The sequence below is a fragment of the Phocoena phocoena genome, chromosome 16 (assembly GCF_963924675.1).
Source record: "Phocoena phocoena chromosome 16, mPhoPho1.1, whole genome shotgun sequence".
Classification (NCBI taxonomy): Eukaryota; Metazoa; Chordata; class Mammalia; order Artiodactyla; family Phocoenidae; genus Phocoena; species Phocoena phocoena.
This window is the reverse complement of record NC_089234.1, coordinates 83,278,182-83,349,613: the sequence shown is the minus strand read 5'-3', so window position 1 is coordinate 83,349,613 and position 71,432 is coordinate 83,278,182. Positions and strand designations below refer to the sequence as shown.

General features: G+C 50.0%; 1 protein-coding gene, 2 non-coding genes and 2 pseudogenes across 3 annotated transcripts; 1 reads left to right on the top strand and 4 right to left on the bottom strand.

The window, feature by feature from the left end:
* Positions 1–32,887: 32,887 nt before the first annotated feature.
* On the bottom strand, positions 32,888–33,023 carry LOC136136761 (5S ribosomal RNA; annotated as a pseudogene).
* Positions 33,024–35,157: 2,134 nt separating this feature from the next.
* Positions 35,158–61,798, top strand: LOC136136076 (collagen alpha-2(I) chain-like). Its single transcript, XM_065893941.1, has 6 exons — positions 35,158–35,569; positions 42,156–42,850; positions 43,426–44,022; positions 60,280–60,345; positions 60,539–61,156; positions 61,781–61,798. The coding sequence occupies exons 1-6, from the start codon at positions 35,158–35,160 to the stop codon at positions 61,796–61,798; spliced, it is 2,406 nt and encodes an 801-aa protein (XP_065750013.1).
* On the bottom strand, positions 41,947–42,065 carry LOC136136737 (5S ribosomal RNA). Its single transcript, XR_010656675.1, has one exon. It is a non-coding gene; the product is annotated as a 5S ribosomal RNA (ribosomal RNA).
* Positions 42,987–43,107, bottom strand: LOC136136749 (5S ribosomal RNA; annotated as a pseudogene).
* LOC136136720 (5S ribosomal RNA) lies at positions 60,095–60,214 on the bottom strand. Its single transcript, XR_010656662.1, has one exon. It is a non-coding gene; the product is annotated as a 5S ribosomal RNA (ribosomal RNA).
* Positions 61,799–71,432: the final 9,634 nt, after the last annotated feature.

The following is a 71,432-nucleotide window of genomic DNA, read 5'->3' as shown; positions in this document are numbered from 1 at the left end:
TGAGGTGAGGGAGATATAGTAGGTGAGGTGATGGAGGTGAGGTGAGGGAGGTTAGGGATGTGAGGTGAGGGACATTATGTGAGGGAGGTGAGTGAGGTGAGGTGAGGGAAGTGAGGGAGTTGCGGTGAGGGAGAAGTGGGAGGTGAGATGAGGGAGGTGAGGTCAGGCAATAGAGGTGAGGTGAGGGAAGTTAGGTGAAGGAGGTGATGTGAGAGAGGTGAGGGTTTTGAGGTGAGTGAGGTTAGGTGATATCAGCGAGGTGAGGTGAGGGACGTGACAGACATGTGGTGAGGGAGGAGAGGTGACCTGAGGGAGGTGAGGTGAGGGACGTGATGTGAGTGAGGTGGGGGAGGTGAAGTGAGGTATGTGAGATGAGGGAGGTGAGGTGACGTGAGCGAGGCAAGGTGAGGTTAGGGAGGTGAGGGAGGTGAGGGAGTTGATGTGAGGGAGTTGAGGGAAGTGAAGGGAAGAGGTGATGTGAGGGAGGTGAGGACAGGGAGGTGAGGTGAAGTACGTGAGGTGAGGTGAGGTACATGAGGTACATGAGGTGAGGGAGGTGAGTTGATATAGGTGAGGTGAGGGCAGTGAGGTGAGGGATGTGAGGGAGGTGATGTGTGGGATGTGAGGTGAGGTGAATGTGGTGAGGGAGGTGACATGAGGTAGATGAGGGAGATGAGGTGAGGGTAGTCAGGAAAGTGAGGTAGGTGCTGTGAGGGAGGTGAGGGAAGAGAGGTGAGTTGAGTGAGGTGATGTGAGAGAGGTGAGGTGAGGCAGCTGAGGTGAGGGAGGTGAGGTGATTGAGCTGATGTGAGTGAGGGAGGGAGGTGAGAGAAGGGAGCTGAGGTGATTGAGGTTAGGTGAGGGAAGTGAGGTGAGGTGAGGTGGGGGTGTGGAGGTGAGTTGAGATGAGGGAGGTGAGGTGGAGTGAGGGAAGTGAGGTGAGGTGGTGAGGGAAATGAGGTGTTTGAGGTGAGGGAGGTGAGGTTAGGTTAGGGATCTGAGGTGAGGGTGATGAGGGAAGTGAGGTGAGGTTTGTGAGGTGAGGGAAGTGAGGGAAGTGAGTTGAGGGAGGTGAGGTCAGGGAGGTGAGGTGAGGGAAGGAGGGGAGGTGACCTGAGGGAAGTGAGTTGAGAAAGGTGAGAGAGTTGAGTTGAGGGATGTGATGTGAGGAAGATGAGGGTAGTGAGGTGAGTGAGCTGAAGTTATTTGAGGGAGGTGCGTTGAGGAAGGTGAGAGAGGTGAGGTGAGAGAAGAGTGGGGAGATGAGTGAGGTGAGGTGAGGGAGGTGAGGTGATGGATGTGAGGGAGGTGAGGTGAGGGATGTGAGGTAAGGGAAGCGAGGTTACATGAGGGAGGTGAGGTGAGTTGACCGAGGTGGGGTGAGTGAAGTGAGGTGAGGGAGTTGAGGTGAGAAAGGTCAGGTGAGGCGAGGGAGGTGATGTGAGAGAGGTGAGGTGAGGCAGTTGAGTTGAGGGAGGTGATGTGAGGTGATGGAGCTGACGTGAGTGAGGGAGGGAGGTGAGAAAGGGAGCTGAGGTGATCGAGGTGAGGTGGGGGAAGTGAAGTGAGGTGAGGTGAGGTGAGGGTGATGAGGGAGGTGAGGTGAGAGTTTTGAGGTGAGGGAAGTGAGGGAGGTGAGTTGAGGGAGGAGAGGTGAGGGAGGTGAGTTATGGAGAGGGAGGAAAGGTGATGTGAGGGAGGTGAGGTGAGAAAGGTGAGGGAGTTCAGGTGAGGGAGGTGATATGTGGGAGGTGAGGATGGTGAGGTGAGTGAGGTGAGGTTATTTGAGGGAGGTGAATTGAGGGAGGTGGCAGAGGTGAGGTGAGGGAGGAAAGATGAGGGAGGTGAGTGAGGTGAGGCAGGTGAAATGAGGGAGGTGAGGGAGGTGTGGTGAGGGAGGTGAGTGTGGTGAGTTGAGGGAGGTGAGGTGAAGGAGGTGAGGGATGTAAGGTGAGGGAGGAGAGGGAGATGAGGTGTGGGAGGTAAGGAGAGGTGAGGGAGGAGAGGTGACTTGAGGGAGGTGAGGTGAGAGATATTATGAGGGAGGTGAGGGAAGTGAGGCGAGGTGGGTGAGGTGAGGTTAGAGAGTTGAGGTGAGTTAGGAGAGGTGAGGGAGGTGAGGGTCGGCAAGTTGCGGGAGGCTAGGTGAGGTTAGGTAGGTGAGGAGAGGAGTGGGAGTTGGGGGCGGTGAGATGAGGGAGGTGAGGTAAGGGAAGTGAGGTGAGGTGAGGGAGGAGACATGAAGTGAGGGAGGTTATGTGATGGAGGTGAGGAAAGTGAGGTGATGGAAGTGAGCTGACAGAGGTGAAGTGAGGGAGGTGGGCTGAGTGTATGGAGTTGATGAGAGGTGTGGGAGTAGATGGAGGTGAGGTAAGGGAGGTGAGGTGATGTGGGGGAGTTGAGGTGATGTGGGGGCTGTTAGGTGAAGTGAGGGAAATGAAGGAGCTAGGTGAGGGTGGTGAGGTGAGGGAATTGTGGGAGGTGCGGTAACGGAGGTGAGGTGAGGTGAGGGAGGTGAGGTGTGGGAAGTGAGATCTGGGATGTGAGGGAAGTGAGGTGATGGAGGTGATGAAGGTTGTGTGATGGAGATGGTGTGAGGGAGGTGAGGTAAGGGAGGTGAGGGAATAGAGTTGAGGGAAGAGAGGTGAGTTGAGGGAGATGATGTAAGGGAGGTGATGTGAGGCAGGTGAGGGGAGGAACATGAGGTACATGAGGTGAGGGACTGTGGTAAGGGAGTTGAGGGATGTGAGGTGAGGGACATGATGTGAGGGAGGTGAGGGAGGTGAGGTGAGGGAGGAGTGGGAGGTGAGGAGACGGTGTTGAGGTGAGGCAGTAGAGGTGTCGTGATGAAAGTTAGGTGAGGGAGGTGAGGGAGTTGAGGGGACGGTGGTGAGGTGAGGGAGGTGAGGTGAGGTGAAGGAGGAGAGGTGAGGTGAGGGAGGTGAGGGAGGTGAGGTGAGGCAGGTGAGGGCGCTGAGGTGACGGAGGTGAAGTGAAATGACGGAGGTGAGGTGAGGTGTGGGAAGTGAGATGAGTGATGTGAGGGAGGAGAGGAGAGGGAGGTGAGGGACATGACATGACGGAAGTGAGCTGAGGTGATGGAGGAGACGTGAGGTGAGGTGACGGCTGTGTGGGAAGTGAGGTGAGGTAGGGGAGGTGAGGTGAGGGAGGTGAGAGTGTGAGGAAGGTGAGGGAGGTGAGGTGAGGCAGTTGAGGTGAGGGAGGTGATGTGAGGTGATGGAGCTGACGTGAGTGAGGGAGGGAGGTGAGAAAGGGAGCTGAGGTGATTGAGGTGAGGTGGGGGAAGTGAAGTGAGGTGAGGTGGGGGAGGGGAGGGGAGGTGAGATCAGGGAGGTGAGGTGAAGTGAGGGAGGTGAGGTGAGGGTGATGAGGGAGGTGAGGTGGGAATTTTGAGGTGAGGTAATTGAGGGAGGTGAGTTGAGGGAGGTGATGTGAGGGAGGTGAGGTGAGAAAGGTGAGGGAGTTGAGGTGAGGGAGGCTAGGTGAGGTTAGGGAAGTGAGGAGAGGAGTGGGAGTTGGGGGTGGTGAGATGAGGGACGTGAGGTGAGGTGAGGGAGGTGTGGCAAGGGAAGTGAGGTGAGGTGAGGGAGGAGACCTGAGGTGAGTGAAGTGAGGTGATGGAGGTGAGGTGAGGGAGGTTGGCTGAGTGTATGGATATGAGGAGAGGTGTGGGAGTAGATGGAAGTGAGGTAAGGGAGGTGAGGTGATGTGGGGGAGTTGAGGTGATGTGAGGGTGGTTAGGTGAAGTGAGGGAAATGAAGGAGCTAGGTGAGGGTGGTGAGGTGAGGGAAGTGTGGGAGGTGCGGTAATGGAGGTGAGGTGAGGGAGGTGAGGTGTGGGAAGTGAGATCTGGGATGTGAGGGAGGTGAGGTAAGGGAGGTGAGGGAATAAAGTTGAGGGAAGAGAGGTGAGTTGAGGGAGGTGATGTGAGAGAGGTGATGTGAGGCATGTGAGGGGAGGGATGTGAGGGACGTGAGGTGAGGGAGGTGTGGAAAGGGAGTTGAGGGATGTGAGGTGAGGGACGTGATGTGAGGGAGGTGAGGGATGTGAGGTGAGGGAGGACTGGGAGGTGAGGTGATGGTGGTGAGGTGAGGCAGTAGAGGTGACGTGATTGAAATTAGGTGAGGGAGTTGAGGTGATGGAGGTGAGTTGAGGTGAGGGAGGAGAAGTGAGGTGAGGGAGGTGAGGTGATGCTGGTGAAGGATTTGAAGTGAGGGAGGTGAGGTGAGGGAGGTGAGGTGAGGGAGGTGAGGGAGCTGAGGTGTCGGAGGTGAAGTGAAGTGTGGGAGGTGAGGTGAGGTGTGGGAAGTGAGATGAGTGAAGTGAGGGAGGAGAAGAGAGGGAGGTGAGGGAGATGACATGAGGGAAGTGAGTTGAGGTGATGGAGGAGACGTGAGGTGAGGTGACGGTGGTGTGGGAAGTGAGGTGAGGGAGGTGAGGTGAGGTGAGGGAGGTCAGGTAAAATGAGGGAAGTTAGGTGATGTGTGTGTGGTGAAGGAGGTTAGGTGAGGGAGGTGAGGTGTGTTGGTGTGGGAAGTGAGGTGAGGGAGGTGAGGTGAGGTGAGGGAGTAGAGATGAGTTGAGGGAGGTTAGGTGAGGGAAGTGAAGGATGTGAAGTGAGGGAGGTGATGTGACAGAGATGAGGGAGGTGAGCTGAGGGAGGTGAGGGACATGAGGTGAGGGATGTGAGGTGAGGGATGTGAGTCAGGTGAGGTGAGGGATGTGCGGTGAGGAAGGTGAGCTGTGGTGATGGAGGCAAGGTGATGTGAAGGCATTGAGGTGAGTTGAGGGAGTTGAGGTGAGGTGAGGGAGGTGTGGGAGGTGTGGTGAGTGAGGTGAGGGAGGTGAGGTGAGAGAGAAGGAGGTGAGGTGAGAGAGGTGAGGTAAGGGATCTGTGGTGAGGTGAGGGAGGAGACGTGAGATGAGTGAGGTGTGGTGACGGGGGTGAGGGTGGTGAGGTGAGGGAGGTGGGACGTGGGTAGTGAGTTGAGTAGAGGTGTGGGAGTTGATGGAGGTGAGGTGAGGGAGGTGAGGTGAGGGAGATGAAGGAGGTGAGGTGAGGGAGGTGAGGTGAGGGAAATGAGGGCCATGGGGTGAGGTCGGTGATGTGAGGGAGATGGATGAGGTGAGGTGAAGAAGGTGAGTAGTAGTAGTACTAGCAGCAGCAATAGAAGTAGCAGCAGCAGCATTAGTAGTAGCAGCAGTAGTGGTAAAACTAGGAGTATTTGCCATGCACTGGGCTAGTAGTAGAAGTTATAGTAGTAGTGGTTGTAGTGGTAATAGAAGTGGCAGCAGCAGCAGTAGAAGCAGCAGCAGATTTGTCCTGCATTGGGCCAGTGGTAGTACTAGCAGCAGCAGCAGTAGTAGTATTAATAGTATTTGCCATACACTGGACTACTAGTAGTAACTGTAGTAGTAGAAGTAATAGCAGCAGAAGAAGCAGTAGTAGTACTAGTAGTATTTGCAATGCACTCGGCTAGCAGTAGTTGTATTAAAAGCAGCAGCAGTAGAAGTATCAGCAGCAGTAGTAGTAGTAGCAGCAGTTGTGGTAATAGTAGCAGTATTTGCCATGCACTAGGCTAGTAGTAGTAGTAGTAATTGCAGCAGCAATAGATGTAGCAGCAGCAGCAGTTGAATTAGCAGCAGTAGTGGTAATAGAAGTAGTATTTGCCATGCACTGGGCTAGTACTAATAGTAGTGGTAGTAACAGCAGTAGAAGTGGCCACAGCAGCAGTAGTAGAAGCACCAGATTTGTCCTGCAGTGGGGCAGTAGTAGTAATAGCAGTAGCAGCAATACAAGTATTAGTAGTAGGTTTGCCATGCACTGGACTTCTAGTAGTAGCAGTAGTAGTAGAGGTAGCACCAGCAATAGAAGTGGCATCATCAGCAGTAATAGTAGCAGCAGATTTGTCCTGCAGTGGGCCAGTAGTAGTAGTAGCAGTAGCAGCCATAGCAGTAGGAGTAGAAGATTTGCCATACACAGGGCGAATAATATTGATAGTAGTAGTAGCAGTGGTAGCAGCATCAGGAGTAGTAGTAGTATTAGTAGTATTTCCCATGCACTGGGCAAGCAATAGTAGTAGTGGTAGCAGCAGCAGTAAAAGTGGCAGAAGAAGCAGTAGTAGTAGCAGCAGATTTGCCCTGCAATGTGCGAGTAGTAGTAGTAGAAGTAGCAGCAATAACAGTACTAGTAGTAGATTTGCCATTCACAGGGCTATTAATATTGATGGTAGTAATAGTATCCATAGTAGTAGCAGCAGCAGCAGTAGTAGTAATATAGTAGCATTTGCCTTGGACTGGATTAGTGGTAGTAGCAGTAGTAGCAGCAGCAGCAATAGTAGTAATAGTTGTAGTATTTTCCATGCACTGTAGTACTAGTAGTTACAGTAGTAGCAGCAGCAGGAGCAGTAGTAGTAATTATAGTAGAATTCTCAATGCACTGGACCACTAGAAGTAGCAATAGTGGCAGCAGCAAAAGTAGTAATTATAGTAGTATTTGAAATGCACAGGACTACTAGTACTAGCAGTAGTAGTAGCACTAGTAGCAGCAGCAGTGGTAGTAAGAGTAGTAGTATTTACCATGCATTGGGCTAGTAGCAGTAGTTGAAGTAGCAGCAGCTGTAGAAGTAGAAGCAGCAGTAGTAGTGATACTAGTAGTATTTGATATACACTGGACTGCTAGTAGTAGCACTAGTAGTAGCAAGAGTAGCAGCCGAAGCTGTAGTAGTAATAGTAGTAGTATCAGCCATGCACTGGACTAGTAGTAGTAGTAGCAGCAGCAGTAGATTAGGAAGCAGCAGCAGTAGAGTCAGCAGCAACAGTACAAGTAGCAGTAGTAGCAGCAGCAGTAGTAGTAATAATATTTGCCATGCACTGCACTACATGTAGTAGCAGTACTAGTAGCAGAAGTAGCAGCAGAAGTGGCAGTAGTAATAGTAGTAGTATTTGTCATGTACTGGGCTAGTAGTAGAAGTTATAATAGTAGAGGTAGCAGCAGCAGTAGAAGTGGCAGCAGCAGCAGTATTAGTAGCAGATTTGCCCTGCATTGGGCCAGTAGTAGTAGTAGCAGTAGCAGCAATGGCAGTAATAGTAGTATATTTGACATGCACTGGGCTAGTAGTTTTGATAATAGAAGTAGCAACAGCAGCAGTAGTAGTATTAATAGTATTTGCGATGCACTGGATTATTATTAGTAGCAGTAGTAGTAGCAGTAATAGCAGCAGCAGCAGCAGTAGTAGTAATACTAGTACTATTTGCCATGGACTGGACTACAAGTAGTAGCAGTACTAGTAGAAGTAGTAGCAGCAGAAGCATTAGTAATTATAGTAGAATTATTTGCCGTGCCCTGGGTTACTAGTAGTAGTAGTAGTAGCAACAGCAGTAGAATTAGAGGCAGCAGCAGTAGTAGTAGCAGCAGTAGTAGTAGTAGCAGCAGTAGTGGTAATAGTAGTAGTATTTGGCATGGACTGGCCTAGTAGTATTACTAGTAGCAGCAGCAGTAGTAGTAGTAGCAGCAGTAGTGGTAATATTTGTAGCGTTTGAAATGCACTGGGGTAGTAGTTGTAGTAGTCATAGTATTGGGAGCAGCTGCAGTAGAATTGGCAGCAACATCAGTAGTAGTAGCACCAGATTTGCCCTGCAGTGTGCAAGTACTAGCATTAGCACTAATAGGCGTAGTATTAGTAGATTTGCCATGCACTGGTTTAGTACTATTGATATTAGTAGTAGCAATAGTAGCAGCAGCAGAAATATTATTAACCTTAGTAGTATTTGCCATGCACTTGCATACTATTAATAGCAGTAGTAGCAGCAACAGAAGCATTAGTGGTAATAGTAGTAATATCTGCCATGCGCTGGGTTAGTAGTAGCAGTAGCAGCAACAGCAATAGTAGTAGCAGATTTGACATGCACTGGGCTAGTAGTATTGATATTAGTAGTAGCAGTAGTAGCAGCATCAGCAGTAGTAGTAATAGCATTAACGTTTGCAATGCACAGGACTACTAGAAGTTGCAATAGTAGTAGCAAGAGTAGCAGCAACAGCAGCAGTACTACTAATAGTAGTAGTATTTTCCGTGCACTGAACTACTAGTAGTAGCAGTCCTAGTAGTGATAGCAACAGCAATAGAAGTGGCAGCAGCAACAGAAGTAGTGGCAGCAGCAACAGAAGTAGTAGCAGCAGATTTGCCCTGAAGTTGGCCAGTAGTAGTAGTAGCAGTAGCAGCAATAGAAGTAGTAGTAGTAGGTTTGCAATCCACTGGGCCAGTACTATAGATAGTAGTAGTAGCAGCATGAACTGTAGTAGTGATCATAGTAGTATTTGCAATGCAATGAACTACTAGTAGTAGCAATAGTAGTAGCAGTAGCAGCAACAGCAGCAGTAGTAGTAATAGGAGTAGTGTTTGCCATACACTGGACTACTAATAGTAGCAGCTGTAGTAGTGGTAGCAGCAGCAATAGAAGTGGCGGCAGCAGCAATAGTAGCAGCAGATTGGCCCAGCAGTGGGCCAGTAGTAGGAGGAGGAGGAGCATCCATAGTAATAGAAGTAGTAGATTTGCCATGCACTGGGCTAGTAGTATTGATAGTAGTAGTAGCAGCATCAGCAGTAGTAGTAGTAGTATTTGCAAAGCACTTGAGTACTAATAGTAGCAGTACTAGCATCATTAGTACAAGCAGCAGCAATAGTAGTAATAGTAGTAGTATTTGCCACGCACTGGGCTAGTAGTAGTAATAGTAGTAGTAGTAGTTGTAGTGGCAGCAGCAGTAGTAGTAGCAGCAGTAGTAGTAATAGTAGTAGTGTTTGCCATGCACATACTAGTAGTAGCAGTAGTAGTAGTGGTAGCAGCAGCAGTAGAAGCGGCAGCAGCAGCAGTAGTAGTAGCAGCGTGCCTCCAAGAGAAATTCGGCTTGCGTTCTTACTACAATTTAAGTCCTGTATTTCCTGTGGCACTGCAGGCTTTTGAATAGCCACAGGCCCAGAGGCATATGTATGGCGTTCCTTGGTTGAGGCAGTACCCTTGACGCAGAACACCCTACTTTGATAAGTTGATTCACGGAAGGAAACACTGGGTAACCTGTGTCTCTTTTGACTGCTTAGAAACCACAGAGATGTGTGTTGCGTGTGCCCATGGAAATGGTGGCCAGCTGGAACTAGCCTTGCTTCCAGTTTTGAAGGCTGCATTCATGCTGCCTTGAAGCTAACTGACATTCACTGCTGTTGACAGGCCTTTAGCTCCTGTAGGCATGATTCTGGGACAAAAATGAGTTCACTCTGGCTATACCAGGTGCTTGCATGGCCGCAGTGGGGCTCAGCCTGCCATGCTCTAGATCTAAAGGGAAACTCTACCTGAGAACTTGCCTCCAAGTTAGGCCCTGAATAGCCGTGCAGAAAGGGAGGCATGCAACTATTTCCATGTGGTCATAGTCACTGTTCTGCTTTATTTTGAAGGAAGTACCCTTTAGAGGACTCCTAGCTGTTCTGATGTGCATAATTTTCCCTCCAATGTCACTGAGTACCTCCAGACCACTGTGGGCCGGCTGAGCAACATTGAGGTCCATTGGTCAGTCCCTCGGTGGCCCTCTGTGTGTGCCAAGTGATGGGGTACACAATGCAGGTTCCTTAAGGAGAGCTACATTTCCAGAGCCCTAAAACAGCCTCAGAACCACATTTCTGGTGACTCCGAAGTGCCCTGGAAGTCTTTGTCATTGCCTTTGTGTGAGCTGCCATGAGAAAACTCTGTGCTTTGAATAATTCGAGGACCTCGTACCTGAAGTCACTCTGCTCGAGGAGAGTCAGCTTCCTACCATGCTGTGTCACTCATGGGACGCTCAGCATGAACACATGCCTGGAGGTATGGCCCTGAAATGCCGTGCAGAAGTGGAGGAGTGCAGCAGTTTCCATGGGGCCGTGACCTCTGCTCTGCATATCTTTAACAGCAGCACAGTTTTCTGGACACCTAGGAGGTTCACGTGGGCACTCTGTTTCTGGCAGGAACACTGCGTACCAACAGGACCCTCTGTGTCTGCTAAGCAACAACCAGGCCCATAGACCTTTGAAGCCACTCTGTGTATTCCAATTGTAGGGAAATGCACTGCACTCTCTTTTGGAGCAGCTTAATGTCTCCAGCACTCCCACACATTCACGAACACCGTTCTGGAACATCCCAAATGCCGTCGAAGTCTTACACATTGCCCTAGTCTGAGCTACGCTGAGAAATATTCAGCTTCGCATTCCAACTAGGACCTCCTGCTTGAAGTAACTGTGCCTCCAAGAGAAAGTTGACTTGTGTTCTTACTGCAATTTAGGCCCTGTTTTTCCTGTGGCACTGCAGGCTTTTGAATAGCCACAGGCCCAGAGGGGTAGCTGCTGCATTCCTAGGTTGAGGCAGTTCCCTTGATGCAGAACACCTTACTTCGAGAACTTGATTCAGGGAAGGAAACACAGGATAACCTGTGTCTCTTTTGACTTGTTAGAAACCACAGGGATGTATGCTGAGTGTGCCCATGGAAATGGGGGCCTGCTGGAACTAAACTTGCTTTCCCATTATGAAGGTTGCATTCATGATGCCTTGAAGCTACCTGACATTCCCTGCTCTTGACAGGCCTCTAAACCCTTTAAGAATGCTTCGGGGGAAATTATAAGTTTTCTCTGTCTAAACCAGTTGCTTCCATGGCCACGGTTGTGGTCAGCCTGACAAGCTCTAGAGCTAACGTGAGTCTCAACCTCAGAACTTGCCTCCAGGTTAGGCCCTGAGTAGCCGTGCAGAGAGGGAGGCATGCAGCTGTTTCCATGAGTTCTTAGTCGCTCTTCTGCTTTATTTTAAAGGAAGTACCCTTTTGAGGATTCCTAGGCCCCACGGGTATGCATCATTTTCCCTCCAAGTTCACTGACTACCTCCAGGCCCCTGTGGGCCAGCTGAGCAACATCAAGGCCCATTGGTCTGTCCGTCGGAGGCCGTCTCTGCATGCCAAATGATGGGCAACACACTGCACGTTCCTTGAGAAGAGCTACATTTCCAGAGTCCTTGAACAGCCTCAGTACAACATTTCTGGTGCGTCCGAAGTGCCCAGGAGGACTTTGTCATGGCCTTTGTGTGAGCTGCCATGAGAAAACACTCTGCTTTGAACACTTCGAGGACCTCGTACCTAAAGTCACTCTGCTTGAGAAGAAAGTCAGCATCTTACCATGCTGTTCTGCTAACTGGACACCCAGCATGAACACATGCCTGGAGGTAAGGCCCTGATTTGCCGTGCAGAAACGGAGGCATGCAGCAATTGTCATGAGGCCGTGACCTCTGCTCTGCATAAGTTTAATGGCAGCACAGTTTTCTGGACACCTAGGAGGCTCGCATGGGCACCCTGTTCCCGGCAGGAACATTGAATACCCCCAAGTCCACCTGGGTCTGCTAAGCAACATCCATGCCAGGAGCCCTTTGGAACCACTCTGTGGATGCCGAGTGTAAGGAAATGCACTGCACTCTCTCTTGGCGCAGCTTGATTTCCCCAGCACTCTCACACGTTCAGGAACTCCGTTCAAGCACATCCCACTTGGCGTGGAAGTCTTACTCACTGCCCTAGTCCAAGCTGCACTCAGAGAAACCCTCAGTTTCGCATTCCATCAAGGACCTCCTGCCTGAAGTCACCGTGCCTCCTAGAGAAAGTCAGCTTGCGTTCTTACTGCAATGTAAGTCCTGGTCTTCGTGTTGCATTGCAGGTTTTTGAATTGCCACAGGCCCAGAGGTGTAGCTACAGTGTTCCATGGTTGAGACAGTTTCCTTGATGCAGAACACCCTACTTCAAGAAGTTGATTCAGGGAAGGAAACACAGGATAACCTGTGTCTCTTTTGACTTATTAGAAACCACAGGGATGTATGCTGAGTGTGCCCATGGAAACGGGGGCCTGCTGGAACTAGCCTTGCTTTCCCATTTTGAAGCCTACAGTCATGCTGCCTTGAAGCTACTTGACATTCACAGCTGTTGACAGGCCTGTAGCCCATCTAGGCATGCTTCTGGGAAAAAATGAGCTTCCCTCTTTTAATCCAGGTGCTTCCATGGCCGTGATGGGGCTCAATTTGCCATGCTCTAGAGCTAAAAGAAACTCCTAATGCAGGCACTGACACTTTCCCTAACAAAGGACCTGATATTACTCCCATCTCAGGCACTCACACTCTGCCAATCTAAGGCCTTGACAATAGTCTTAACTGAGGCACAGACACTGTCCCTAACTAAGACTTTCACACAACTCTTAACTCAGGCCATAACACTACTCCTAAATAAGGAAAACGGTTTCTCCTTAACAAAGGTCCTGATACTACTCCTAACTCAGGCACTGACATTTTACCTAATCGAAGCCTTGACATACTCTTAACTGAGGCACTGGCACTCTCCCTGACTAAGGCCTTCATACTACTCCTAACTCAGGCCATAACACTGCTTCTAACTCAGGCACTGACACTGTCCCTCATAAGACCAGGACGCTAGTCCCAAGGCATGAACGGACACTGTACCTAACTAAAGCCATGACACTAATCCTAACTCATGCACTGACATTCTGCCTAACTAAGGCCCGGACACTATTCCTAACTCAGCACTGACATTCTGCCTAACTAAGGCCCGGACACTATTCCTAACTCAGCACTGAAAATGTCCCTAACTAAGTCCGTGATGCTACTACCAGCTCAGGCACTGACACCCTCCTTAACTAAATCCGTGACACTACTGTTAACTCAGGCATTGACACTCTCCATAACTTAGGGCCTAAAACAACTTGCAACTCAGGCACTGACAAACTCCTTAACTAAGGACCTGACATTACTCCCATTTCAGGCACTGACACTCTGCCAATCTAAGGCCTTGACAATAATCTTAACTGAGACACTGACACTGTCCCTAACTAAAGCCTTCACACTACTCCAAACTCAGGCCATAACACTACTGCTACTTCAGGAACTGACTTTCTCTCTAAAAAAATGACCTGATACTACTCTTAACTAAGGGACTGACACTCTACCTAATTGAGGCCTTGACTTACTCTTAATTGAGGCACTGACAATGTCCCTAAGGCCCTCACATTACTCTTAAGTCAGACCATAAAACTGCACCTATCTCAAGAACTGACATTTTCCCTAACTAAGGCCCTAATACTAACTAAGGCACAGACAGAGTCCCTAACTAAGACCATGACGCTACTCACAACTCGGGAACGGACACTGTCCCTAAGTAAAGCCGTGACACTAATTCTAACACAGGCACACACACTCTGCCTCACTAAGGCATTGACAATGCTCTTAACTGTGGCACTGACACTGACCCTAAATAAGGCCTCACACTACTCCTAACTCAGAACTGACTCTCCTTAAAAAGGCCCTGATACTACTCCTCACTCAGGCACTGACACAATGCCTAAGGCACTGATGCTACTACCAACTGAGGCACAGACACTGTCCCAAACAAATACCAGGACACTATTCACAACTCGGGAATGGACACTGTCCCTAAGTAAAGCCGTGACACTAATCACTAACTCAGGCACTCACACTCAGCGTCCCTAAGTCCTTGACAATACTCTTAACTGAGGTACTGACACTGCCCCTAACTAAGGCCTTCACACTACTCTTAACTCAGTCCATAAAACTACTCCTAACTCAGGAACTGACTTTCTCCCTAAAAAGGCCTTGATACTACTCCTAACTCAGACACAGACATTCTACCTAATTAAGGCTCTGACATACTCTTAACTGAGGCACTGACACTGTTCGTAAGGCACTAGAATTACTCCTAACTCAGGCCATAACACTACTACTAACTCAGGCACTGAAAATGTCCATAGCTAAGGCCCAAAAACTACTATTAACTAAGGCATACACACTGTCCCTAACTAAGACCAGGATGCTATTCACAACTTGGGAAGGAACATCGTCCCTAACGAAACCCGTGAAACTAATCCTAAATCAAGCACTCACACTCTGCATAACTAAGGTCTTGACAATACTCTTAATGGAGGCACTAACACTGTTCCTAACTAAGAACTTTACACTATTTCTAACTCAGACCATAACACTACTCTTAACTCAGGCACTGACACTGTCCATAACTAAGGCCTTCACACTACTCTTAACTCAGGCCATAACACTACTCCTAAATAAAGAACACACTTTCTCCCTAACAAAGGCCCTGATACTACTCCTAACTCAGGCACCGACACTCTACCTAATTGAGGCCTTGACATACTCTTAACAGTGGCACTGACACTCTCCCTAACTAAGGCCTTCACACTACTCCTAAATGAGGCCATAACACTACTCCTAACTCAGGCACTGACACTGTCCCTAACTAAGGCCCTGAGACTACTAAAAACTGAGGCACAGACACTGTCCATAACTAAGAGCAGGACACTACTCACAATTTGGGATGGACACTGTCCCTAACTAAACCCGTGACACAAATCCTAACTCAGGCAATCACATTCAGCCTCGTTAAGGCCTTGAAAATGCTCTTAACTGAGGCACTGACACTGTCCCTAATTTAGGCCTTCATACGACTCGTAACTCAGTCCATAACACTACTCCTAACTCAGGAACAGACTTTCTCCCTGAAAAGGCCCTGATACTACTCCTACTCAGGCACAGACACTCTACCTAATTAAGGCTCTGACATACTCTTAACTGAGGCACTGGCGCTGTTCCTAAGGCACTCACACTACTCCAAACTCAGGCCATAACACTACTACCAACTCAGGCACTGACACTGTCCCTAAGTAAGGCCCTGACACTACTATTACCTAAGGCACAGAGACGGTCCCTAACTAAAACAAGGACGCTATTCACAACTCGGTAAACAACACTGTCCCTAACGAACATGGTGAAACTAATCCTAACTCAGGCACTCACACTCTGCCTAACTAAGGCCTTGACAATACTCTTAACGGAGGAACTTACACTGTTCCTAACTAAGAACTTTACACTACTTCTAACTCAGGCCATAACACTACTCTTAACTCAGGCACTGACACTGTCCCTAACTAAGGCCACAGAATTACTCCTAACACAGGCACTGACACTATCCCTAAATATGGCCCTGATACTACTACTAACTCCGGTCGGGACACTACCCCAACTCAGGTCATAACACAATTCCTAACTCAGGTACTGACACTGTCCCTAACTCAGGCCATGACACTAATCCTAACTCACGCACTGACACTCTGCCTAAGGCCCGGACACTATTCCTAACTCAGCACTGAAACTGTCCCTAACTAAGTCCGTGATACTACTACCAACTCAGGCACTGACACTGTCCTTAACTAAAGCTGTGACACTACTGTTAACTCAGGCATTGACACTGTCTCTAACTTAGGGCCTGAAACTTCTTTCAACTCATGCACTGACACAGTCCTTAACTAAGGAGCTGACATTACTCCCAGCTCAGGCACTCACACTCTGCCAATCTAAGGCCTTGACAATACTCTTAACTGAGGCACTGACACTCTCCCCAGCTAAGGCCTTCACACTATTCCAAACTCAGGCCATAACACTACTCTTAAATAAGGAACTGACTTTCTCCCTAACAGACCCTGATACTACTCCTATATCAGGCCGTGACACTCTACCTAATTGAGGCCTTGACATACTCTTAACTGAGGCACTGACACTCCCTAACTAAGGCCCTCACACTACTCCTAACTAACGCCATAACACTACACCAAACTCAGGCACTGACACTGGCCCTAAGGCCGTGACACTACTACTATATAAGGCACATATACTGTCCCTAAGAAAGGCCCTCACACTACTCCTACCTCAGGTCTTAACACTACTCCTAACTCAGGCACTGACACTGTCCCTAACTAAGGCCATGGCACTACTCCTAACACAGGGACTGACACTATCTCTAAATAAGGCCCTGAGACTACTACTAATTCAGCCCATGACATTCCATGAACACAGGCCATAACACTATTCCTAACTCAGGTACTGATAGTGTCCCTAAATAAGGCCCTTACACTACTCCTAACTCAGGTCATGACACTACTCCTAACTCAGGCACTGACACTCTACTTAACTAAGGCCTTGATGTACTCTTAAGTAAGGCACTGACAATGTCCCTAAGTCCCTCACATTACTCTTTTTTTTTTTTTTTGCGGTGCATGGGCCTCTCACCCTTGTGGCCTCTCCCGTTGCGGAGCACAGGCTCCGGACGCACAGGCTCAGTGGTCACGGCTCACGGGCCCAGCCGCTCTGCGGCATGTGGGATCCTCCTGGACCGGGGCACAAACCCGCATCCCCTGCATCGGCAGGTGGACTCTCAACCACTGCGCCACCAGGGAAGCCCTCTCACATTACTCTTAACACAGGCCATAACACTACACCTATTGCAAGCACTGGCATTTTCCCTAACTAAGGTCCTGACAATACTCCTAACTCAGGCACAGAAAGTCTACCTAATTAAGTCCTGACATACATGTAACTGAGGCACTGACACTGTTCCTAAGGCATTCACACTACTCCTAACTCAGGCCGTACCACTACTACTAACTGAGGTACTGACACGGGCCCTAACTAGAACCAGGACGCTATCCACAACACGGGAATGGACACTGTCCCTAACTAAAGCCGTGACACAAATCCTAACTCAGGCACTCACATTCAGCCTCTCTAAGGCCTTGACAATATTCTTAACAGAGGCACTGACAGTGTCCCTAGGTAAGGCCTTCACACTACTCATAACTCAGTCCATAACACTATTCCTAACTCAGGAACAGACTTTCTACATAAAAAGTCCCTGATACTACTCCTAACTCAGGCACAGACACTCTACTTAATTAAGGCACTGACATACTCTTAATTGAGGCACTGACGCTGTTCCTAAGTAAGGCCCTGACACTACTATTACCTAAGGCACAGAGACTGTCCCTAACTAAAACAAAGATGCTATTCACAACTCGGTAACCAACATTGTCCCTAACAAACCCTGTGAAACTAATCCTAACTCAGGCACTCACACTCTGCCTAACTAAGGCCTTGACAATACTCTTAACAAAGACACTTACATTGTTCCTATCTAAGACCTTTACACTATTTCTAACTCAGGCCATAACACTACTCTTAACTCAGGCAGTGACACTGTCCCTAACTCAGGCCATGACACTACTCCTAACTCAGGCACTGACACTGTCCCTTATAAGACCAGGACGCTACTCCCAAGTCGTGAACGGACACGGTACCTAACTAAAGCACTGACACTAATCCTAACTCAGGCACTGACACTCTTCCTAACTAAGGACAGGACATTATTCCTAACTCAGCACCGAAACTGTCCCTAACTAAGTCCATGATACTACTACCAATTTAGGCACTGACACTCTCCTTAACTAAATCCGTGACACTACTGTTAACTCAGGAATTGACACTGTCCCTAACTTAGGGCCTGAAACTATTTGCAACTCAGGCACTGACACAGTTCTTAACTAAGGACCTGACATTACTCCCAGCTCAGGCACTCACACTCTGCCAATCTAAGGCCTTGACAATACTCTTAACTGAGGCACTGACACTCTCCCTAACTAAGGCCTTGACACTACTGCAAACTCTGGCCATAACAATACTGCTACCTCAGCAACTCACTTTCTCTCTAAAAAAGGCCCACTCCTAATTCAGGCACTGACCCTCTACCTAACTAAGGCCTTGACATACTCTTAACTGAGGGACTGACAATGTCCCTAAGGCCCTCACATTACTCTTAACTCAGGCCATAACACTACACCAATTGCAAGCACTGACATTGTTCTTAACTAAAGCCCTGACACTACTACTAACTAAGGCACAGAGAGAGTCCCTAAGACCACGGTGCTACTCACAACTCGGGAACAGAAACTATCCCTAAGTAAAGCCGTGACACTAATCCAGAATCAGGCACACACAGTCTGCCTCACTAAGGCCTTGACAATACTCTGAACTGTGGCACTGACACTGTCCCTAACTAAGGCCTTCACACTACTCCTAACCCAGGCCACAAAACTACTCCTAACTCAAAACTGACTTTCTCCCTAAAAAGGCCCTGATACTACTCCTCACTCAGGCACTGACACTGTCCCTAACTAAGGCCCTGAGACTACTAACTGAGGCATAGACACTGTCCTTAACTAAGATCAGGACGCTACTCACAACTCGGGCATGGACACTGTCCCTAACTAAAGCTGTGACACTAATCTTAACTCAGGCAGTCACACTCAGCTTCACTAAGGCCTTGACAGTACTCTTAAAGAGGCACTGACACTGTTCCTATCTAAGACCTTTACACTACTCCTAACTCAGGACATAACACTACTCCTAACCCAGGCATTGACACTGACCCTAACTAAGGCCCTGAGACTACTAACAACTGAGGCACAGACACTGTCCCTAACTAAGACCAGGACACTACTCACAATTCGGGAACGGACACTGATCCTAACTAAACCCATTACACTAATCCTAACGGAGGCACTCACACTCTGCCTCACTAAGGCCTTGAAAATACTCTTAACTAAGGCACTGACACTTTCCCTAACTAAGGCCTTCACACTACTCTTAGGACATAACACTACTCCTAAATAAGGAACACACTTTCTCCCTAACAAAGGCCCTGATACTACTCCTAATTCAGGCACTGACAGCCTAACTAATTGAGGACCTGACATACTCTTAACTAAGGCACGGAAACTTTCCCTAACTGAGGCCTTCACACTACTCCTAACTCAGGCCATAACACTATTCCTAACTCAGGCACTGACACTGACCCTAACAAAGTCCCTGACAGTACTACTAAATAAGGCACAGACACTGTCCTTAAGAAAAGCCCTCACAATATGTCTAAGTCAGGTCTTAACATTACTCCTAAATCAGGCACTGACACTGTCCCTAACTAAGGCCATGGCACTACTCTAACTCAGGCACTTAAACTGTCCCTCGTAAGACCGGGACGGTATTACAAACTTGTGAACGCACACTGTACCTAACTAAAGCCGTGACACTAATCCTAACTCATGCACTGACACTCTGCCTAACTAAGGCCAAGACACTATTCCGGACTCAGCACTGAAACTGTCCCTAACTAAGTCCGTGATACTACTACCAACTCAGGCACTGACACTCTCCTTAACTAAAGCCGTGACACTACTGTGAACACAGGCATTGTCACTGTCCCAAACTTAAGGCCTGAAACTTCTTGCAACTCAGGCACTGACACAGTCCTTAACTAAGGACCTGACATTACTCCCAGCTCAGGCACTCACACTCTGCCAATCTAAGGCCTTGACAATACTCTTAACTGAGGCACTGACACTGTCCCTAACTAAGGCCTTCACACTATTCCAAACTCAGGCCATAACACTACTGCTACCACAGGAACTATCTTTCTCCCTAAAAAAGGCCGTGATACTACTCCTAACTCAGGCACAAACACTCTACATAACTAAGACCTTGACATACTCTTAAATGAGGCACTGACAATGTCCCTAAGGCCCTCACACTACTTCTAACTCTGGCCATAACACTACACCTAGCTCAGGCACTGACACTGGCCCTAACTAAGACCCGGACACTACTACTAAGTAAGGCACAGATACTGGCCCTAAGAAAGGCCCTCACACTACACCTAACTCAGGTTGTAGCACTACTCCTAACTCAGACACTAATACTGTCCCTAACTAAGGCCCTGAGACTACTAACAACTGAGGCACAGACACTGTCCCTAACTAAGACCAGGACACTACTCACAAGTCGGGAACGGACACTGTCCCCAAATAAAACCGTTACACTAATCCTAACACAGGCACTCCCACTCTGCCTCACTAAAGCATTGAAAATACTCTTAACTGAGGCACTGAAACTGTCCCTAACTAAGGCCTTCACATTACTCCTAACTCAGGCCATAACACTACTCCTAACTCAGAACTGACTCTCCCTAAAAAGGAACTGATACTACCCCTCATTCAGGCACTGACACTGTCCCTAACTAAGGCACTGACACTACTATTAACTGAGGCACTGACGCTGTTCGTATGGCACTCACACTAATCCGAACTCAGGCCATAACACTACTTCTAACTCAGGCACTGACCATGTCCCTAACTGAGACAAGGACGCTACTTACAACTCGAGAACAGACACTGTCCCTAAATAAACCAGTTACAATAATCCTAACACAGGCACTCACACTCTGCCTCACTAAGGCCTTGAAAATACTCTTAACTCAGGCACTGACACTTTCCTTAACTAAGGCCTTCACACTACTCTTAACTCAGGCCATAACACTACTCCTAAATAAGGAAAACACTTTCTCCCTAACAAAGGGCCTGATACTACCCCTAACTCAGGCACTGACACTCTACCTAACTGAGGCCTTGACATACTCTTAACTCAGGCACTGACACTCTACCTAACTGAGGCCTTGACATACTCTTAACTGAGGCACTGACACTCTCCCTGACTAAGGCATTCACACTACTCCTAGCTCAGGCCATAACACTACTCCTATCTCAGGCACTGACACTGGCACTCACTAAGGCCCTGACCCTACTACTAAAGAAGGCACAGACAGTGTCCTTCATAAAGAACCCTCACACTACTCCTAATTTAGGTCTTAATGCTATGCCTAACTCAGGCACTGACACTGTCCCTAACTAAGGCCATGGCACTACTCCTAACACAGGCACTGACACTATCCCTAAATAAGGCCTTGACACTACTACTAACTCAGGGTGTGATACTACCCCAACTCACATCATAAATCAATTCCTAACTAAGGTACTGGCACTGTCCATAACTCAGGCCATGACACTGCTCCTAACTCAGGCACTGACAGTGTCCCTCGTAAGACCAGGACGCTACTCCCAGCTCGTGAATGGACACTGTACCTAACCAAAGCTGTGACACTAATCCGAACTCAGGCAGTCACACTCAGCCTCCCTAAGGCCTTGACAATACTCTTAACTGAGGCACTGACACTATCCCTAACTAAGGCCTTCACACTACTCCTAACTCAGACCGTAAAACTACCCCTAATTTAGGAACTGACTTTCACCCTAAAAAGTCCCTGATACTACTCCTAACTCAGGCACAGACACTCTACCTAATTAAGGCTCTGACATACTCTTAACTGAGACACTGACACTGTTCGTAAGGCACTCACACTACTCCTAACTCATGCACTGACAATGTCCCTAGCTAAGGCCCTGACACTACTATTAACTAAGGCACAGAGATTGTCCCTAAGACCAGAACTCTATTCACAACTCGGGAAAGAACATTGTCCCTAACGAAACCCGTGGAAATAATCCTAACACAGGCACTCAGCCTCTGCGTAATTAAGGCCTTGAAAATACTCTTAATGAAGGCACTGACACTGTTCCTAACTAAGACCTTTACATGACTCCTAACACAGGCCATAACACTACTCCTAACTCAGGCACTGACCATGTCCCTAACTAAGACAAGGACGCTACTCACAACTCGAGAACAGACACTGTCCCTAAATAAACCAGTTACACTAATCCTAACACAGGCACTCACACTCTGCCTCACTAAGGCCTTGAAAATACTTTTAACTGAGGCACTGACACTGTCCCTAACTAAGGACTTCACACTACTCCTAACTCAGGCTATAACACTATTCCTAAATAAGGAACACACTTTCTCCCTAACAAAGGCCCTGATACTACTCCTAACTCAGGCACTGACACTCTAACTAATTGAGGACCTGACATACTCTTAACTGAGACACTGACACTCTCCCTAACTAAGGCATTCACACTACGCCTAACTCAGGCCATAACACTACTCCTAAGTCAGGCACCGACATTGTCCCTAACTAAGGCCCTGAGACTACTAACAACTGAGGCACTGACACTATCCCTAACTATGGCCTTCACACTACTCCTAACTCAGTCCGTAACACTATCTGTAAATAAGGAAAACACTTTCTCCCTAATAAAGGTCCGGATAATACTCCTAACTCAAAGACAGAAATTCTACCTAATTAAGGCCCTGATATACTCCTAACTGAGGCACTGACAATGTTCATAAGGTACTTAAACTACTCCTAACTCAGGCCATAACACTACTACCAACTCAGGCACTGAAAATGTCCCTAGCTATGGCCCTGAAGTTACTATTAACTATGGCACAGAGACTGTCCCTAACTAAGACCAGGACGCTATTCACTAGCTAGGCTGGTTTGGCAGTAGATGCCCATGGGATCACGGGCTGCCTCTTGAGCCGCAGCTTAGCAGGTGCTTGGGCCTTACCACCAGCCCAGCGGCCCGCCCGACTCGGCAGGGCCCCACCACATGCCTAGACAGGGGAACGGAGGTCTCAGGTACCGGGGGGTGGCAGAGGAGATGGCGAACCCCCAGCCCAGGACGAGCGGGACCCAGCAAACTTCTCGGCGCTTGGCGCACCACCCCAGATGCTGCAGGCTGCTCACAGGGCTGTGGCCCCAGAGGCTTCAGGGCCCAGGGCCCGCGGTTCCATGGGCATCACACCTGCCCACCCACGCTGAGCTAGGCGCAGACCAGATGCAGACCGGCTCGGCCTTCCTGCCCGACAGAAGCTGGCCCGAAGCCACTGGGGGCCACCATTGAGTGGGCACGGCCCCTAAGAACCAGCAACGCCACCCTTGCCCCCACACCAGAGTTCCGAGCTCAGTACCCCATCCCAAGTGGCCGGCATGTGCAGGGAAGCCACCTACTCCTGCAATCCCGCTCCCGCCCCCGGCCAGGGAAAAAGGATGGAAGGGCGGCATTTTCCCTTTGGAACTGTGGAGAGACACCACGGCAGACAGGTGGCGGCGACGGGGCTGTGCTCCAGTGGGTGAGGCCAGGTGCAGTTCGCGGGACTCGCGGGCCGCACAGAAGGCACCCGGGTCTGAGGTCATGTCTGGGTCGCGTCAGGCCAACCCCGGAGCATCTGGTGTGCCACTGCCCTCCTGTGACGCCTTCTGGCCGCCTAGCCAGTCAGGCAGGTGGCGAGCGCCCCATGAGACGCTTGCTGTGGTGGGAGGGGCCAGAGGAGGTGGGGCCTGCACCGGTACCCGGCAGGGGCGGATATAGCCGACCCCGCCGCGGGCGACAAAAAAAAATGCAGAACAGGAGGCAAAAAGCCTATAGCAGCTAGTATCCCCAGAGGATCTCCCATTCAAGTACTAACCAGGGCCGAACCTGCTTAGCTTTCTGCAATCAAGATGAGATCAGGCCCGTCCTGGCTGGGTTGGCAGTAGATGTCAGTGGGCTCGTGGGCTGCCTCTTGAGGCGCAGCTAAGCAGGCACTTGGGGCTTACCGCCAGCCCAGCGGCCTGGCCGACTCGGCAGCGCCCTGCCACCCACCTAGACAGGGGAACGGAGGTCTAGTGTACCGGGGGGTGGCGGAGAAGTTGGTGACCACCCAGCCCAGGGCGGGCAGGACCAAGCAAATTTTTCGGTGCTTGGAGCCCCACCCCAGATGCCGCAGACCGCTCACAGGGACGTGGCCCCGGAGGCTTCAGGGCCCAGGGCCCGCGGTCCATTGGGCATCCCACCTGCCCGCTCAAGCAGGGCTAGGCGCAGCCCTGACGGAGAACAGCCCGGCCCACCTGCCCGACAGAAGCTGGCCCGAAGCCACTGGGAGCCACCATTGCATTTGCATGGCCCTAAGAACCAGCAACGCCACCCTTGCCCCAGGCCACAGTTACAAGCTCAGTATCCCGCCCCAACTGAACGGCAGTCCATGGGAAGCAGCCTGCGCCCTCGAACCCGCTCCCGCCCCCGGCAAGTTTGAAATGGGAGAAGGGCGGTATTTTCCATATGGAGCAGTGCAGTGACACCCCTGCAGACAGGTGGCGGCGACGGGGCTGTGCTCCAGTGGGTGAGGCCAGGTGCACTTCGCGGTGCACGCGGGCTGCACGGATGGCACCTGGGTCCGCGGCCATGTCTGGGTCGCGTAAGGCCAACCCCAGAGCATCTGGTTAGCCGCTGCCTTCCAGGGACGACTTCTCGCCGCCTGGCCGGTCAGGCAGGCGGGAAGCGGCCCATCAGACGCTTGCTGTGGTAGGAGGGCCCTGAGGCGGTGGGGCCTGCAGTGGTACCTGGCTGGGACGGAGATAGCTGCCACTGCCACTGGCGACAAAAGGAGAATGCGGAGCGGGAGGCAAAAAGCCTATAGCACCCGGTATTCCCTGTGGGAATCCCATCCAAGTACTACCCAAGGCTCACCCTGCTTAGCTTCCATGATCGAGACGAGATCAGGCCCTTCTAGGCTGGTTTGGCAGTACATGAGAGCCTGCTCGCGGGCTGCCCCTTGGGGAGCAGCTAAGCAGGCGCTTGCAGCTTACAGCCAGCCCAGCGGCACGCCTGAAACGGAAGGGCCCCGCCGCCCGTCTAGACAGGGGAACGGAGGTCTAGTGTACCTGGGGATGGCGGAGCTGTTGGCGACCACCCAGCCCAGGGCGGGCGGGACCTAGCAAACTTTTCGGCGCATGGCGCCCCACCCCAGATGCCAAAGACCGCTCACAGGGACGTGGCCCCGGAGGCTTCAGGGCCAAGGGCCCGCGGTCCATTGGGCATCCCACCTGCCTGCCCAGGCAGGGCTAGGCGCAGCCCTGACCGAGACCAGCCCGGCCCTCCTGCCCGACAGAAGCTGGCCTGAAGCCACAGGGAGCCACTGGTGCGTTGACATGGCCCCTAAGAACCAGCAACGCCACCCTTGCCCCACGCCACAGTTCAGAGCTCAGTACCCCACCCCAAGTGAACGGCAGGCCCGGGGAAGCGGCCTGCGCCCTCGAACCCGCTCCCGCCCCGGGCAAGTTTGAAACGGGCGAAGGGCGGTATTTTCCATATGGAGCTGTGGAGTGACACCCCTGCAGACAGGCGGCGGCGACGGGGCTGTGCTCCAGTGGGTGAGGCCAGGTGCACTTCGCGGGCCTCGCGGCCTGCACGGATGGCACCCGGGTCCGCGACCATGTCTGCTTCGCGTCAGGCCACCCCCGGAGCATCTGGTTTGCCGCTGCCTTCCAGGGACGACTTCTCGCCGCCTGGCCGGTCAGGCAGGCGGGGAGCGCCCCATCAGACGCTTGCTGTGGTGGGAGGGGCCTGAGGAGGTGGGGCCTGCAGCGGTACCCGGCGGGGGCGGAGATAGCCGCCACCGCTGCGGGCGACAAAAGGAGAATGCAGAGCAGGAGGCAAAAAGCCTAGAGCAGCCTGTATTTCCAGGGGGTCTCCCAACCAAGTACTAACCAGAGCCGATCCTGCTTAGTTTCCGCGATCTACACGAAATCAGGCCCGTCTTGGCTGGATTGGCAGTGGATGTCAGTGGGCTCGCGGGCGGCCTCTTGAGGCGCAGCTAAGCAGGCGCTTGAGGCCTACAGCCAGCCCAGCGGCCCGCCCGACTCGGCAGGGCCCCGCCGCTCGCCTAGACAGGTGAAAGGAGGTCTAGTGTACCGCGGGGTGGCGGTGCTGCTGGCGACCACCCAGCCCAGGGCGGGCGGGACCCAGCAAACATTTTGGCGCTTGGCGCCCCACCCCAGATGCCGCAGGCCGCTCACAGGGACGAGGCCCCGGAGGCTTCACGGCCCGGGGCCCGTGGTCCCTTGGGCATCCCACCAGCCCCCCGACGCTGGGCTAGGAGCAGCCCAGACGCAGACCATCCCGGCCGTCCTGTCCGACAGAAGCTGGCCCGAAGCCACTGGGAGCCACCATTGCATTGGCCTGGCCCCTAAGAACCAGCAACGCCACACTTGCCCCACGCCACAATTCCGAGCTCAGTAGCCCGCACCAAGTGAACGGCAGTCCCAGGGAAGCGGCCTGAGCCCTCGGACCCGCTCCCGCTCCCGGCAAGTTTGAAATGGGGGAAGGGCGGTATTTTCCATATGGAGCTTTGGAGAGACACTCCTGCAGACAGGTGGCGGCGACGGGGCTGTGCTCCAGTGGTTGAGGCCAGGTGCATTTCGCGGGGCTCGCGGGCTGCACGGACGGCACCCAGGTCCGAGGCCATTTCTGGGTCGCGTCAGGACACCCCCAGAGCGTCTGGTGTGCCACTTCCTTCCAGGGACGTCTTCTGGCCGCCTGACCGTTCAAGAAGGCGGGGAGTGCCCCATCAGACGCTTGCTGTGGTGGGAGGGGCCTAAGGAGGTGGTGCCTGCAGTGGTACCCGGCGGGGGCGGAGATAGCTGCCACTGCCGCTGGCGTCAAAAGGAGAATGCAGAGCGGGAGGCAAAAAGCCTAGAGCACCCGGTATTCCCTGTGGGTCTCCCATCCAAGTACTAACCAGGGCCGACAGTGCTTAGCTTCCGCTTTCGAGACGTGATCAGGCCCTTCTAGGCTGGTTTGGCAGTACATGAGAGCCTGCTCGCGGGCTGCCCCTTGAGGAGCAGCTAAGCAGGCGCTTGGAGCTTACAGCCAGCCCAGCAGCTCGCCCGAAACGGAAGGGCCCCGCCGCCCGCCTAGACAGGGGAACGGAGGTCTAGTGTACCTGGGGATGGCGGAGCTGTTGGCGACCACCCAGCCCAGGGCGGGCGGGACCTAGCAAACTTTTCGGGGCATGGCGCCCCACCCCAGATGCTACAGACCGCTCACAGGGACGTGGCCCCAGAGGCTTCAGGGCCCGGGACCCGCGGTCCATTGGGCATCCCACCTGCCTGCCCAGGCAGGGCTAGGCGCAACCCTGACCGAGACCAGCCTCGCCCACCTGCCCGACAGAAGCTGGCCCGAAGCCACTGGGAGCCACCATTGTGTTGGCATGGCCCCTAAGAACCAGCAACGCCACCCTTGCCCCATGCCACAGTTCACAGCTCAGTACACCACCCCAAGTGAACGGCAGGCCCGGGGAAGCAGCCTGCGCCCTCGAACCTGCTCCCGCCCCCGGCACGTTTGAAACGGGGCAAGGGAGGTATTTTCCTTATGGAGCTGTGGAGTGACACCCCTGCAGACAGGCGGCGGCGACGGGGCTGTGCTCCAGTGGGTGAGGCCAGGTGCACTTCGCGGGGCTCGGGGGCTGCATGGACGGCACCCGGGTCCGCGGCCATGTCTGGGTCGCGTCAGGCCACCCCTGGAGAGTCTGGTGTGCCGCTGCCATCCAGGAACGACTTCTCGCCGCCTGGCCGGTCAGGCAGGCGGGGAGCGCCCCATCAGACGCTTGCTGTGGTGGGAGGGGCCTGAGGAGGTGGGTCCCGCAGCGGTACCCGGCGGGGGCGGAGATAGCCGCCTCCTCCGCCGGCGACAAAAGGAGAATGCAGAGCAGGAGGCAAAAAGCCTAGAGCACCCGGTATCCCCAGGGGGTCTCCCATCCAAGTACTAACCAGGGCCGACCCAGCTTAGCTTCCGCAATCTAAACGAAATCAGGCCCTTCTAGGCTGGTTTGGCAGTAGAAGTCAGTGGGCTCGCGGGCTGCCTCTTGAGGCGCATTTAAGCAGGCGCTTGGGGCCTACAGCCAGCCCAGCGGACCGCCCGACTCGACAGGGCTCCGCCGCCCGCCTAGACAAGGGAACGGAACTCTAGTGTACCGGGGGGTGGCGGAGCTGTTGGCGACCACACAGCCCAGGGCGGGCGGGACCCAGCAAACATTTCGGCGCTTGGCGCCCCACCCCAGATGCTGCAGGCCACTCACAGGGACGTGGCCCCGGAGGCTTCATGGCCCGGGGCCGGCGGTCCTTGGGCATCCCACCTGCCCCCAGACGCTGGGCTAGGAGCAGCCCAGACGCAGATCAGCCCGGCCGTCCTGTCGGACAGAAGCTGGTCCGAAGCCACTGGGAGCCACCAATCTGTTGCCATGGCCCCTAAGAACCAGCAACGCCGCCCTTGTCCCCACGCCACACTTCCGAGCTCAGTACCCCGTCCCAAGTGGCCAGCAGGCCCGGGGATGCGGCCTACTCCCTCAATCATGCTCCACCCCCGGCCAGGGTGAAACTGCTGTAGGGTGGCATTTTCCGTATGGAGCTGTGGAGAGACACCCCGGCAGACAGGTGGTGGCGACGAGGCTGTGCTCCAGTGGGTGAGGCCTAGTGCAGTTTGCGGGGCTCGCGGGCCGCCCGGACGGCACCCGGGTCCGTAGCCATGTCTGGGTCGCGTCAGGCCACCCCCGGAGAGTCTGGTGTGCCGCTGCCTTCCAGGGACGACTTCTCGCCACCTGGCCGGTCAGGCAGGCGTGGAGCGCCCCATCAGACGCTTGCTGTGATGGGAGGGGCCTGAGGAGGTGGGGCCTGCAGCGGTACCCGGTGGGGGCGTAGATAGCAGCCACCGCCGTGGGCGATAAAAGGAGAATGCAGAGAGTGAGGCAAAAAGCCTATAGCACCCTGTATTCCTAGGGGGTCTCCCGTCCAAGTAACTAACCAGTGCCCACCCTGCTTAGCATCCGTGATCAAGACGAGATCAGGCCCTTCTAGGCTGGTTTGATAGTAGATGTCAGTGGGTCTGTGCGTTCCCAGTGATGGGCAACACAGTGTAGGTTCCTTGAGGAGACCTACAATTCCAGAGTCCTCGACCGGCCTCAGGACAACATTGCTGGTGAGTCTCAATTGCCCAGGAAGACTTTCTCGTGGCCCTTGTGTGAGCTGCCATGAGAAAGCACTGTGCTTTGAATACTTCGAAGACCTCGTACCTGAAGGCACTCTGCCCGAGGAGAAAGTCAGCATCTTACCGTGCTGTTTCGCTACCGGCACACCCAGCATGAACACATACCTGGAAGTAAGGCCCTGATTTGCCGTGCAGAAGTGGAGGCGTGCTGCAGTTTCCATGAGGCCGTGGCCTCCGCTCTGCGTATCTTTAACTGCGGCACACTTTGCCGGACCCATAAGAAGCTCGCGTGGGCACCCTGTTCCTGGCAGGATCAGTGAGTACCCACAGGACCCCGTGGGTCTGCTGATCAACATCCATGCCAGGAGCCCTTTGGAACCACTCTGTGGATGCCGAGTGTAAGGAAACGCACTGCACTCACTCTTGGAGCACCTTGATTTCCCCAGCACTCTCACACGTTCAGGAACTCCGTTCAAGCACATCCCACCTGGCGTGGAAGTCTTGCGCGTTGCCCTAGTCCAAGCTGCACTCAGAGAAACCCCCGGCTTCGCATTCCATCTGGAACGCCCTGCCTGAAGTCACCGTGCCTCCTAGAGAAAGTCGGCTTGCGTTCTCACTGGAACTGAAGTCCTGCTCTTCCTGTGGCACTGCAGGCTTTTGAATAGCCTCAGGCCCATAGGCGTAGCTATGGCGTTCCTAGGTTGAGGCCGTTTCCTTGATGCAGAACACCCCACTTCAGAAGGTGATTCAGGGAAAGAAACACAGGGTAACCTGTGTCTCTTTGGACTTGTAAGAAACCCCAGGGGTGTATGTTGAGTGTGCCGTTGGAAACGGGCCCTGTTGGAAGTAGTCTTGCTTTCCCATTTTGAAGGCAGAATTCACGCTGCCTTGCAGCTACCTGACATTCCCTGCTCCTGACAGGCTTGGAAACCCTGTAAGAATGATGCAGGGGAAATTATGAGTTTGCTCTTTCTAAACCAGGTGCTGCCATGGCCGCAGTGTTGGTCTGCCAGACAAGCTCTAGAGCTAAAAGGAAACTCAACATAGGAACTTAGCTCTATTTTAACTCCCGAGTAGCCGGGCAGAAAGGGAGGCATGCAGCTGTTTCCATGAATTCTTAGTCGCTTATATGCTTTATTTTAAGGAAGTAGACTGTTGAGAACTCCTAGGCCTCTTGGGTATGCATCATTTTCCCTCCAAGTTCACTGAGAACCTCCAGAACACTGTGGGCCGGCTGAGCAACTTCAAGGCCCATTGGGTGATCCTGTGGAGGCTCTCTGTGTGTTCCCAGTGATGGGCAATACAGTGTAGGTTCCTTGAGGATACCTACAATTGCAGAGTTCTCGAACCGCCTCAGGAGAGCATTGCTGGTGAGTCTCAATTGCCCAGGAAGACTTTCTAGTGGTCCTTGTGTGAGCTGCTATGAGAAAGAATTGTGCTTTGAATACTTCGAAGACCTCATTCCTGAAGGCACTCTGCTCGAGGAGAAAGTCAGAATTATACCATGCTACCACCCAGCCTAGGGCTGGTGGGACCAAGCAAATTATTCGGCGCTTGGCGCCACACAGCAGATGCCACGGGATGCTCACGGGGACGTGGCCCCGGAGGCTTCAGGGCCCGGGCGTGCGGTCCCTTGGGCATCCCAGCTGCCCGTCCACGCTGCGCTAGGCGCAGCCCGGCCGCAGACCGGTCCGGCCCTCCTGCCCGACAACAGCTGGCCCGAATCCAGTGGGAGCCACCATTGGGTTGGCAAAGCCCCATAGACCCAGCAACGCCACCCTAGCACCCACACCACCGTCTGAGCTCAGGAATCCCCCCCCCCGGTGGCCGGGAATCCCGTGGAAGCGGCCTGGGCCCTCTATCCCTCTCCAGCACCCGGCCTTGGCGAAACGCTGGAGGGGGGGCTTTTTCCAAATGGAGCTGTGGAGAGACACCCCAGCAGACAGGTGGCGGAGCCGCGGCTGGGCTCCAGTGGGGGCAGGCAGGTGCAGGTCGCGGTGCCCGTGGGCCGCACGGACGGCACCCGGATCCGCCGCCATGTCTGTATCTCGTCAGGGGACCCCCAGAGCGTCTGTCGTGCTGCTGCCTTCCAGGGACGCCCTCTGGCCGCCTGGCCATTCAGGCAGGTGGGGAGCGCCCCATCAGACGCTTGCTGTGGAGGCAGGGGCCTGCGGACGTGGGGCCTGCAGCGGTACCCGACGGGGGCATAGACGGACGCGACCGCCGCTGCGGGCGACAAAAGGAGAAGGCGGAGCAGGCGGCAAAAAGACTACAGCACCCGGTGTTCCCAGGAGATCTCCGGTCCAGGAGGTCTCCCATACAAAGTACTAACCAGGCCCGACCCTGCTTAGCTTCCAAGATAGGGCCCGTCTAGGGTGGTTTGCCCATAGACGCTGGGTGGTCGCAGGCTGCCTCTTGAGGAGCAGCTTAGCAGGCGCCTGGGCCTTAGCGACAGCCCAGCGGCCCGCCCGAACCGGCAGGGCCCTGCAACCCGGCTAGGCAGGGGAACGGAGGTCTCGGGTACCGCGGAGTGGCGGAGGAGTTGGCGACCACCCAGCCCAGGGCGGGCGGGACACAGCAAACTTTTCGGCCCTTGGCGCCCCGCCCCAGATCCCAAAGGCCGCACACAGGGACGTGGCCCCGGAGGCTTCAGGGCCCGGGGCCCGCGGTCCCTTGGGCTTCCCACCTGCCCGCCCGCGTGGCGCTAGGCGCAGCCCGGACGCAGAACGTCCCGGCCCTCCTGCCCGACAGCAGCTGGCTCGAAGCCACTGGGAGCCACCATTGTGTTGGCACGGCCCCTTAGACCCAGCAACCACACCCTTGCCCGGACGCCACCGTCCGAGCTCAGGACCCCGACCCAGGTGGCCGGCAGGCCAGGGGATGCGGCCTGGACCAGCGATCCCGCTCCCGCCCCCGCCCGCGCCCAAACCACAGAGGGGGGGCTTTCTCCAGATTGAGCCTTGGAGAGACATCCCGGCAGACAGGTGGCGGCGCCGGGGATGGGCTCCCGTGGCTGTGGCCAGGTGCAGGTCGCGGGGCTCGCGGGCCGCACCGACGTCACCCGGGTCCGCGGCCGCGTCTGGATGGCGTCAGGCCGCCCCCGCAGCATCTGCTGTGCCGCTGCCTTCCAGGGACGACGTCTGGCCGCCTGGCCGGTCAGGAAGGACGGGAGCGCCCCATCAGACGCTTGCTGTGGAGGGAGGGACCCGAGGAGATGGGGCCCGCAGCGGTACACCTCGGGGGCGGAGACGGCCCACGCCACCGCCACGGGCGAGAAAAGGAGAAGGCGTAGCAGGAGGCCAAAAGCCCACAGCACCCGGTATTCCCAGGAGCTCCCCCATCCAAGGAGGTCTCCCATCCAAGTACTAGCCAGGCCCGACCTTGCTTAGCTTCGGAGACCCAGACGAGATCGCACCCTTCTAGGCTGGTTTGGCAGTAGGTGTGGGTGGGTCGCAGGCTGCCTCTTGAGGCACAGTTTAGCAGGCCCTTGGGCCTTACCGCCGGCCCAGGGGCACGCCCGGCCCGGCAGGGCCCCGCCACACGCCTAGGCAGAGGCACGGAGGTCTCGGGTACCGGGTGGTGGCGGAGGTGTTGGCGACCACCCAGCCTAGGGCGGGCGGGACCCAGCAAACTTTTCGGCGCTTGGCGTCCCACCGCAGATGCCAAGGGTCGCTCACGGGGACGTGGCCCCGGAGGTTTCAGGGCCCCGGGCCCGCGGTCCCTTGGGCATCCCAGCTGCCCGCCCACGCTGCGCTAGGCGCAGCCCGGCCGCAGACCGGGCCGGCCCTCCTGCCCGACAGCAGCTGGCCCGAATCCAGTGGGAGCCACCATTGGGATGGCAAAGCCCCGTAGACCCAGCAACGCCACCCTTGCCCCCACACCACCGTCCGAGCTCAGGAATCCCCCCCAGGTGGCCGGCAGTCCCGCGGAAGCGGCCTGGGCCCTCTATCCCTCTCCGGCACCTGGCCGTAGTTAAATGCTGGAGGGGGGGCTTTTCCCGGATGGAGCTGTGGAGAGACACCCCGGCAGACAGGTGGCAGAGCCGGGGCTGGGCTCCAGTGGGGGCCGCCAGGTGCAGGTCGAGGGGCTCAAGGGCCGCATGGACGGCAACCGGGTCCACCGCCATGTCTGTATCGCGTCAGGGGACCCCGGAGCGTCTGGCGTGCCGCTGCATTCCAGGGACGCCGTCTGGCCGCCTCGAGGGTCAGGCAGGTGGGGAGCGCCCCATCAGACGCTTGCTGAGGAGGCAGGGGCCTGCGCCGGTGTGGTCTGCAGCAGTACCCAGCGGGGGCAGAGACGGACGCGGCCGCCGCCGCGGGCGACAAAAGGAGAAGGCGGAGCGGGAGGCAAAAAGCCTACAGCACCCGGTGTTCCCAGGAGCTCTCCGGTCCAGGAGGTCTCCCATCCAAGTACTAACCAGGCCCGACCCCGCTTAGCTTCCGAGATCGAGACGAGATCGGACCCGTCTAGGGTGGTTTGGCCGTAGACGCTGGGGGGGTCACGGGATGCTTCTTGAGGCGCAGCTTAGCATGTGCTTGGGCCTTACCGCCAGCCCAGCGGCCCGCCCGCCCCGGCAGGGCCCCGCCGCCCGGCTAGTCAGGGTAACGCAGGTCTCGGGTACCGGAGGGTGGCGGAAGAGTTGGCGACCACCCAGCCCAGGGCGGGCGGGACACAGCAAACTTTTCGGCGCTTGGTGCCCCGCCCCAGATCCCACAGGCCGCTCACAGGGACGTGGCCCCGGAGGCTTCAGGGCCCGGGGCCCGCGGTCCCTTGGGCATCCCACATGCCCGCCCGCGCGGCGCTAGGCGCAGCCCGGACGCAGAACGTCCCGGCCCTCCTGCCCGACAGCAGCTGGCTCGAAGCCACTGGGAGCCACCATTGAGTTGGCACGGCCCCTTAGACCCAGCAACCACACCCTTGTCCCGATGCCACCGTCCAGCTCAGTACCCCGACCCAGGTGGCCGGCAGGCCCGGGGATGCGGCCTGGACCTGCGTTCCCGCTCCCGCCCCCGGCCGCGGCCAAACGACAGAGGGGGGGCTTTTTCCAGATGGAGCCTTGGAGAGACACCACGGCAGACAGGTGGCGGCGCTGGGGCTGGGCTCCCATGGCTGCGGCCAGGCGCACGTCGCGGGGCTCGCGGGCCACAATGACGTCTCACGGGTCAGCGGCCGTTTTGGGATGGGGTCAGGCTGCCCCCGGAGCGTCTGCTGTGCTGCTGCCATCCAGGGACGACGTCTGGCCGCCTTTCCGGTCAGGCAGGAGGGGAGCGCCCCATCAGTCGCTTGCTGTGGAGGGAGGGACCTGAGGAAGTGGGGCCTGCAGCGGTACCCCTCGGGGGCAGAGACGGCCCCCGCCACTGCCACAGGCGAGAAAAGGAGAAGGCGTAGCGGGGAGCAAAAAGCCCACAGCACCCGGTATTCCCAGGAGCTCCCCCAACCGAGGAGGTCTCCCATCCAAATACTAACCAGGCCCGACCCTGCTTAGCTTCGGAGACCCAGAGGAGATCGGACACCTCTAGCCTGGTTTGGCAGTAGGTGTCGGTGGGTCGCAGGCTGCCTCTTGAGGCGCAGCTTAGCATGTGCTTGGGCCTTACCGCCAGCCCAGCGGCCCGCCCGCCCCGGCAGGGCCCCGCCGCCCGGCTAGGCAGGGTAACGCAGGTCTCGGGTACCGCGGAGTGGCGGAGGAGTTGGCGAACACCCAGCCCAGGGCGGGCGGGACACAGCAAACTTTTCGGCGCTTGGCGCCCCGCCCCAGATCCCACAGGCCGCTCACAGGGACGTGGCCCCGGAGGCTTCAGGGCCCGGGGCCCGCTGTCCCTTGGGCATCCCACATGCCCGCCCGCGCGGCGCTAGGCGCAGCCCGGACGCAGAACGTCCCGGCCCTCCTGCCCGACAGCAGCTGGCTCGAAGCCACTGGCAGCCACCATTGAGTTGGCATGGCCCCTTAGACCCAGCAACCACACCCTTGCCCGGACGCCACCGTCCGAGCTCAGGACCCCGACCCAGGTTTCCGGCAGGCCCGGGGATGCGGCCTGGACCTGCAATCCCGCTCCCACCCCCGGCCGCGGCCAAACCACGGAGTGGGGGCTTTCTCCAGATGGAGCCTTGGAGAGACACCCCGGCAGACAGGTGGCGGCGCCGGGGCTGGGCTCCCGTGGCTGTGGCCAGGTGCAGGTCGAGGGGCTCGCGGGCCGCATGTACGGCACCCGGGTCCGCAGTCATGTCTGGGTCACGTTAGGCCACCCCCAGAGCGTCTGGTGTGCCACTGCCTTCCAGGGCCGCCTTCTGGCCGCCTGGCCGGCCAGGCCAGCTGGGAGCGCCCACTCCAGCACACTGTGGTGTGAGGGGACTGAGGAGGTGGCGTCTGCAGCGGTGCCCAGTCGTGGCGGCAAAAGCCAGGCAAAAGCGGAGACCTGATTTCGGCCTGCACGAGACGGGCCGGCGGCTGCACGTCGCAGCCTTTATACCCTCCTAACTCCCTACCGCCGGCCTCGCTCCTCACTCTTCTCCCCGAGACTCACCACTCGAGGTACTGAGGAAGTACCAGAGACCGCAAGCAGAGGGACTTCCAACAGGCCCGCCCGTCAGTGTGCGCCAGGGTCGGGCACCGCCCCCACGCCCTATGCATCTTGGGAATTGTAGTCCTGCAGCCCAGCAAGCCTCGGCTGCAGCGCCAAAGAGACTACAGCTCCCAGAATGCACGGCGAGGGCCCCCGCCTCCCGCCCTGCCCCTGGGTGTGGGCCGAGGGTGGTCCTGCAGCGCAGGGAAGAGTGCGTGTTTGCCGCCACCTCCCGCCGGCGGAGCCCTAAGGCGGCCGGCGTGCCCAGGATGGTTGGATTCACCCTGCAGCCAGCTACGTCTCCACGAGCTGCTGATGGTGAGACTGGATTTCTCGCGGGGCCACCAAGGGGCCTGCCCCTCCGGCTGCCCGCGCCGGACTGCCTGGGGTACCTGGGGCTCGGCTACCTCAGCTGTTGTTCCGCTCGCCCGCCCCGCCGCTCCGGCCACTCCCCCAGCTCCCGGCCCGGCGGGCGTTAGCAGTGCGGCCAGAGCACGGGGCTCGGCAGTTCCTTAGGCCTTTCGGGAGCGCACACGAAGCACCCCGAAGGGTATCTGAAACGTTAAAAACACCGCCTAAAATAGAAATACGGTACCTGGTACCTGCGGACATGGAACTTGCCTTCTGAAAGCCACCTTCCCGCCCCACCCCCCGCCAACCCCGCCCCACCTTGGGCTGCGGTAAATCTTCCCTCTGGACTGGACCCGGCTGGCCGCAGAGCCCACACCTCGGTCAGGCCCTTAGAGGGACTGTTAGTATATAGACCTGAAAGCAGTCTTAACTGACAAAACAGGTATTAGATCATAGAATCTAGGGGAAAAGTCTAAGAGAGAATGAAGGGCCTGAAATGTTTTGTTTTGTTTTAAAGCACCCAAAGGAAAACATAACTGACCTGTATGCAGAAACCCAAAAGATTGTGGTAACAAAATGATTTTTTTAAAAAACTGAGCCAACAGCCTTGCAAACAAATTTACCTTTGGTCATATTCTGAAAACAGGAGGATATACTTAGTGAGAAGGACAAAAATTTTACACATCACATTTCTGGGCCATAATGCAATAAAATGAGAAGTAACAGAAACAGGGAAGTTAATGATCGGCTCCTCCAAAAAAAGATTCTTTTACATAAGTTAATTCCTGGATCAGGGTGCAAGTCCAAAAGACAAACACAGTACCTATAAATATCTGTGCTTGCAAATATATTGTAATCAGATATATGCAACAAAGGTGAAAAGATTGAGCCGTCGGACTGGGAAGCTCGCTGAGTGCCCGGGTCCTGTTCGCTGGAATTCGAGCGCCACCCTGGAGTCATTCAATGTCATCTCAGTATGACTGGGAGCAGCAGGGAAGGAAGGCAGTACTTGGAAATGGAGCCAATGCAGACGCTGGTAGTAAATCAGAGGCCTCCTTCCTGCTGAGCCTGAACTTGGCCTCACAATCCTTTCCAGCACAGAGCCGGGCAGCCACCACAAATGGGCTGGTGTTGGCAGACAAGATCACAACTGTCCTGCAATAGCAGGCAGGGTGGAAACTGGCACCAGCAGCTGCAGAGGAAAAAGTTAACGGCCCCGGTAGAATGTATGATCCACCCTGTGCAAGGACTTGGGATCCCAGAAGTTCTGGCGAGGGCTCAGAGCCAGATTCCTTCATTTCTTTCCTCGGCTGTTCTTCCTGTGACTGGTATGGAAATCCACAAAGCACACAAACACATTAAAAATGGTCACTCTGTGGGCTGTGTCAATACATGGAAGTATGTAAATGAAGGAGTATTTTAAGAGAACACAAAATAGTTTGCAGGGTCTGATTAAAAGTGTGTCATGGGGGCTTCCCTGGTGGCACAGTGGTTGAGAGTCCGCCTGCCGACGCAGGGGGCACGGTTTTGTGCCCCGGTCTGGGAAGATCCCACGTGCCGTGGAGCGGCTGGGCCCGTGAGCCATGGCCGCTGAGCCTGTGCGTCTGGAGCCTGTGTTCCGCAACGGGAGAGGCCACAACAGTGAGAGGCCCAAAAGTGTGTCATGTATATTCATAAGTTTAGAAAGGAATTTGGAAACGGCTGAAATTGTTTTATAAAGCTCATTCTTATAGGTTGTTTAAATTTTAAAATGTGTTTAGAAACACATTGGTACGTAAAAATTTAAATCTTAGCTCTCCAGAAACTTCAAATATCTAGAATGAGGCATTTCCCAAAGGTCTGTAACTCAAGATATTACTGTAGTTTGAGAACTATTAATGCATAATGCACTTGATGAAATAGCATGCATTCACAGAGAAAGGAGCAATTGCTATAATATTGTATGTATATAATAATATAACTATATATATTGATATAATATGGAACACCTATAATAGGTGAGGCACTGCTAAAAGCAGTGGTTTCCATACACTCACATGTATGTACAACCATTACCACAGTCAATTTTAGAACAGTTTTATCACCTCAGAAAGAAACATTTAGCTATCACCCTCCTATTTCCCCCACCCCCTCCCCCTCCCCCAGCCCTGAGCAACCACTAAGCTACTTTTGTCTCTATAGATTTCCCTGTACCGGACATGTAACATAAATGGAATCATGCAATATGTGGACTTTTATAACTGGCTTCTTTCACTCACTGTAATGTCTTCAAGGTCACCCAAGTTGTATGTGTCAGTACTTCATTCCTTTTTATGGTTATCATAATAATATTAAAATTTTTTATCTTGAATGCTGGTTCTTGAGAAAAAATAATTAGAAGGAAATGAGAAAGAAAGATTACTCTGGAGCTCCTAAAGGGCTTTCCACTACTCTTGCGATCTCTGGAGGTGGACGGCCCTGATTCTCGTTGCAGGCCAGGACTTAAAGGAATGGGAATACCAAGCTATGAGGTGAATCTGGGTTCCCAAGTGAATGTGAATAAGGCAGAGTGTAGAAGAAGGGTTATTTTACTGAAGGAAGGGGACAAAAATCACTGAGAGGAAAGAGGAGAGCAGCCTGAAGCAGAATTAGCACAGCTGTGAGCAGTGAAAGGCAGAAAAAAAGGTGCACATACTTGGGTCCAGAGTCTGACGGGAGGAGAGAGTGTGATGAGATAGGACCAACAGGTCATAAACCTCCAATATCTCGAGTCGCCGGCCTTCGAGGCCTGGATGTCCCCTCAGTGACAGGGAGCTGGGAGCTGGGTGACAGCTAATGCTCAGGAAGGAGGTCAGTGTGCAGGCAGCCTCTGTATGTACACCACGCGGGACTTCAGGGAGGGCCTGTATGTGGCCCGCATGCCTGCTTGGGAGTACTCGTTTATTCAGTCAACAACCTCTTAAGTGCCTGCTGTGTGACACACTGTGCCATGCACTAGAGATACAATATCACCCTGTCCCTGATGTCACGGGACTCAGCATCTCATAGGAACAGTATTTGTCATTTCTTTTCCATTTCCCCACCATCCCTGGAAGTATATTCTGCACAGAATGGGCAAATTGCAATCACTGTTGATTAATAATTGAAGAAATAAAGCTTTTGACATTCAGAATTTTTAACGAAAGTGCAGTATCTGTGATGTAGTATTTTGTATCTTTGGCTTCTTTAAAGTTAGCCATACAGACAGAACAGAAAATGAAAAAAAACTCTAATTTTTCAATTTAAAAGTTCACATTGATGTCAACAGTTTATTTGGTTTGTTTGTTTGTTTGTTTTTTTGCGGTACGCGGGCCTCTCACTGTCGTGGCCTCTCCCGTTGCGGAGCACAGGCTCCAGACGCACAGGCTCAGCGGCCATGGTTCACGGGCCTAGCCGCTCCGTGGCATGTGGGATTTTCCCGGACCCGGGCACGAACCCGTGTCCTCTAGCATCGGCAGGCGGACTCTCAACCACTGCACCACCAGGGAAGCCCAACAAGAGTTTTTGGTTTGTTTTTCCTCAAGAGTATCTAGGTACTTAGGAGCTTTAGGTTTGTTTAAAAGGGGGCAGGAGAAAAGAAATGCATAAGTGACTCATGCCATATTTCCTTACATTTCAAATTACTGCAGTGGATTTAAGGGTCTGGAATTTGTTCAGTGACATAATTTGTTTACAATTAAAATGTGGATTTCATCTCCTTTATTCCTCTTGAACTCAGTCATAGTCCTGAGCTGCCACCAAAACATTCTTATCTTGAGGTTGGGTTTCTCTCCCTGTAAATGTTGTTTACTGGAAAGGAAAAGAGGTTGCCTTGAGTCAGTTACCCTTGGCCATCATGCTTGCTTTCACTAGAGAGTGTGAAGTTTCCTCCCTTCACAACTTTGTAGCCCTCTTTGCCCTGGATTCAACATGCTCAAGACCCATTTGAACATCAGTGACAGCACAGGGGATTGTATTCAAGTCAGATCCCTGGTGTGGCCTAAGTCCTGGGAACTTGCCAGAGTTGTTGGCAGTCATGTCCCTTTTTGGTGAATGCACATGCTTGTCAAAATTAGGAGCAGTTTGATTCCAGACTCAATTCCTCATGTTCTTTTTCCCAGCCGTGGCCTGCAATTGGTATTTCTGATACTAGAAACTTAAAAATGCTGGTCAGCCAAAGGAAAAAAAATCCTGTGGTTTTTGAGCACTTTGAAATCCATCATGGCCTTGTTCTTTAATCACTCTAGAAAAAGAGAAGCTATAAAACAAAAGAAAGAAATATAGGGACCTGCAGGCAATCCGTGAGAAGCTCTCTAAACATAAAGGACTTGAGGACGAGGACAGTGTCTTCACGTTGCTTCCTCATCCCCTGGCAAAACAATGTCACTCGTAGCATGCTGCTAAAGTGAGTGTATCTTATTTGAAAATTAAACCAGCATCTCTCCTCAGGCCCAAGGTGGGGACAGACAGTGCCCCAAGAGGGAGCAGAAGGTTGCAAGCAGCAAGTTTCCAAAAGTAGACCACTGCTTCGCAGCTGCTTCTTGGCATGAACCCATTCCCCCTTCCCAGAGATCAGTGAAAGGAAGGTGGGGCCCCAGGGGGAGGGAACTTGTGTCTTCAGATCTGTCAACCGCTGGGCCTCCAGAGTTTAAGTTTGGGGGGAATAGATTAAAGGCAAACCACTTATTTTGCAGTTTGACCTTGGGCCCTAGTGGTCAGGCTGTGTTTTTCTGTTTCCCCCTGTGCTGGGGGGTACTGTGTGCATTTAAGCACCACTGTACATGTGTTTGTGCATAACTCAAGGGATCCAACCTTAAATAAGGGGAAAAGAAAATCAGTATTTATAGGGTGCCTACTCTTTGCCAGGAAACTTGTAATTACCAAGTCCTTGAAGTCTGGCATCCTGCTTGCAAAGGGTGTGCATATTAATTAGCTATTGTTGCATAGCAAGTCACCCCAAAACCTAACTAGCTCATGGTTGAACTGCTCAACAGTGTGGGTTTAGCTCAGCTAGGCCATGCTTTTGGTTTCATCCAGGAACCAAAGTGAATGTGTGGTCTGCTGCTGGTTGACTAGGGTGCTCTGCTTCTGGTAGGTAAGCTGGCTGCTAGCTGGGCACCTGGGTGTCCTCCAGCAGGCTAACATGGGCTTGTTTTTGTGGAAATCAGGGTTCTGAAAGAAAAAGAACATTCAAGACATTTTGAGCCTAGGCTCGAAACTGGCAGTGTCATACCTACTGCATTCTTCTGGCCAGAGCACATCAGGTCAGCCTCAATCCAAAGTTTAGGGGAACAGATTTCTGTCTCTCCATTTTTTACAGGATCAGCTGTAAAATCACATTGCAAAGGGCATGGATAAAGTGAGAGAATACAGAATCATTGTTTTCACAATCAGTATCATTATACCTAAGCAGACAAGTTTTATAGAATGGTTCCAAGTGAAGCAACTTGTTGAAAAGCCACACAGCTACTAAACGGCTGGGATGCATGGAGTATTACATCCACCAAAGTCCACAATACCCAAGGCACTAGACCATTCTACAACTGCAACTTTCTCCAGCATCCCAGGGTCCTAGGAGAACACTTCAGAAATATAAGTGCGAGTCCTCTGTGATTCTTCCCATCTAGTGCTCTTCACCATAAAAATAACTGCCTCAAGAGAATGCACAGGACCTTTGAAATGATTTGAATAATTTGGAGAAAGGTCTGAGTTTAGGAAACCAAGGCCTAATTTATTTGTCTTTTCTAATCATAGAAATATTTTGAAAATACCCATGATGCACTCCAAATATTTGCAAAGTCTTTTCATCCCATTTTGATATTGGTAGGCTATAGATAATTCTCAAAGTAGACTAACACTAGTAACTGGGACGGCAATGTCTATTACTCTGATACACAGACATGTGCAGGAAAGACATTCCATCTACTAAGTTTACCGAATCAGTAACTCTTGAAATATTCCTTTCATTTCTGCAAAGTTATTTTCTAGACGAAAAGTAAAGGCTACAAGCTGGTCACTCCCTGTGACGGAGTTCGGGGTTCGAATGACCACCAGGAAGGGTATGGTCTAAGAGTGGGTGGGAGTGCGAGGTCCAAAGGCTGCGATGCATGCTGTTAACCACGCTGGCCACTGCTGGGCACAGGGATCTCCATCAATGACAATAGGGTGGGAGGGGTAGGAGGTGCTCGAACTTGCGCGAACTACTACTGGTCGACGGTGGCGAGTGCAGGGGAACGAGCCAACACAAGCAGAGTGCGAGAGAGAGGGCGCACTTGGGAGAAAAATACATGGGGTTTGGGCAGCAGGGAGTAACGGCGGGGATGCGGCTGCCTTCCAGGACCCCCTTCTAGCCACAGGGACGGCCAGGCCGGCAGGGAGCGGTCCATCTGGCGCGCTGTGGCGAGAGGGGCCGGAGGACTTGGGGCCTGCACCGGAGCCCGATGGGGCGGAGGCGGCAGACACCGCCACGGGCAACTAAAGGAGAAGGCGGAGCGGAGGCAAAAACCCTACAGCACCCGGGTTCCCAGGCGGTCTCCCATCCAAGTACTAACCAGGCCCGACTCTGCTTAAGCTTCCGAGATCAGACGAGATCGGGCGCATTCAGGGTGGTATGGCCGTAGACGGCGGCAGGGGCCGCGGGCTGCCTCTTGAGGCCCAGGTCCGCTGGCACTAGTGCCGTCCTGCCAGCCCGGCGGCCAGCCCTCTCCGACAGGGCCCTACCGCCCGCCCAGCCACGAAGGCGACAGGAGGCCTCTGGGACCCAGGGATGGCAGAGTGGTGGGCGAACACGCAGCCCTGGGCGGGAGGAACCCTCCAGGCACGTCGGCGCTTGTTGCCCCGCCCGACATCCGGCGCAACGCTCACAGGGACGTGGCCCCGGAGGCTTCAGGACCCGGGGGCCCACGGTCCTTTGGGCATCGCCCCTGCACGCCCACGCGGAGCTGGCCGGAGACCAGCGGCAGCCGGGCCGGCCCTCCTGCCCGGCAGCAGCTGACCCGCAGCCACTGGGAGCCACCGTTGAGTCAGCACGGCCCCTCAGTCCCAGCAAGGCCACCCTTGCCCCCACGCTGCCGCCGAGCACAGGACCCCGCCCCTGGTGGCCGGCAGGCCCGGGGATGCGGCCCCGCCGCCCCCGCCCCGCGCACCCCCCACGACCCCGGCCGTGTCAAAACGGCGGAGGGGCGACTTTTTCCGGAGGGAGCTGTGGAGAGACACACGGGCAGACAGGTTGCTGCCGCGCGGCTAGGCGCCGATGCTGGCGCCCAAGTGCAGATCCAGGGGCTCGCGGGCCGCAAGAACGGCAAACGGGCCCGCGGCCATGTCTGGCTCCCGGCCAGCCAACCCCGGAGCGTCTGGTGTGCCACTGCCATCCAGGGCCGACTTCTGGCCTCCTGGCCGGCCGGGCAGGTGGGAAGCGCCCCTCCCGCGCGCGCTTTGGTGGGAGGGGTCTGAGGAGGTGGGGCCTGCAGCGGGGCCCGGCGGGGACGGAGCCCGCGGCCACCTCCGCGGGCGAGTAAAGGAGAAGTCCGAGCAGGAGGCAAAAAGGCTACAGCACCCGGTATTCCCAGGCGGTGTCCCATTACAAGTACTAACCAGGCCCGACCCGGTTTAGCTTCTCGAGATCAGACGAGATCGGGCGCGTTCAGGGTGGTATGGCTATAGACGTTGGTGGGGTCCGCGGGCTGCCTCTTGAGGGGCAGCTTAGCTGGCCCTTGGGTCTTACCGCCAGCCCAGCAGCCCGCCCGCCCCGGCAGGGCCCCGCCGCCGGCCCAGGCAGGGGAAGGCAGGTCTCGGGTACCGGGCGGTGGCGGATGGGCTGGCGACCTCCCAGACCAGGGCAGGCGGGACCCAGCAAACTTTTTGGCGCTTGGCGCCCCGCCCCATTTCCTGCACGTCGCTCACAGGGACGTGGCCCTGGAGGCTTCGGGGCCCGACGCCCGCGGTCCCTTGGGGATCCCCCCTGCTTGCCCACGCAGCGCTAGGCGCAGCCGAGCCGCAGCCCGGCCCGACCCTCCTGCCTGACAGCAGCTGGCCCGAAGCCACTGGGAGCCACCATTGAGTCGGCACGGCCCCGTAGCCCCAGCAACGCCACCCTTGTCCCCAGGCCACTGGCCGACCTCAAGACCCTGCCCCTGGTGGCCGGCAGGCTTGGCGAGGCGACCCTGGGACGGGAGGCGAGCTCTCGACCCCGCTCCCTCCCCCGGCACGGCGAAAGGGCGGAGGGGGGGCTTTTTCCGGAGGGAGCTGTGGAGAGACACCCCGGCAGACAGGTGGCGGAGCCGGGGCTGGGCTCCAGTGGGGGCGGCCAGTTGCACGTCGAGGGGCTCACGAGCCACTCGGACGGCACCCGGGTCCGCGGCCATGTCTGGGTCCCAGGAGGCCACCCCCGGAGCGTCTGTTGTGCCGCTGCCTTCCAGGGCCGCCTTCGGGCCGCCTGGCCGGCCAGGCAGGCGGGGAGCGCCCACTCCGGCGCGCTCTGGTGTGAGGGGACTGAGGAGGTGGCATCCGCAGCGGTGCCCGGTCGTGGCGGAGCCTGCGGCCACCGACGCGAGCTACTAAAGGAGAAGGTGGAGCTGGAGGTAAAAATCCTACAGCACCCTTCCAGGAGGGACCTCCATGTCTGGGCGGTGGAAAGAGCAAGGAAAGAAAGCAGATAGGAATGTTACAACGTTATAAGAGCAGGTTCCTGTTGTCTGCTTCAGAAGTCAGCATAGGATCTGCCCACAAGGCTTGGATTACCCCACACCAGAGTCTCCCACCCAGGCTGCAGACGTCCCCAAAGACACACTGCTAACCCCACGCCTCCGCCGACTCTGATACCAGCTTGTGTGTGCACCCCTAGTGCCTCCTTAGAGACGCATCCAGGAGTCGGGGACCTTGCTCAGAAAACAGGCTGCAATCAGTGGGCAAAGGAGAAACCACAAACTTGACTTACAGTGCCACCTCCTGGAATACAAAATAAATGTTTCTAATAGCCCACTTGGTCCATTGTAAGAACCAAAGTAAACATAAATCCTTACCTAATAAGGGTGTCTGCTACTTCAAATGGGAATGCACAGTTGCATATATTTAAGCACTACGAAAACCCAGGGAAATATGTTATCGCAAAGAGAAAATTCTCCAGCAACTGAACACAAAGGCATGGAATATTAAATACCTATTAAGAAGAAATTCAACAAGCTACAAGAAAACTCAAAAAGGCAATTCAGTAAACCCGGTAATAAATATAAATGTAAGGAAAAGAAGGATTTCCTTACCAAAGATTTTGAAATTATAAAAATATTGTGGACTGAAAGACTCAATGCATGAATGAGATGAAGAATGCAATGGACAGCATGTGCGGCAAGGCAGACCAGGTGGAAGAATGGGTGACCTGGAGGATACAACCGTAGGAAGAATACAGTTAGAAGAGGAATAGAACTAAGATTTCCTAAGAGTGAAGAAAGCCTGAGAGAGCCATTGGTTTCCTTCAGAAAGGCAAATATCCAACTAACTGGGATTCCAGAAGAAGAGAGGAAGAAGGCGGCAGATAGTTTCTTTAAAGAAATAGAGGGGGGACCTTGAATATGGCGGAAGAGTAAGACGCGGAGATCGCCTTCCTCCCCACGGATACACCAGAAATACATCCACACGTGGAACAACTCCTACAGAACTCCTACTGAAGGCTGGCAGAAGACCTCAGACCTCCCAAAAGGTAAGAAACTCCCCACGTACCTGGGTAGGGCAAAAGAAAAAACAGAGACAAAAGAATAAGGACGGCACCAGCACCAGTGGGAGGGAGCTGTGTAGGAGGAAAAGTTTCCACACACTAGGAAGCCCCTCCGCGGGCGGAGACTGCGGGAGGCGGAGGGGGGAGTTTTGGGACCGCGGAGTAGTGCACAGCGACGGGTGCGGAGGGCAAAGCGGGGAGATTCCTGCACAGACGATCGGTGCCGACCAGCACTCACCAACCTGAGAGGCTTGTCTGCTCACCCGCCGGGGCGGGCGGGGCTGCGAGCTGAGGCTCGGGTTTTGGTTTTGGACGGAGCTCAGGGAGAGGACTGCGGTTGGCGGCTTGAACATAGCCTGAAGCGGTTAGTGCACCACGACTAGCCGGGAGGGAGTTCGGGGAAAAGCCTGCACCTGCCGAAGAGGCAAGAGACTTTTTCTTCCCTCTTTGTTTCCTGGTGCGCGAGGAGAGGGGTTTAAGAGCGCTGCTTAAAGGATCTCCAGAGAAGGGCGCGAGCCGCGGCTAAAAGCGCGAACCCCAGAGACGGGCGCGAGTCGCGGCTAAAAGCGCGAACCCCAGAGACGGGCGCGAGCCGTGGCTAAAACCGCGGACCCCAGAGACGGGCGGGAGACGCTAAGGCTGCTGCTGCCGCCACCAAGGGGCCTGTGTGCGAGCACAGGTCACTCTCCACACCCCTCTTCCGCGGAGCCTGTGCAGCCTGCCACTGCCAGGTTCCCGGGATCCAGGGACAACTTCCCTGGGACAACGCACGGCGGGCCTCAGGCTGGTGCAACGTCACGCCGGCCTCTGCCGCAACGTCACGCGCCTCTGACGCCGCAGGCCCGCCCCGCACGCAGTGCCCCTCCTTCCCCCATCCCCCAACCCCCGGCCTGAGTGAGCCGGAGGCCCCGAATCAGTGGCTCCTTTAACCCCGTCCTGTCTGAGCGAAAAAACAGACGCCCTCCAGCGACCTACACGCAGAGGCAGGGCCAAATCCAAAGATGAGCTCCTGTGAGCTGTGAGAACAAAGAAGAGAAAGGGATTAAATCTCTCCCAGCAGCCACAGAAGCAGCGGGTTAAAGCTCCACAATCAACTTGATATACCCTGCATCTGTGGAATACCTGAATAGACAAGGAATGATCCCAAATTGAAGAGGTGGACTTTAGGAGCGAGATCTATGATTTTTTTCCCTTTTCCTCTTTTTGTGAATGTGTACGTGTATGCTTCTGTGTGAGATCTTGTCTGTATACTCTTGCTTCCACCATTTGTCCTAGGGCTCTATCCGTCCATGATTTTTTTTAAAAAATTCTTTTTCTTAATAATTAAGTTTAATTGTAATAACTTTATTATACTTAACCTTCGTTCTTTCTTTCTTTCCTTCCTTCCTTCCCTCCTTTAGACAACGAATCACCCCAAATTAAGGAGGTGGTCTCAGGGAGCAGGATTTATGATTTTTCCCCCTTTACCTCTTTTTGTGAAGGTGTATGTGTATGCTTCTGTGTAAGATTTTCTCTGTATAGCTTTGCTTCCAACATTTGTCCTAAGGTTCTATCCGTCCCTTTTTTTTTTTTCTAAATATTTTTTAATTCAATAACTATATTATACTTTATTTTATTTTTACTGTATCATCTTTCTTTCTGTCTTTTTTCCTTCTTTCCCTCCTTCCTTCCTTCCTCCCTCCCTCCCTCCCTCCCTCCTTTCTTTCCTTCTTTGCTTCTTTCTTCCTTCCTTCCTTTCCTCCTTTCCTTCTTTCTTTACTCATACTTCTACTAATTCTCCCTACTTTTTCTCCCTTTTATTCTGAGCTGTGTGGATGAAAGGCTCTTGGTGCTCCAGCCAGGAGTCAGGGCTCTGCCTCTGAGGTAGGAGAGCCAACTTCAGGACACTGGTCAACAAGAGACCTCCCAGCTCCACATAATATTAAACGGTGGAAATATCCCAGAGACCTCCATCTTAACACCAGCACCCAGCTTCACTCAACGACCAGCAAGCCACAGTGCTGGACAACCTATGCCAAACAACTAGCAAAACAGGAACGCAACCCCACCCATTAGCAGAGAGGCTGCCTAAAATCATAATAAGGCCACAGACACCCCAAAACACACCACCAGACGTGAACCTGCCCACTAGAGAGACAAGATCCAGCCTCATCCAGCACAACACAGGCACTAGTCCCCTCCACCAGGAAGCCTACACAACCCACTGAAACAACCTTAGCCACTGGAGACAGACATCAAAAACAACGGGAACTACGAACCTGCAGCCTGCAAAAAGGAGACCCCAAACACAGTAAGATAAGCAAAATGAGAAGACAGAAAAACACACAGCAGATGAAGGAGCAAGATAAAAACCCACCAGACCTAACAAATGAAGAGGAAATAGGCAATCTACCTGAAAAAGAATTCAGAATAATGATAGTAAGGATGATCTGAAATCTTGGAAGTAGAATGGACAAAATGCAAGAAACAGTTAACAAGGACCTACAAGAACTAAAGATGAAACAAGCAACGATGAACAATGCAATAAATGAAATTAAAACCACTCTAGATAGGATCAATAGCAGAATAACTGAGGCAGAAGAACGGATAAGTGACCTGGAAGATAAAGTAGTGGAAATAACTACTGCAGAGCAGAATAAAGAAAAAAGAATGAAAAGAACTGAGGACAGTCTCAGAGACCTCTGGGACAACATGAAACGCACCAACATTCGAATTATAGGGGTTCCAGAAGAAGAAGAAAGAAAGAAAGGGACTGAGAAAATATTTGAAGAGATTATAGTTGAAAACTTCCCTAATATGGGAAAGGAAATAGTTAATCAAGTCCAGGAAGCACAGAGAGTCCCATACAGGATAAATACAAGGAGAAACACGCCAAGACACATATTAATCAAACTGTCAAAAATTAAATACAAAGAAAGCATATTAAAAGCAGCAAGGGAAAAACAACAAATAACACACAAGGGAATCCCCATAAGGTTAACAGCTGATCTCTCAGCAGAAACCCTACAAGCCAGAAGGGAGTGGCAGGACATACTGAAAGTGATGAAGGAGAAAAGCCTGCAACCAAGACTACTCTACCCAGCAAGGATCTCATTCACATTTGATGGAGAAATTAAAACCTTTACAGACAAGCAAAAGCTGAGAGAATTCAGCACCACCAAACCAGCTTTACAACAAATGCTAAAGGAACTTCTCTAGACACGAAACACAAGAGAAGGAAACGACCTATAGTAGCGAACCCAAAACAATATATAAAATGGGAATAGGAACATACATATCGATAATTACCTTAAATGTAAATGGACTAAATGCTCCCACCAAAAGACACAGATTGGCTGAATGGATACAAAAACAAGACCCTTATATATGCTGTCATATATAAGTGAAGACCCACTTCAGACCTAGAGACACATACAGACTGAAAGTAAGGGGATGGAAAAAGATATTCCATGCAAATGGAAACCAAAATAAAGCTGGAGTAGCAATTCTCATATCAGACAAAATAGACTTTAAAATAAGGACTATTAAAAGGGACAAAGAAGGACACTACATAATGATCAAGGGATCGATCCAAGAAGAAGATATAACAATTGTAAATATTTATGCACCCAACATAGGAGCACCTCAATACATAAGGCAAATACTAACAACCATAAAAGGGGAGATCAACAGTAACACATTCATAGTAGGGGACTTTAACACCCCACTTTCACCCATGGACAGATGATCCAAAATGAAAATAAATAAGGAAACACAAGCTTTAAATGATACATTAAACAAGATGGACTTAATTGATATTTATAGGACACTCCATCCAAAAACAACAGAATACACATTTTTCTCAAGTGCTCATGGAACATTCTCCAGGATAGATCATATCTTGGGTCACAAATCAAGCCTTGGTAAATTTAAGAAAACTGAAATTGTATCAAGTATCTTTTCTGACCACAACGCCATGAGACTAGATATCAATTACAGGAAAAGATCTGTAAAAAATACAAACACATGGAGGCTAAACAATACACTACTTAATAATGAAGTGATCACTGAAGAAATCAAAGAGGAAATTAAAAAATACCTAGAAACAAATGACAATGGAGACACAACGACCCAAAACCTATGGGATGCAGCAAAAGCAGTTCTAAGGGGGAAGTTTATAGCAATACAAGCCCACCTTAAGAAGCAGGAAACAACTCGAATAAACAACCTAACCTTGCACCTCAAGCAATTAGAGAAAGAAGAACAAAAAAACCCCAAAGCTAGCAGAAGGAAAGAAATCATAAAGATCAGATCAGATAATAATTGAAAAAGAAATGAAGGAAACAATAGCAAAGATCAATAAAACGAAAAGCTGGTTCTTTGAGAAGATAAACAAAATAGATAAACCACTAGCCAGACTCATCAAGAAAAAAAGGGAGAAGACTCAAATCAATAGAATTAGAAATGAAAAAGGAGAAGTAACAACTGACACTGCAGAAATAAAAAAAATCATGAGAGATTACTACAAGCAACTCTATGCCAATAAAATGGACAATCTGGAAGAAATGGACAAATTCTTAGAAATGCACAACCTGCCAAGACTGAATCAGGAAGAAATAGAAAATATGAACAGACCAATCACAAGCACTGAAATTGAAACTGTGATTAAAAACCTTCCAACAAACAAAAGCCCAGGACCAGATGGCTTCACAGGTGAATTCTATCAAACGTTTAGAGAAGAGCTAACACCTATCCTTCTCAAACTCTTCCAAAATATAGCAGAGGGAGGAACACTCCCAAATTCCTTCTACGAAGCCACCATCACCTTGATACCAAAACCAGACAAGGATGTCACAAAGAAAGAAAACTACAGGCCAATATCACTGATGAACATAGATGCAAAAATCCTCAACAAAATACTAGCAAACAGAATCCAACAGCACATTAAAAGGATCATACACCATGATCAAGTGGGGTTTATTCCAGGAATGCAAGGATTCTTCAATATACGCAAATCTATCAATGTGATAAACCATATTAACAAATTGAAGGAGAAAAACCATATGATCATCTCAATAGATGCAGAGAAAGCTTTCGACAAAATTCAACACCCATTTATGATAAAAACCCTCCAGAAAGTAGGCATAGAGGGAACTTTCCTAAACATAATAAAGGCCATATATGACAAGCCCACAGCAAACATCATCCTCAATGGTGAAAAACTGAAAGCATTTCCACTAAGATCAGGAACAAGACAAGGTTGCCCACTCTCACCACTCTTATTCAACATAGTATTGGAAGTTTTAGCCACAGCAATCAGAGAAGAAAAGGAAATAAAAGGAATCCAAATCGGAAAAGAAGAAGTAAAGCTGTCACTGTTTGCAGATGACATGATACTATACATAGAGAATCCTAAAGATGCTACCAGAAAACTACTAGAGCTAATCAATGAATTTGGTAAAGTAGCAGGATACAAAATTAATGCACAGAAATCTCTGGCATTCCTATATACTAATGATGAAAAATCTGAAAGTGAAATCAAGAAAACACTCCCATTTACCATTGCAACAAAAAGAATAAAATATCTAGGAATAAACCTACCTAAGGATACGAAAGACCTGTATGCAGAAAATTATAAGACACTGATGAAAGAAATTAAAGATGATACAAATAGATGGAGAGATATACCATGTTCTTGGATGGGAAGAATCAACATTGTGAAAATGACTCTACTACCCAAAGCAATCTACAGATTCAATGCAATCCCTATCAAACTACCACTGGCATTTTTCACAGAACTAGAACAAAAAATTTCGCAATTTGTATGGAAACACAAAAGACCCCGAATAGCCAAAGCAATCTTGAGAACGAAAAAAGGAGCTGGAGGAATAAGGCTCCCTGACTTCAGACTATATTACAAAGCAACAGTAATCAAGACAATATGGTACTGGCACAAAAACAGAAAGATAGATCAGTGGAACAGGATAGAAAGCCCAGAGATAAACCCACGCACATATGGACACCTTATCTTTGATTAAGGAGGCAGGAATGTACAGTGGAGAAAGGACAGCCTCTTCAATAAATGGTGCTGGGAAAACTGGACAGGTACATGTAAAAGTATGAGATTAGATCACTCCCTAACACCATACACAAAAATAAGCTCAAAATGGATTAAAGACCTAAATGTAAGGCCAGAAACTATCAAACTCTTAGAAGAAAACATAGGAAGAACACTCTATGACATAAATCACAGCAAGATCCTTTCTGACCCACCTCCTAGAGTAATGGAAATAAAAACAAAAATAAACAAATGGGACCTAATGAAACTTCAAAGCTTTTGCACAGCAAAGGAAACCATAACCAAGACCAAAAGACAACCCTCAGAATGGGAGAAAACATTTGCAAATGAAGCAACTGACAAAAGGATTAATCTCCAAAATTTACAAGCAGCTCATGCAGCTCAATAACAAAAAAACAAACAACCCCATCCAAAAATGGGCAGAAGACCTAAATAGACATTTCTCCAAAGAAGATATACAGAATGCCAACAAACACATGAAAGAATGCTCAACATCATTAATCATTAGAGAAATGCAAATCAAAACTACAATGAGATATCATCTCACACCAGTCAGAATGGCCATCATCAAAAAATCTAGAAACAATAAATGCTGGAGAGGGTGTGGAGAAAAGGGGACACTCTTGCACTGCTGGTGGGAATGTGAATTGGTTCAGCCACTGTGGAGAACAGTATGGAGGTTCCTTAAAAAACTACAAATAGAATTACCATATGACCCAGCAATCCCACTACTTGGCATATACCCTGAGAAAACCAAAATTCAAAAAGAGTCATGTACCAAAATGTTCATTGCAGCTCTATTTACAATAGCCAGGACATGGAAACAACCTAAGCGCCCATCATCGGATGAATGGATAAAGAAGATGTGGCACATATACACAATGGAATATTACTCAGCCTTAAAAAGAAATGAAATTGAGCTATTTGTAATGAGATGGATAGACCTAGTGTCTGTCATACAGAGTGAAGTAAGTCAGAAAGAAAAAGACAAATACCGTATGCTAACACATATATGTGGAATTTAAGGGAAAAAATGTCATGAAGAACCTAGGGGTAAGGTAGGAATAAAGACGCAGACCTACTGGAGAACGGACTTGAGGATATGGGGAGGGGGAAGGGTGAGTTTTGACAGGGCGAGAGAGAGTCATGGACATATACACACTAACAAACGTAGTAAGGTAGATAGCTGGGGGGAAGCAGCCGCAAGGCACAGGGATATTAGCTCGGTGCTTTGTGACAGCCTGGAGGGGTGGGATGGGGAGAGTGGGAGGGAGGGAGACACAAGAGGGAAGACATATGGGAACATATGTATATGTATAGCTGATTCACTTTGTTATAAAGCAGAAACTAACACACCATTGTAAAACAATTATACCCCAATAAAGATGTTTAAAAAATAAATAAATAAATAAATAAATAGTAGCTGAGGGAATTCCCTGGCAGTCCAGTGGTTAGGACTCAGTGCTTTCACTGCCGTGGTCCCGGGTTTCATCCTTAGTCAAGGAACTAAGATACCACAAGCCACATGGCATGGCCAAAAAAAGTAGCTGAAAACATTACAAACCTACAAATAGATACTCTTTTTCAGATTCTTTTCCATTATAAGTTATTCTATGTTGAGCATATTTTCGTGTGCCTATTGGCCATATGTATGTCTCCTTTGGAGAATTGTCTATTTATGTCTTCTGCCCATGTTTCAATTAGGTTATTTGTTTTTTGTTATTGAATTGTAGGAGCTATTTGTATATTTTGGAAATTAATCCCTTGTCAGTTGCATCATTTGCAAACGTTTGCTCCCAGTCCGTATATTGTCTTTTCTTTTTGTTAACGGTCTCCTTTGCTGTCAAAAAGCTTTCAAGTTTGATTGCCCATTTGTTTATTTTTGCTTTTATTTCTAGTGCCTTGGTAGACTGGCCTAAGAAAACATTGCTACAATTTATGTCAGAATGTCTTGCCTATGTTCCCTTCTAAGAGTTTTATGGTATCATGACTTATACTTAAGTCTTTAAGCCATTTTGAGTTTATCTATGTGTATGGTGTGAGGGAGTGTTCTAACTTCATTGATTTGCATGTGGCTGTCCAGCTTTCCCAACTCCACTTGCTGAAGAGATTGTCTTTTCTCCATTTTACATTCTTGTCTCCTTTGTCAAAGATTAATTGACTGTAGGAGTGTGGGTTTATTTCTAGGCTCTCTATTCTGTTCCACTGATCTATATGTCTGTTTTTGTGCCAATGCCATGCCATTTTGATTAATGTAGCTTTGTAATATAGTCTGAAGTCTGGGCAGTTTATGCCTCCAGCTTCGTTCTTTTTCCTTAGGATTGCTTTGGCAATTCTGGGTTAAAATGGACTAATTTATCTATTAGATGTTTTATATAATTCACAAAATAACCACAAAGCAAAAAACTAGAGTAGATCCACAAAAGGCAAAGAAAGGGGAAACAGAGCGTACCACCAGGGAAATTAAGCAATTTATGAAGTAGGCTGAGAAAGACAGGGAAAGATACTATGCAAATAGAAAACAACAAGAGAGCAACTCATAAATTGGCGTTAGTAAATCCCTACATATCAATAATTACTCTAAGTGTAACTGGATTGATTTCACCATTAAAAGTCCCAGAGTGGCTGAATGAATTTAAAATGATGACACCCTACTGTAAGAAAGACCCATTTCAGATTTAAGGACAAACATAGAACCAAAGTGAAAGGACAGAAAATTATATTCCATGCACCTGGAAACCAATTCCATGCACCTGGAAATTATATTCCATGCACCTGGAAACCAATACAAAGTGGGAAAAACTACACTTATATCTGACAAAATAGACTTTAAGCCAAAAATACTAACAAGCGACAAAGAAGGTGATTATAAAATGATAAAGTGGGCTTCCCTGGTGGCCCAGTGGTTAAGAACCCACCTGCCAATGCACGGGACGTGGCTTCGAGCCCTGGTCTGGGAGGATTCCCACATGCGGTGGGTCAACTAAGCCCGTGTGCCACAACTACAGAGCCTTCGCTCTAGAGCCCACGAGGCACAACTACTGAGCCAATGTGCCACAACTACCGAAGCCCGCACATCTAGAGCCTGTGATGCGCAACAAGAGAAGCCACCTTAATGAGAGGCCTGCGCACCGCAATGAAGAGTAGCCCCTGCTCACTGCAACTGAAAAGAAAGCCTGAGCACAGCAACTAAGACCTAATGAAGCCAAAAATAAATAAATTTATTTTTAAAAATAAAATGATAAAGTACTCAATCCATCAAAAAGATATAATAATAAACACATACACACCCAACGCTGGAACACCTAAATACATTAAGTAAATACTATCAGATATGAAGGGAGACACAGAAAGATTAATAGTAGGGTATTTCAGCATCCCACTTTCAACAATTGATAGATCATCCAGACCAAAAATCAGCAAGAAATGATGAACTTAAACCATACATTAGACCAAATGGATCTACCAGGCACCTATAGGACATTCCATCCAACAGCAGCAGAATATACATTCTTCTTAAGTGCACACTGCACATTTCTAAGGATTGATTATACGATAGGACATAAAACAACTTTTAGCAAGTTTAGGAAGATTGAAATCATACCAGGTATCCTTTCGAACCACGATAATTCAAACTAGAATCAACAACAAGGAGGAAAGCTGGAAAATCCACAAATAGAGGAAACTAAACAAAACATTCATGAAAAAATCAATGGGTCAAAGAAGAAATCAAAGAAAGTCTCAAAACAAATGAAAATAGAAACACAACTTACCAACACCCCTAGCAGTCCACAGAGGGAGGTTTATAGAGAAATATTCATAGATTAACATTAGAAAAGCCTAAAATACACAACCTGGGGCTTCCCTGGTGGCACAGTGGTTAAGAATCTGCCTGCCAATGCAGGGAACACTGGTTCGATCCTTGGTCTGGGAAAATTCCCACATGCTGCGGAGAAACTAAGCCCGTGTGTCACAACTACTGAGCCTGCGCTCCTCTCTAGAGCCCGCGAGGCACAGCTACTGAGCCTATGTGCCACAACTACTGAAGTCCACATGCCTAGAGCCCGTGCTCTGCAACAAGAGAAGCCACCGCAATGAGAAGCCCGCACATCGCAACGAAGAGTAGCCCCCACTCGCCGCCACTACAGAAAGCCTGAACGCAGCAATGAATACCCAATGCAGCCCAAAATAAACAAATAAAATAAATAAACTTATTAAAAATAAATAAATAAAAGAAAATACACAACCTAACTTTACACCTCAAGGAACTAGAAAAAGTAGAACAAAGTAAACCCAAATTTAGCAGAAGAAAGGAAATAAAGCCCAGAGTGGAAATAATGAAAATAGAGAGCAGAAAACAATAGGAGGGATCTTCTATAAAAAATAAACAAAATTGAGAAAGCTTTAGCTACATTAACTAAGAAGAAAGAGAAAAGACAAAGTTAGAAATGAAAGAGGAGACATTAAACTGTTAATACAGAAATACATAAGATCATGAGAAACTACTATGCAAAACTTTATGCCAACAAGAAATGGGTAATTACCTAGAATCATACAACCTACCAAGACTGACTGAACCAGGAAAAAAAAATAGCAAGTCTGACAGACAATTAATGAGGAAGGTGATTGAATCAGTAATCTAAAACCTCTCAACACAGAAAACCTCAGGACCAGATGGCTTCACTGGTGAATTCTATCAAATGTCTAAGGAAAAATTAACACCAATCCTTCTTAAAGTCTTCCAAAATTTGAAGAGGAGAGAACGTGTCCAAACTTTTTCTATGATGCAAACATTGCTCTGATACCAAAGCCAGATAAGGACAGCACGAGAAAAGAAAACTATAGGGACTTCCCTTGTGGCACAGTGGTTAAGACTCCACACTCCCAATGTAGGGGGCCCAGGTTCGAGATCCCTGGTCAGGGAACTAGATCCCACATGCATGCCACAAGTAAAGAGTTCACATGCCACAAAGAAGTAGCCAGCAAGCCACAGCTAAGACCTGGCACAATCAAATTAATTAATTAATTTAAAAGAAAACAACTATAGACCAATATCCCTGATAAACGTAGATACAAAAACTCTCAACAAAATATTCGCAAACCAAATCCAAGAACACATGAAAAGGATCATACACCATAACCAAGTGGGGTTTATCCCTGGGATGCAAGGAGCGTTTGATGTATGCAAATCAAAATGTGATACCCCACATTAATAAAATTAAAGACATGGGCTTACCTGGTGGTGCAGTGGTTGAGAGTCCGCCTGCTGATCCAGGGGACATGGGTTCGTGCCCCGGTCTGGGAAGATCCCACTTGCCGTGAAGCGGCTAGGCCCGTGAGCCATGGCCGCTGAGACTGCGCGTCGGGAGTCTGTGCTCCGCAACGGGAGAAGCCACAACAGTGAGAGGCCCGCGTACTGCGAAAAAAAAAAAATGAAAGATAAAGATTATATGATCATTTCAATAGACGCAGTAAAAGCTTTTAACAAAATACAACATCGCTTCATGATAAAAACCCTCAACAGACTGGGGATAGAAAGAACACATCTCAACATATTAAGGACATATACAACAAACACAGAGCTAAAATCATACACGATGGAGAAACATTGAAAGCTTTTCCTCTAAGATCAGGAACAAGATAAGTGTGCTGACTCTCTCTACTCTTATTCAACATAATTCTAGAAGTCCTAACTACAGAAATCAGCCAAGACAAAGAAAGAAAAGACATATAAATTGGAAAAGAACAAGTAAATTTTTGCTATTTGGCTGATGCCATGATCTTATAGATTAAAAATTCCAACTCAACTAAAAATCTGTTGGATGTAATCAATGAATTCCGTAAATTTGCAGGATATGAAATCAATGCACAGAAATCACTTGCTTTTCTATAAACTAACAATGAAACATCTGAAAAAGAATTAAAGAAAACTCACAGAAAGATTCACAATAGTATCAAACACAACAGAATACCTAGGAATAAATTTAACCATGAAAGTGAAAGATCTGTACAACCAAAACTACAAGACTTTAGGGAAAGAAATCAAAGAAGACACAAATAAATGGAAAGACATCCTGTGTTCATTACTTGAAAGAGTTAATTTTGTGGAAATGTCAAATCAAACCTTATCAAAATTCCAGTGGCAATTTGTTTTGGAGGGGTTTGAGAGTTTAGTTTACCTTTGGGTTCACACAGTGCAACAGGGTTGGAGACAGGGTGCACAGGCCTCCCAGGCCACTGCCCAGCAGAAGAGGGACATGTCGCTGGCTGCCGCACCTGCCACGTGCTCCCAGTATGGGTGATCAAGGGGCATTTTTATAGAAATAGAAAAAGCAATCCTAAAATTTGGATGAAATGACAAAAAAAAATCCCACATGGCCAAAGTAATAGAGAAAGTAAAGCAAAACCGTAAGCATGATGGTTTCTAATTTCAAACTATACTACAAAGCTATAGTAATTAATTCAGTAATAATACTGGCATAAAAATAGACCCATAGACTAATGGAACAGAATGGAAAGCCCAGAATTAAAAACCTGCATATACATACAGCTAAAATCTAATAATGAAGGCAGAAACTTCCAGTGGGGACAGGACAGTCTCTTCAACAATGGTTTTGGGAAAACTGGAGAACCACATGCAGAAAAATGAAATTGGAATACTATCTTACACAACTCAGAAAATTAACTCAAAACGGATCAAACAATTAAACCTAAGCTCTGAAACCATAAAACTCCTAGAAGAAAACGTAGGGAAGACTGTCCTCAGTATTGGCCTTGTCAATGATATTTTGGATATGACATCAAAAGCACAAAGAACAACAACCTAATCAACAGATGGGACTACATCAAACTTAAAAGCTTCTGCACAGTAAAAGAAACGATCAACAAAGTGAAAAGGCAACCTACAGGATGGGAGAAAAATTTTGCAAACTATATATCAGAATAGAGGTTAATATATAAAACATATAAAGAACTCATAAAACTCATAAAACAATCTGATTAAAAAATGAGCAGAGGAACTAAACAGACAGTTTTTCAAAGAAGACATACAAATTACCAACAGGGACATGAAAGGTGCTCAACATCACTAATCATCAGGGAAATGCAAATCGAAACCATGATGCTGTCTCACCTCACATCTATTAGAATGTTGATCATCAAGAAGACAAAAATAACAAACGTTAATGAGAATATGGAGAAAAGGGAAACTTTGTGAACCGTCTGTGGGATTGTCAACTGGTGCAGCACTGTGGAGAACAGTATGGAAGTTCCTCAAACATGAAAAGTAGAACCACCATGTGATGCAACAGTCCCGCTCCTGGGTATAAACCCACAGGAAATGGAAACTGGTTACTGAAGAGATACTTGCACTCCCATGTTGATGGCAGCATTACTCACAACAGTCATGATATGGAAATAAATTAAATGACTATCAACAAATAAATTAACAAAGAAATTGTGGTATATTTATACAATAGAATACTATCCAACCATGAGAGAAAAGGAGGACTGTAAGAAGAAGAGCTTGTGAAGTGATTGGGGGCGTGCCAGTGGTAGCCTTGCCAGCTCTGAGGGCTGGGATGGACAAGGCTGCACAAGGGGAGGGAGCATGCGGGATGGGAGAGGGGAGACTAGGGTAGATGCTGTGGGTGGAGGAGGGATCATCTCCTGCTGAGTTCTCCTCTGCAGGGTGGACTTGAGCCCAGGCATTGAAAGAAAAATCTCAGACACTTCATTTTGAGATTGGATTTCAATAACAGGAGTTCTTTTATGCTCCTGATGACACTCAGGGGGAAAATGTTGATTATTCTCTTCTGTGAAAATTAAAATTTTTATTTTTATTTATGTTGATGTTTTACTTATATTTATGTTTGCATTGAAAGTTTCCATTGGTAATTTGTGTCTTTTCCTGGGCAATCACGTGAATGTCTTCAACTAACTCGGGCATATGTCCGCCTCTCAGGGATGGACCACGCATTTATTTGTTCATCCAAGAAACACTTGCCAAGGGCTGGGTCAAGCCTGGGAGTGTAAAGATTCACAAGCTATATGATCCATGCAATGGAATGTATTACTCCTTAAACAGGAAGGAAATTCTGACACAGGCTACAATAAGGAAGAACCTTGAAAACATTATGCTACATGAAATAGGCCAGAGACAACAGGACAAGTGATGTATGATCCCACTTAGAACAGGCCAGTTCCTAGATAGAGAATGCAGAAGAGAGGTTATGGGCGCTGGGAGAGGGAGATGGGGTGTTACCGTGTAATGGGTACAGGATGTCAATTTGGATTGATGAATAAGTCTTAGAAATGGACAGTGGAGACGGTTGTACCATATTATCAGTGTACTTAACACCGCTGAACTATGCACTTAAAAAGGTCAAAATGGTAAATTTTGATATGTGTATTTTAACCACAATGTAAAAAGAAGGTTCACAAACTATAGACCCTGCCTGCTAGAGAGTCATTCTCCAGAGCACGACAGGGTCATTGTATGCAGTGGGAAAGCCACTACAGGGAGGAGAGCCTGGGGTGTGTGGAGGCACCTGACCCAGCAGGGGCGATGGGAGGGTTGAGCCAGCTCCGCATGAGTCAGCCAGGCTGAGTGTGTGCTGGACGCCAAGCCTGAAGGCAAGCAGGGAAGAGGTTCTCATCGGGGAGAACGTAAGTGCCTGGTGTTTGAAGAACGTTAAGAGACTTTTGGCCTGGAGACAGTGGTGTGACAGACCCGGCTGGCCAGGCAGGATGGGAGCGCCTCCTCCGATGCTTATTGTGGTGGGAGGGGCCTGAGGAGGTGGGGCCTGCAGCGGTTCCCGGCGGGGTCGCAGCCGGCGGCCACCGCCGCGGGCGACAAAAGGAGAAGGCGGAGCGGGAGGCAAAAAGCCTACAGCACCCGGTATTCCCAGGCGGTCTCCCATCCAAGTACTAACCAGGCCCGACCCTGCTTAAGCTTCCGAGATCAGACGAGATCGGGCGCGTTCAGGGTGGTATGGCCATAGACGGGGGCGGGGGCCGCGGGCTGCCTCTTGAGGCCCAGTTTCCCTGGCGCTTGCGCCTTACCGCCAGCTCGGCGGCCAGGCCGCCCCGGCAGGGCCTCGTCGCCCGACCAGGCAGGGGGAACGGAGGTCTCGGGTATCGGGCAGTGGCGGAGGGCTTGGCGACCTCCCAGCCCAGGGCGGGCGTAACCCAGCAAACCCTTTCGGCGCTTGGCGCCCCGCCCCAAATCCCGCACGTCGCTCACAGGGACGGACGTGGCCCCGGAGGCTTCAGGGCCCGGGGCCCGCGGTCCCTTGAGCATGCCAACTGCCCGCCCACGCGGCGCTAGGCGCAGCCCAGCCGCAGCCCGGGCCGGCCCTCCTGCCCGACAGCATCTGGCCCGAAGCCACTGGCAGACACCTTTGAGTCGTCACGGCCCCTTAGCGCCAGCAAGGCCACCCTTACCCCCACGCCACCCGCCGAGCTCAGGACCCCGCCCCTGGTGGCCGGCAGGCCCGGGGAAGCGGCCCCTGCCCTCGATCCCGCTCCCGCACCCGGCCGCGGCGACACGGCGGAGCGGGGCGGGGGGGGCTTGTGCCGGAGGGAGCTGTGGAGGGACACACCGGCACACAGGTGGCGGCGCCGGGGCTGGGCGCCAGTCGGGGGCGGCCAGGTGCAGGTCGAGGGGCTCGCGGGCCGCACGGACGGCAACCGGGCCCGCAGCGGAGTCTGGGTCCGGGCCAGCCACCCCGGGAGCGTCTGGGGGTGCGGCTGCCTTCCAGGGCCGCCTTCTGGCCGCCAGACCGGCCAGGCCAGCGGGGAGCGCCCCCTCCGTCGCGCGCTGTGGTGGGAGGGGCCTGAGGAGGTGGGGCCTGCAGCGGGGTCCGGCGCGGGCGGAGCCGGCGGCCACCGCCGCGGACGAGTAAAGGAGAAGGCGGAGCGGGAGGCAAAAAGCCTACAGCACCCGGTATTCCCAGGCGGTCTCCCATCCAGTCACGTAGCTGGCCCAAACAAGGTATCGTTTAGAGGGCTGAGGCCCTCTTTTTTCCGACTTTTCGTCGCTTTTGCATCCTAGGACTTGAGGGATTTTCCAGGTGGTTCCGTGCTTGACACACTTCACCATACATACTGATTGCTTCTCAGATCGTAGTGGTTCTTTGCCGTTGGGTGTGGATAAATATTTGTTGCTCCTTTCGTGATGTCTGTAAAGTGATGGATGAATGAAGTGTCGGAAGCCTTTGAAACTAGCAGCTCTTGTTTGAATGAGATTCACCCACACTCCCGTGATCTGTCACCCACCCAGCACACCATCCATCTTGAGATTCCGTTTCTCATGACCAGAGGTCCACTCTTGTGTCTTTAGTAACTTGAGATTTTTCTTTGTTCATTTTGCGGTTCTGAAATGCTCTCCGGCAGTAGGAAATGTTTGAACTGTCCGTGTTGCAAGTAGTTTCTTTGCAGTCACAGTGAAATAAACTTTTGACAGGAGGTTGTAATCGATTCATATGTGTAATTGCTTCAAATGTTACTGTTCATTTGACACACTGTTTTAGATGCCAGTATTGAAGCTCTGACCACATTCTGGGAACAGGTGTTCATTGAAGTGTGATGTAAGAGTAAATAATTGCAAAAAGTGTCATACATCATTAAAGAATCCTGGAAGCCCAGAGCAAGGGATTAGTAACTACCTGGTGTGTCAGGAAGTTTGCAAGGATTTAACATTGATGAAAGAGTTTGAAAAGTGAATAAATAGGCTGGAGGAAGAAAAGGCCTTCTTTCCAAAGTGGCATTGAGTCTTGGAAACATTTACATCCAGGCAGAAGCATTCAGGGGCTGTGGTCGCTAGCCTCCACACGAGGCCTTTGTCCTGGCCTTGTGAGCCCTTCTCGTGTCTTCTGGCTTTTGACTTATGTGCAGTGCTTGCTCCAGGCCTCTGCTCTGGTCTGGGCCTTGCCTCTTCCCTCCAAGTCTGACTTATTTCTCTGAAGTTGACCTGTGTTTTCACTGATCACATATTATAGTCCCCTTATCAGTACTATTTTTAGTAAAACAAGTGTCATGGAATCATTTACCCGCGTGACTTTGTTTTGTCACTTAAAAGTAGTTCCGATTAAATGATAACAGAGTACTCAACGATCATTATTATGAGACACATCCCAATTTCAGAGATACTAAATTATAAAAACAGATTTGTCTTAGAATCCATGAAATGCATCACATCTCAGTGGCTGCACCTCCATATTTGCCCAGCATCTGGGTTGCTTATTTCTTTTCTTTCTTTCTTAAATTTAGGTATAGTTGATTTACAATATTATATGTTTCAAGTGTACAGTAATGATTCAAAATTTTAATAGATTATACTCCATTAGAAGTTATTATACACCTCAGTGTTCATTGCAGCACTATTTACAATAGCCTGGACATGGAAGCAACCTAAATGACCATCAACATAGGAATGGATAAAGAAGATGTGCTATATGTATACAATGGGATATTACTCAGAAATAAAAAAAAGAATGAGATAATGCCATGTGCAGCAACATGCATGGACCTAGAGATTGCCATACTGAGTGAAGTAAGTCAGACAGAGAAAGACAACTGTCATATGATATCACTTATATGTGGTATCTAAAAAAAAGGGAGGTACAAATGAACTTATTTACAAAACAGAAGCAGAGGCACGCATGTAGAAGACTAACTTATGGTTACCAGGGGATCAGGGTTGGGGGAGGGATAAATTGGGAAATTGGGACTGACATATACACACACTGCTATATATAGAATAGATAACTAATAAGAACCTGCTGTATAGCACAGGGAACTCCACTCAGTACTCTCTAATGACCTATATGGGAAAAGAATCTGGAAAAAAAAAAAGGTGGATATATGTATATGTACAACTGATTCACTTTGCTGTAGACCTGAAATTAACACAAATTGTAAATCAACTATACTCCAATAAATTTTTTTAAAAGTTAGTATAAAACACTGGCTATATTACCTGTGTTGTATAACGGATCCTTGTAGCTTATCTATTTTATACATACATAGTGGTTTGTACCTATGAATCTTCTACCCTTATCTTGCCCCTCCCCCTACCCTCTCCCCACTGGTTAACACTAGTTTGTTCTCTGGATCTGTGGGTTGCTCATTCCTGCTCTGACTAAGCTTGACCTCCCTGATTTCTCTCCCAGCCTCTCTCTAAGCCTGGAAGCCACCAGCACAGGGTCACCTGTTTCCTCTTCTGCCTTTCTGTCCTATTCTCAAACATGACAAGGTCAGGGAACCTCAGGAAACTATGTTTCTCCTATGTTTCTCCTACAATGGACTTGAACCTCAGAGATCATAACTGCAGGCACCCTGGCCCCCACCCCTGGCTGTTCCCACACAGCAGGACCCACGGCTGCTTCAACACTTGCAGGTGTAGCTCTTACGGATGCTACATAGGTGGTTCAGGACCAGAGTAGGACCAGTGGCTTCCTCCCTCTTCTTGTCCTGGCCTCTTAGGTGCTGTCCTCAGTGACACAGGGAAGGGCCAGCGTGAGCATCTCAGCCCAGAAAGACTTTGTGGTCTGTGTTTCTTTCATTAGAAGCCTCTGTGCTTTTTAAAGACAGAATGTTTAACTTGGAAAACAAAAGCTCTCACCTAATTTTCTTTCTGAGAGCCAGCACAACTGAACCTCTGAGCATTCTTCCTGCAGTCTGTGTGGAGAGACAGAGGCTGTCCACCAGATTTCGTTGGGCCATGTCTCTGGTTCAGAACTTTGGAACTTGTGTAAAGTTATGGCTACAGTAGAACTAAAAGGCCTTACCTTGTTTGAGTAAGATTTTAACTTAGATTGACTCTTTTAGTTGTTAGACTTATATTTTGTCATGTCTACCTTACAGATATTTTTCCTGAAGCTGATAATATGGCATGACTGTGCAGTGGGGGGAAGGGTATAAGGTCCTAAACCTTAAAGACATTTCAGCCACTTAATTATGAAATGCATTTCTACCCAGAATTCTCTCAGAGTCGTGCTGATGCCTAAAAGATGTGATCCACTCTTGTGTCCTTAAAACTGAAAATCAAAAGGGTACTGAGGTGTTTGATTAAATAATGTCTCCAGAGTGTTAGCATGAGGTTCATGAACCCATGTGCTTTCAAAAACCTCCCGTCAGTGCACAGCAGGCATCTGGTCAAATATAAGCCCCTCCTGGGGCCCAGCACCCTCTTGGCAATGGGGGTAAACAAAGTCTCTGCTTCTGAGGATGTCAGCAGGTCAGTAAGTAGACAATGTCACAAGACTGGGGCGACAGAGTTGGAATTGAGGAATGTGGGAGAAGGACGTGGCACCCTCTCTGAAGACCTGGTGCTTAAGTTAAAACCTGAATAAAGATCCTTATCAAAAATTTGACCCAACTGGCAACAAGTAACACCACCCTGTATCCTCAGCAAAGCTGGATGAAGAGGGGGGTCTCTTCCCTAGCTGGGGAGTTGTCCAGACCACTGGTGAATAAGAGGAATGAAACATCACTGGAGGAATTCAGCAAAGTATAAATGGGTCCTTCTGACAAAGTTGAGAGAACTTCCCAGTGGAAATAGAAACTGCTGGTCAGGGCAGAGCCATCTCTGTGCAGGACTTAACACAGTCAATATCATCTCTCCCAGCAGCTTGAAAGTGGGCGCACAAGGCTGTTTACAGGAAAGGAGAGATCTATTTTGCCTAAACATTAACCCCTTTAATAAGACTCTCAAGAAAGTCATTGTTTCAGAGGAATTAGAAAGGAGAACCCAAGAGAGAACATGAACTCTTACCTCCTAGGGTGTCTCCTTTAGGATGGGTTCCATTTTAGGAAAAAGCTGATGCAAAAACTGGCTCACAGGACAAGAGGGTCTGCTCCTCATGGGCCAGCTCCACATCCTTCTGGAACAGTCTACGATGACTTAATCGCACGGGATCCTTCTTCATCCCCAGCATAGACGTCTTTCTCTTAAGAAACAAAGAGGTGGTAAGTTTTACTGTTATTTTTCAACGTGAAACGTGAATTTAAAAATATGACAACCAAGAGAGAAGGATAGACAGAAAAAGGCACTTGAAACTCCCTATTTTCAACTTTAGCACAGTGATTACTAACCAGTGGACACTAGGAAACTGTTCATCTCCGAGTGACTTTACATATCTGTGTTTCAACTTTTCCAAAGAATATAGGTTTTGTGATTAAATATGAATTTGTTTAATTATATAACTGAGCTCTTTCCTTGTCAGTTCTTTGCAGTGGATGTACGCCAAAGGCTAAACCACCACCATGAGGGAGTCAGTCAACATACGTAAACACATTGTGCGCACACATCGAAGGAGGTCCTTAAACTCAAGCCAGCGGCAAGGACGAAGCTTGCTCACCTACTCGCACTCAATGCTCTTCTAGAAAACAGATGCAGAACTCTAGGGCCTTCTTTGGCCGTGCTGCGTGGCTTGTAGGATCTTATTTCCCCGACCAGGGATCCGAACCCTCCCTCGGCAGTGAAAGCGCGGTGTCCTAACCACTGGACCGCGAGGGAATTCCCGTAGTCACTTTTCATTTAAAGAATAATTTTTATTACCACAAATTCAACCTTATAACAAACGTTAAGACTAGATTGAGATTGTGTCAGACTGACCTCTGTAGGTAAATCAAAAGCTACCAATAAAAACATGAGAACAAGATGTGTTCCCCGCAGGAAGATGGTGCATGTACCCAGGGCTTACAGTGCACGGTGGGAAGAAAAGAAATTAATATAAACCACCCGGATACACTGCTTTCATAAATCACCTCTGCCAACACCTCAGGAAGGTGGAATTTTTACCCGGTAATATGACCCAGATTTTTCATTCTCACACTATCCAAGCCTTTCTCAGTGGTCCGTCTTTACAGGGTTGCTACCGTTTCCCTCCGACAAGCACTGTGGATACTAAGGACCCCAGCAAATGGACTGTCCTTCACTCCCGGGGGAGCAGCAGCCTGATTTCCACCTGGTCACCAGGATCAGTCACCACGGCTTAGTCTCTGCTTGTTTTAGTGACACAGAGAATTCCAAATGGCCAGGGCAGTCTCAGCTTCCAATTTTTTTTTTTTTTTATGCGGTACGCAGGCCTCTCACTGTTGTAGCCTCTCCCGTTGCAGAGCACAGGCTCCGGGCGCGCAGCCTCAGCGGCCATGGCTCATGGGCACAGCCGCTCCGCGGCATGTGAGATCTTCCCAGACCGGGGCACGAACCCGTGTCCCCTGCATCGGCAAGCGGACTCTCAACCACTGTGCCACCACGTACGCCCTCAGCTTCCAATTTTATTTTCACCTGATAAAAAAAATTTGTATCGAAATACGCAAAAATTCTAAGTGTAGAGCATGTCAAATTGGCACGATGCCATGCCCTGTACCCACCACCCAGATGGACAAACAGAACGCCCCCTCCTGAGTACCTGCCCACGGGAAACCACGAATCTGTCTTCTGAAACCTTAGATTAGTTTTGTCTTGTCTTGAACGTTGTGTAAATGGAATCACACAGCACGGGCCCCTTTGCGACTGCTTTCTTTAGCTCAACATTATATTGGTGAGGTTCATTCATGTTTTGTAGTGGTAAGTGTTGACCTTAGGAAAAAATAACAGCCAGTTATTTTGCCAACAAAATGAGTGTATTCAGGAATAGAAGAGGAATTGCAATTTGGGACATGCAACCCGTGGCAAACCATAGGCAAGTCCGAGGAGACAAAGAGAATGTCAGCGTTTATTAGGTTTAAGGAGGAAATTGGGCTGGGTCAGAAGGAAATCTTTCTTCCTCTGTCTGTAAACTGCGGTGAGTGATACGTGGGTGAGAGCGCCCCCTTCAGGGCTTCCAACTCCGTTTTAGAATGAGTTTCCTTTATTTTCACAAGTCAGTTCACTTTCATTTCTATAGGACTACATCTCAGTTAATGTATCCATCCCACTGTTGATGGACATAGGGGTGTTTCCAGCGTTGTGCTGTTTCACACGCTACTGCCCAGACATCCTGCCGGTCTCGGGGCACATGCACAAACATCTCTTTTGTGCGTGTCTGAGGCTCCGATACTGCATCTGAGGGAATCTGAATGTTCTACCTTCATTCATCCTTCCAAATCATTTGTCCAAAGTGGTTGTACCAGTTCACACCCCTGCCAGAAGCATATGAGAATTTTAATTTTTCCACATGCTTGCCAACACTCGCTTTTGGAAGTATGATGCCTTTAACTTGCATTTTTCAATAACAATTGAGAATGAACACCTTTTCAGACACTTGGCCATTTGAATATCTTTTGTGAAGTGATGTATTTTGCCCATTTTTCTATTACTTTGTCTTTTCTCATTGAGTCTTCCTTTGTTAAATATGCAATTTTTATAATTCTTTCTTGTCTCAATTCTTTTAATGCTGTGTTTTTATGTTCAGATATTCCTAATTTTAATTTAGTCCAACTTATAAACCTTTCCCTTAGTGGTTAGTGCCTTTTGTATACTTTAAGAGATGATTTCCTGTCCCAAAGTCATGAAGATAGTTTCCTATATTATATTCTAAAAACCCTTACTGTTTTACTTTTCACATTTAATTCTGTAATTCACCAGGAATGAGGCTTCCATATGATTTAAGTAGGGATCATGTTCCATTTGTCCGTGGATTACTACATAATCGAACCAGTGCTGCTTAATACAAAAAAAAAATTGTCCTTTCTTGATGTTCTGCAGTGCCTCCAGTCATAGATCAAATGTCTAAGAGACCATGGGTCTGGCTCTGGAATCTCTAGTCTTTTCCAACAGTTTGTCTACCCTTGCTTATACCGATACCACAGTGTCATACTTGCTGTGTCTTTATAATAAATCTCTATTTTGTTCGTGCTAGTTCTCCAACTATGTTTTCATAGCTGTTGTTGTTTTTTACATTTCCATAAGTTTTAGAATTGGCTTTTAAATTTACACACACACACAAACTATTGGGATTTTAATTGAGATTGCTTTGAATCTATAAATCAATTTGGTCTGTACCATATTGACTCTTTCAAATCTTGGACACAGTTCATTACCTCTCATCCCATTTATTAAGTTTTCTTTAATTCCTCTTGATACTGTTTTAAATTTTTTTGGTTGGAGGTCTTTTACATTTTTCTTAAATTTATTTTTAGGCATTTGAAGGTTTTTTTTTTTAAAGGTTTTTTATTTTATTTTTTATACTGCACCAAGAAGTCTGCAACAACCAACCACACCTCTCCTGCTTGAGTGTAAAAGAAGCCTGAATTCTAACTCAGGTAAGATGGTTCTTTGGGGTATTAGTCAACCAACTTCTCGATTTGCTGACTTTCCAAATTAAGTCACTATTACTTGCCCCAGCACGCTGTCTCCTGATTTCTCATCCTGTCGTGCAGCAAGCAGTACGAGCTTGGATTGGTAACATTTCTGTTTTGTATATAGACAGAATAATCCAGCATGTGTTTTTTGCAGTCTGGCTTCTTTCATTCAGTGTTGTGTTTGTAGGAGCCTTTAAGACCCAGTGCACAATTCTTCACGTTCTCTTTGCCATGATGCAGTGTTTGTGGGAGCATGTGTTGAGATGGAGACTCTGTCCCCCCAGGTCTCTGACTGACTAAATTGAGCAGATCCCCCAGGTAGGACATGTAACATGATGAAGAAACATGTTTTCACTGTATTAAGCCAATGAGATTCTAGGATTGTTAGTTACCACAGTAGAGCCTAAGCTGTCCTGACAGAACCTGGTACCAGAAGTTTGGTGCTGCTGTAACAAAATCTAAATTATGTGTCTTTATCTTAGGGGTCAGATAGTGAGCAATGAGAACACTGCTATTAGAGCCTAGAAAAGTAGTCATCCATGCTATTTAGTGATAAAATATTTTATAATATTGCCAAGTATTACTGTGAGGAGGGACTATGTACCTGAAGAAATGGTAGTTCTAGAGGAAGAGGCTGAAATACAGAACATTTGTAGTATATGTTGATTTTGGTTTTAAATAGCTCATAAATGATGACTTACTTACAAGTGCAAGAAAAGGGAATAGAGGGCCCCTGAATCCAGGCTCTTGCAGGGTTAGAAGAAACAATCACTTTTAATCCCATTCTCTTCCTAACTGTGCCTCCACCCCACCAAAACAGAGCAGGCTTTTGAGCAAGAGAAGATATTAAAACCTGCCTTTCTGCAGGGCCAAATCAAGGGTATGGCCATCATACCTACTGTTCAACCTCGGAATGCATTAAGATATTTCAGATTAAGGTCCAACTAAGAACCTAAACCCTAGAAAATCATTTCATTAGAAGACAACGGGTCTTCCCCGGTGGTGCAGTGTGTTAAAAATCTGCCTGCCAATGCAAGGGACTCAAGTTCGAGCCCTGGCCCAGGAAGATCCCACACGCTGCGGAGCAACTAAGGCTGTGTGCCACAACTACTGAGCCTGAGGTCTAGAGCCCACAAGACACAACTACTGAGCCCACATGCCGCAACTACTGAAGCCTGCACGCCTAGGGCCTGCGCTCCACAACAAGCGAAGCCACGACAATAAGAAGCCCACGCACAGCAACAAAGACCCAATACAACCAAAAACAAAAAAAGAAAGAAAAAAAAGAAAACAATGTGCCACTAACGTGACATTGTAAGTCAACTATAGTCCAATAAAAATTAATTTAAGGAAGAAAGACAGAGAACAACGACCCAGTGAAGGGAGACTAAAGTTATGGCACCTGAAAGAAAGCTCATAGGCCGAAGTTACCTATAATTAAGTTGAGAAAGAGGGGAGGAGGGAGACACATGGATGAGAAAGCAAGACAATTTTGCAAATCTGAGAGGTATGTGCAGAAAAACTGTGGGTGTGTGTATCAGCTACCTGTTGTGGTGGAATGCGTTACCACAAAGCTTAGTGGTTCTTTGTTATTTCACAGAATCTGGCCACTGCTTAGCTGGGTTTTCCTCCTTAGGGTCTCCATCAAGGCTGCAATCAACATGTCAGCTGGCTGGTTGACTGGGGAAGTCTCCACTCCCAGGCTCACTCAGTGCTTGTTGATAGGACTTACTTCCTTATGAGCTGTGGGACTGAGGACCTCAGTTACTCACTGGCAGTTGGCTTGAGGCTGCCTTGTCACATGGACCTCTCCAAATGACAGCTTCATTAATTAATGTGTCCGAGCTAAGAAGGCAATGGACTCTGCTAGCAACACAAATGTCTGCAAACTAATCTTGGAGGTAATATCCCATCACCTTTGCCATATACCATTGGTCAGAAATCAATCACTTGGCCCAGCCCACACTCAATGGGAGGGAATCATGCAAAGTCATTACACAAAGTTGTTATGGGCTGAATTCTTTCCCCCTAGAATTCATACGTTACAGCTCTAACCACAAACACCCCCAGAAGATGACTTTAGTTGGAGATAAAGCCTTTAAAGAGACAATTACATTAAAATTAGGCTGTTAGGATGGGCTCTAATCCAATCTGACTGGTGTCCTTATAAGAAGAGAAAATTGGACACACAAAGAGATACGAGATGCACGCGTGCACAGATGGAAGCCCATCAACAAGGTAAGGAGAGGAGCCTCAGAAGAAACCAACCCTGCTGACACCTCGATCTCAGACTTCCACCTGCCAGCACTGTGAGAAAACAAACTCCAGTTGTTTAAGCCAGTCTATGGCATTTTGCAGTGGCAGCCCAAGCAAACAAATGCAAGTGTGGATTCCAGGAGATGGGGAGCCCTGGGGCCATTGTAGAAGGCTGGCTATCAGAGTGTGATTGTAGCCACAAATCACTGGCTGAACTCAAACTGATAAAAGCTAAGTTTTTGAGAGAGCTGCACACCCAAAGGGATGAATAAAGATACTCAAAATGAATCCTTAGGCCTCCATATCTCTCTATGGATGGGCAGAGAGATCCCATGTGTCTGAAAGGTGAGCAACATCAATGATGAACCCTCTGGATCACTGTGTAGTACTGACACTTCCACATAGAATGGGGAAATTTCAGAACACCCCAAGCAAAGGGAACACTTTAAAATCTTGTGGAGAGAAAAAGCATACTAACTATAAAGGCATAAAAATAAGATGGAAATTAGACTTCTCACCAGCAACACTAGGTACCAGAAAACAGGATCAAAAATGTCAAAATTCCGGTTGGAAGTAATTTAGACTTAGAATTCTAGAATTTTCTAAATATATAACCAAACTATCGTTTAAGTGAGAGAGTTAAAAAAAAAAAAGACATTTCCAAGCTTGCAAGG

What these genes read in the sequence shown, in the direction of transcription:
- LOC136136076 (XM_065893941.1), top strand. Translation starts at nt 35,158, where the DNA reads ATGCATCTTGGGAATTGTAGTCCTGCAGCCCAGCAAGCCTCGGCTGCA. An exon ending in CCTCCTGGCCGGCCGGGCAG is followed by an intron (nt 42,851 to 43,425) that starts GTGGGAAGCGCC and finishes ACGCAGCGCTAG; the next exon opens with GCGCAGCCGAGCCGCAGCCC. An exon ending in AGGAGAAGGTGGAGCTGGAG is followed by an intron (nt 44,023 to 60,279) that starts GTAAAAATCCTA and finishes CCTTACCGCCAG; the next exon opens with CTCGGCGGCCAGGCCGCCCC.